At 50.8% G+C, this 67,713-nt stretch overlaps 6 protein-coding genes and 1 long non-coding RNA gene across 9 annotated transcripts; 6 read left to right on the top strand and 1 right to left on the bottom strand.

Annotated features, from left to right (window-relative positions):
- The first annotated feature begins 4,762 nt into the window (after nt 1-4,762).
- On the top strand, nt 4,763-9,615 carry HOXA11 (homeobox A11). Its single transcript, XM_074195547.1, is given in 3 exon segments — nt 4,763-5,307; nt 5,309-5,603; nt 7,287-9,615. Coding segments are annotated over 3 exon segments (975 nt in total). The 5' UTR covers nt 4,763-4,860; the 3' UTR covers nt 7,520-9,615.
- A 6,249-nt stretch (nt 9,616-15,864) lies between these two features.
- On the top strand, nt 15,865-22,373 carry HOXA10 (homeobox A10). Of its 2 annotated transcripts, XM_074195545.1 has the most exons (3): nt 15,865-17,692; nt 17,732-18,607; nt 20,189-22,373. In XM_074195545.1, exons 1-3 carry the CDS (start codon nt 17,554-17,556, stop codon nt 20,461-20,463), a joined length of 1,290 nt encoding a protein of 429 aa, XP_074051646.1. In that variant the 5' UTR covers nt 15,865-17,553; the 3' UTR covers nt 20,464-22,373. The 2 variants fall into 2 exon arrangements, with proteins under 2 accessions (XP_074051646.1, XP_074051645.1); XM_074195544.1 differs by having other exon boundaries at nt 15,865-18,607.
- Nucleotides 22,374-28,023: 5,650 nt separating this feature from the next.
- HOXA9 (homeobox A9) lies at nt 28,024-32,176 on the top strand. Its single transcript, XM_074195546.1, has 2 exons — nt 28,024-28,573; nt 30,671-32,176. The coding sequence occupies exons 1-2, from the start codon at nt 28,024-28,026 to the stop codon at nt 30,907-30,909; spliced, it is 789 nt and encodes a 262-aa protein (XP_074051647.1). The 3' UTR covers nt 30,910-32,176.
- Nucleotides 32,177-39,596: 7,420 nt separating this feature from the next.
- HOXA7 (homeobox A7) lies at nt 39,597-42,040 on the top strand. Its single transcript, XM_074195542.1, has 2 exons — nt 39,597-40,138; nt 41,544-42,040. Exons 1-2 carry the CDS (start codon nt 39,763-39,765, stop codon nt 41,846-41,848), a joined length of 681 nt encoding a protein of 226 aa, XP_074051643.1. The 5' UTR covers nt 39,597-39,762; the 3' UTR covers nt 41,849-42,040.
- Nucleotides 42,041-43,559: 1,519 nt separating this feature from the next.
- On the bottom strand, nt 43,560-50,505 carry LOC141494400 (uncharacterized). 2 transcript variants are annotated; one of them, XR_012470428.1, is made up of 3 exons: nt 50,353-50,505; nt 45,628-45,692; nt 43,560-44,988 (listed from the first exon to the last, which is right to left on the bottom strand). It is a non-coding gene; the product is annotated as an uncharacterized LOC141494400 (long non-coding RNA). The 2 variants fall into 2 exon arrangements; XR_012470427.1 differs by lacking the exon at nt 50,353-50,505 and adding an exon at nt 46,273-46,510.
- On the top strand, nt 49,183-52,295 carry HOXA6 (homeobox A6). Its single transcript, XM_074195541.1, has 2 exons — nt 49,183-50,628; nt 52,030-52,295. Exons 1-2 carry the CDS (start codon nt 50,190-50,192, stop codon nt 52,293-52,295), a joined length of 705 nt encoding a protein of 234 aa, XP_074051642.1. The 5' UTR covers nt 49,183-50,189.
- Nucleotides 52,296-54,462: 2,167 nt separating this feature from the next.
- Nucleotides 54,463-58,269, top strand: HOXA5 (homeobox A5). Its single transcript, XM_074195540.1, has 3 exons — nt 54,463-55,030; nt 56,145-56,461; nt 58,183-58,269. The coding sequence occupies exons 1-2, from the start codon at nt 54,472-54,474 to the stop codon at nt 56,393-56,395; spliced, it is 810 nt and encodes a 269-aa protein (XP_074051641.1). The 5' UTR covers nt 54,463-54,471; the 3' UTR covers nt 56,396-56,461; nt 58,183-58,269.
- Nucleotides 58,270-67,713: the final 9,444 nt, after the last annotated feature.

Raw genomic sequence — 67,713 nt, 5'->3', positions numbered from 1 at the left:
AAGGAAGGAAGAAAGGAAGGAAGGAAGGAAGGAAGGAAGGAAGGAAGGAAGGAAGGAAGGAAGGAAGGAAGGGAGGGAGGGAGGGAGGGAGGAAAGAAGGGAACGAGAAAACGAGAGGAGGACGGAAGGTAGAAGGAAAGAGAAGAAAGGAAAAAATATCTTCAAAAAGGGGTGGGAGAATCTATGCGATAAGACCCCAAATGAAAACCAGGTGCATATTTCAAAGGCAGGCTCGTGCGTGGACACGGGGGACTTCAGAGCAGCATAGAGTAGATCTTTCCCTTTGGGCGCTGGCCTCCGGAGCCCACCCACCAAATATCGGCGGTCAGAGGATCCCTAGCCTGAAAAGAGAAACTTGAGGCGAGCCGGCTAGGCGAGTCCAGTCAGCTAGTTCTGATTGGAATGGTGAACCCCAGTCGGGAGTGTGGGGGGCTCCCATGTCTCCACTCACCTCCCAACCTTCCTCGAGCCCACTGCCCACCAGTGGCGGTGGCCCAGCTGCAGAAAAGCCGGAGAAACTGGGCAATAGCTCCAGCTCCCACCCTGGATCCTCCGCCAAGTCCAAGGCGACTGGCCAGCCCCGCTCGTTATTCGCTTCCGTATTTCCAAGTCTGCTTTGGATCACTACTGTCCTAGGTGACTTGCACGCCTGCCGATGTGGTCTCTCCCCCCCCCCCCCTTGTCTGCAAAAATGGATTTCTCCCCAAAATGCAAGCCATGGAACCGGAGGAACCCAACTCTCCCAGAACCAGAACCGTGGAGACCTTAAAGTTTATACAAACCAGTCAGAAGGAATTGCGCTCTTTGCCTCTGCTCATCAGAAGCAAACAGATGCAAATGTCCGGACTTCCTGGCTTTGTTTTCCTTCTTCCAAAAGAATTTTGAGGCAATTTTAGGCACAAGAAACTCCATGTTGACCAATAAAATTAAATAAATCGGGTGCGAGAAATTTAGATAAATCTCCTAGGTTATTTGCCTATCTTCCCCGGGCGAAAAGGCAGCTTGCAGAGACCAGATTCCCCTGACAAGTGTCAGAGCTTCGGCTCTACCTTACCTGGGAAAGCTTGGAGAACCTGGGGAAAGGGACCTGCTGGGTCTAGGTTCTCGCCTGCCCTTCCCACGCCCGCGGGTCCTCTCCCGGAGCTGTGCGAGCCTTGTGCCCTTGGCTTGGGCCTCCTGAAAACAACTTCAGACAGCAAAGAACAAAGTCAAAATCAACTGCCCCCACCTCCCCCCTGGCAGCCTTGGGCCTCTACCTCCCAACTCCCGCCACCTCTTCCCCAATAACGAATATTCTCTCCTGTTAGTAAAAAATAAATGACAAGAACAGCCAACTCCTTCTCCACCCCACTTATCTCCGGCTTAGGCATTTCATTTCGAGAAGACTGGGAGAGTAATGAGTTCGGTTTCATTTAACAGCAAATAAAACTGGAAACAGGACTGCTTTGACTGCAGTGGTTGCTCCCTCTTATCCCCCTCCACACACATACAGTCTCTTCACTCCCAGCCTTTCCTACTAGACGTCCCCAAAAAGTTTGCCAAAGCAGTTGGCCTTTCCTCTTCCCATGGGCTCCAAAGCTTTCTCTTGAGACAGCTCTGATCCTGGGAGTTCAAAAACGTACCATTCAGAGATCAGTTTTCTCAGGAACCATTGCACACTCTTCCCCCCCTAGCCTGTGCCCAAAGTCCAGCCAAGCCCCCTACCTAGACCAGTCACCCTGGATGTGCCTCTTCCCGCTCCTTCTATGCGGTGCACTCACTTAAATCGCCTTTGTTTCCAGTACACACCCTTGGGAGTGATGGGGATAAAGGTGAAAACCTCCCCTCTAGCCACAATGGGGAAAAAAAAGATATGGAGCTGAGAAGGTAAACTTAAAGCAGACTGACACCCGCATACCAACCTTTTCAGGGTCACTCTTCCCTCTAGGGGGATGCAGTTAATTAAAAAGGGACAGCCAGGAGCTGTGGGTAGGGTGGCGCATCCAGCTCACTGCTAAGCAAGGAGGGTTTGTCTGCTCTACCCCAAGCTGAAGTTGACTGCCAAAGGGTTATAAAGCCGGAGGTCTGTCTAGAACTGTTTTCGCTTCTCCTAGACGTCCCGTGTTCAATTATGGCCTTAAAAGCCCTAATACAAGTGCAAGAATAGGTTTGCCATCGCCCAGGGGCGGGGCAAAGCCTGCGATGGTGGCGCCTTTGTTATCTCAAAGTCACTGAAATCCTTCAGACAGCCCTTTTGTTGGAGGGAGGGGGTGCTTGGGAGGGGAGTCGATGGTGGGGAAGGTCGTATTTTTTATATCGAAACCTCAACACAGGAAAGAAAAAAGGGGGACATGCTAAACCTCACAGAGGTACCATTTTCTCTGTGTGTTTTTTTCCTTTTTCCGAGATTTAAGTGAAGGAGAGGATACAAGTAGGAGAGCAGACGGGAGGCTAACGTGTTATAACCTTGGAGATGCCTCTGGAAATTCACGTTATTTCCTTGAAATGTTGCTCAGCTTCCTCCTCCCTCCTTTGCAGTCCCATTTCTTCCCCACACCACCCATTCAGTTCTCTACCTCTACCTCTCCCCAAGCAGCAGAGGACAAAAATGGTGAGTTGGAATCATCCCGAAATTTAGCCGGCCAACCTTAAGAATCGGAAGGTTCCCTTGCCGCAAATCCTGATTAGAGTTCGTTAAATGGCGGTGTCGGGGGGATGTGATTTGTGAGAAGTAATCCTTGTAAAAAAAAAAGAGAGACATATAAACATAAATGCTAATAAATTAGTTTACTCCACTACAAAGTAATTACTGCGTATTATTGATATTTATGGCAGGTATTCAGATGGAATGGTGAGCCATCATTTGGCGAAAATACATAATGAGAATATTTCTTTCCCGGAGCAAACATGATTAGATTTGTTATGAAGTCAGTTACGGTCAGCTCAGCAATAAATAAATAAATCGATGTTGACATTTAAATACTGGAGATCTTTGAATTTAGGCTGCAAATCTCCTCCCCCTCCCTCTCCCTCATATGTAGATACTTTTGACCTCTGTGAGTGGGAGCTGTGGAATGGGAAAAGGTTAAAGTTAGCCCTTTTCCTATTTGGAGTTCCTTTTGGTACCTTAACCCTGAAAGGGCCAGGAAAATAAAGATGGAAAAAGTAGGGTCAATTCCTAAGCACCCCGGCTTTTGCAGCGCCCTTTGTGACCGGCTGCCACGGTCACCGATTTCCCCCCCATTCTTCGCCCTCCCAAAGCTGGGCAATTCAATCTGGCAGAACAACCAGGGTTTTCCTTCCACATCTTTGACTTTTCCTCCCTTTCCCTAAAGTAAATAAGAGTTAGATTGTCAGAATAAGCTGCAGCGGCTCTTTCTCTGTCTCTGTCCCCGACTCTCTCTGACTGACTCTTCTCTCTGTCTTTCTGTGAGTGTGTGTCTGTCTGTCTCTGTTTCTCTCGGTGTATCTCGGTCTCTCTCTGTCTCCTTCCAAAGGTGCTGTGCTTGGCTCTCCCTCTATTTTCTTTGGTATTCCTCGTTCTGTGGGTGTAGCCCGAGACTTTCTAGTCCCTGCCTTGCCCAGCCGCCCCTGCCTACTCTCTTTTTCTCTTTCAAGCAGAGAGGCAAAGTCTTCACGGGATTTTCAAAACAGCTCCCCCTCTTCTCTCCCTGCGGGCACCCCCTCTCCCCAGGTCTGTCTGGGTCTGCTTGTTGCAGAGAAGCGGTGGTTGGGGAGCTGTTGAGCATCGAGTCTGCTCCTGGAAAGAGCTTTGGATGTCAATTCCGATTAAGTAGACCGGTGGCAATTAAGCAAGACTGCAAATGTTTGTGGAGCCCAGACCGGCTCCCCCGCCATTGGTTCCCCAAGCCATCAGAGCTAGGCACCCAGGAGAACATGCAGCCTCCCTGCCCTCCCTACCCCTTCGCAGTCCGGATCGCCGCATCAGGGAGCTCCGAAGCTGCGGAGCCAGTGTGGGAAGATGGGAGGGGTGCATAGAAAGAGAGGAAGTGGGGGTGAAGAACAGGAAAGATCCCGGGTGAGACGAACGCCCTGCATGATTGAGCAGGTCGGGCAAAGCCCGGGTGGAAACCGCCTTGGGGGACTGATGAGGCTCCCAGTAAAGGGGGGGGGGAGTGATTGGAGCGCCTCGGAAGTGACCGTGAATGCGAGCGTGTAATGGAGCCACCGTGCAAATTGGACAAGCCCCGAGTCCAGCACATTCACAGAGTCCTGAAACGGATGGGGGGGGGGGGCGAGTCGAGTCGGAAGCAAGAGACCTTGAATGGGGGGGAGCCACGGGAAGGGGGGGAGACCAGGAAGCCAGGGAGCCAGAAAGGCCAGGGTCCCCAGTCTCAGAAAGCCCTGCCCCCCCCCCCCCAGCCCCAGTTCCGGATCCCCTTGGCTAGGGCTAGCAGACACTGGCCAGGCTCAAGGGGGGGAGGGGTGGGCACGACCGTCCAGGTCTGGAGTGGGGAGGGGGAGGCAGAGCCCGGGGCCCCTTCCCCACCCGGAGGGGAGCCAGGCAAGGTCTGTCACGCGTCCGGCGGTCCTCGGAGGGTGCCCCAGCGAACATGAGTTACATTGGAGATTACTAAGCTTTCGGTGAGAATACCAAGTGCCGATCTGTTGCTTCCCCTGAGATGGCCACAAAGAAAGGAAGGGGGGTGGGGAGGAAAGGGGGGGAAAGGGCCCAGACTCGCAGCTTGTCAATTTCAACATTTGGTCACATGACCAGCACCTCCCTGCTAAGGATGGGGATAGATTTCCACGTCAGCCTACGTCTCCCAATTTCTACTTCACGGATCTGCTTCAAAGACGCAGCTGCATCTGAGAATCATGTGGAGCTCAGCTAAAGCGCCGAGAGCGAGGTAGCCCAGGATGGATTTTGATGAGCGCGTGCCCTGCTCGTCTAACATGTATTTGCCCAGTTGTACTTACTACGTCTCGGGCCCAGACTTCTCGAGCCTCCCTTCTTTTTTGCCCCAAACCCCGTCTTCTCGCCCCATGACATATTCCTACTCGTCCAACCTCCCCCAGGTCCAACCTGTAAGAGAAGTGACCTTCCGGGAGTATGCCATTGAGCCCTCCAGTAAATGGCACCCCCGGGCCAATCTGCCCCACTGCTACTCCGCAGAGGAGCTCATGCACAGGGACTGCCTGCCCGCCTCCGGCAGCGCGAGCGTGGGCGACATGCTGGCCAAGAACTCCGCCAACGTCTATCACCACCCCAGCACCACCGGCACCTCATCCAATTTCTATAGCACGGTGGGCAGGAACGGGGTCCTGCCCCAGGCTTTCGACCAGTTTTTCGAGACGGCCTACGGCCCCCCCGGACAACCTGACCACAGCCTCCTCCTCCTCCGACTACCCGGGGGACAAGGGCGCGGACAAAATGCCCCCGGCGGCCGGGGCGGCGGCGGCGGCGGCGGCGGCAGCCCCGCCAACTTCAAGTTCGGACGCGGGCGGCGGCGGCTGTGGCCGGGAGAACGCGGCGGCGGCGGCCGCGGCGGCGGCGGCGGCGGCGGCCGCGGCCGAGGACAAGGAACGACGGCGGCGGACTGAAAGCAGTAGCAGCCCGGAGTCATCTTCCGGTAACAATGAGGACAAATCCAGCGGCTCCAGTAGGTATAAAGGCAGCGCCCCGCGCGCTCTCCGAGAGGGGACTTGGAAATGTAGCGCAGCCCCGCTGTTAAATTTTTATATGCTGTTTTATAAGCATATAAGGTTTATGAAGGGCCCTTAGATTTCCCCCAACAAAACTTTGTTATAAAAAGGCGCGATCACGTGGCGAGGGCTGAAATTGGCCGTGAAATACCCACCGGCCAATGGAGGCCTGAAAAAAAAAGGGAAAGAAAAGCACCCACCCCGGTTCTTTTTTTTTCCACCCCCCACCCCCCAGGCAGCCGCCCAGAGTCCCGGCTCTCGCTCCGGGGTCAGCCCTCGGGAAGGGGGGAAGCGGAGGGGGGGGCGCCTGTAAATTCACCCCCGAAAGAGAACCCGGAGCCTTTGATACCGAGGTAATCCAGTGCTTTTTATAAAAGCCATGTGTTGAGGCCGGAGTCTAGTTAGGGGCCCACATTCAAAGGCAGGGCTGAAGTGTAAGCACCGCCTGGGAACCAGAGAGAGAAAGAGAGAGAGAGAGAGAGAGAGAGAGAGAGAGAGAGAGAGAGAGAGAGAGAAGGAGCCGGGCTGCCCGGCTAGCTCAGCCCTCTCGGTCCTCGCTAGCAATATATATTAGAAAGAAACAAATTAACCCAAAGCTGGCCTTTTTGTCCAAAGGAAGCCATTTTACTTCGGCACTGTGGCAGTTACCGCCTTCTGTCCGGCGGCGTGTTCCTCCTCACAATTGTTATTCAGTCTGTCAGAAGGGTTTTTTTAAATGTCTGTGGGGGTCCCCCCCTTTCCCCTCAACCCCTCTCTAAGAGCAAGCTTGCCAAGGCTTGGAGGAACCAGGCTGTCTCGTTCCCTCCACCCTACCTGTAGCGGATCGTCTTTGGAAGGGACCTCAGAGAGGAGGGGAGTCTTGGCTAAAATCTTGGGGACTTTGCTTGGGAGAGGGGGGAAGGCAGGGGTAGGGTCCCGCCATGGGGCTAGAGGAAGGGACCGGGCTGACCATGAACCAGTGCTCTTAACCAAGGACAGATTGAGACCAGAAGGACCAGACTCAAAGTCCATTTACCTCTGACAAAGAAGGGGAAAGAGAAGTCAGAGATGTCTGTCAATTCCAAGCCCTATAGCCATGACCACCAGAGTGACTGGGATGAAGGATGTTTTATGGTGTCCCTTGGGGGGGGGGGAGGAAAAAGAAAAGAAGAGATGCCCTAGGTGCTAGGAGGTGAAATTTCCGTGAGTTGTTTGTTTAGTCTATGAAGGCGGCAGAAGCTTCAGGGTAGCCCCTGACTGGCTTTACTAGCTTCAGCCACTGCAGCCTGTTGCTTGGGAGAACATGCGTTTCTGATCTGGAGTCTGGTGAGTTGCCTTCACCGGGGGCCTGTCTGGCTTCAAGTGCTGACTTTTATCTGGCCTCTGCCTTGGGTTGGATGAGGAGATCTCGGCTCATCAGCCAGTTCCTTGCCCCGCCCGGCTTTGGGTTAGTGAGATGAGGTGGGCTGGAGAAGGGTGGCAAGGGTCTGGTAGCCCAGACAGCCCAGGAGAGGAAGACTAGGGAGGAAGCTATCCCAAAGGTATTGGGAGTCCCAGCCCCTGTACCCATGTTCCTCATGTTAAGGGGTTAAGTTACAACCTCAAGGTCACCCCTCCCTCCTGCCTCAACAGTCCTGTCTCTACCTTCTCCCATTCCACAGGTGGCCAGCGGACCCGGAAAAAACGTTGCCCCTACACAAAATACCAGATTCGGGAACTCGAGAGAGAATTCTTCTTCAGTGTCTATATTAACAAGGAGAAGCGTCTCCAACTCTCTCGAATGCTCAACCTGACCGACCGCCAAGTCAAAATCTGGTTTCAGAATAGACGCATGAAAGAAAAAAAAATTAACAGAGACCGATTACAGTACTATTCTGCCAACCCGCTACTCTAAGAATCAGTCCTGCCTTGGGGGGTTCGTGGGGCTTTTTTTTCAAGAGGAGATTAAACTCAGATTTCGCCCTTGACAAGGTCAAGCCACACGGTGACTTTTCAGAAGGAAGGTGTGGAACCGAAGGACAGAGGAAACTAGGGGGCTCACACGGCACCACAGGACCCTGGACCCACGGTGGGGGTTTTGGTGTTATTCTGGAGGATATTGGGATTTTCCTATTCCCATATCAACTGGAATCCATTCCATTGGGACCTCTGTGGCCCTTACTCCGAGTATTTTGGCCACCCCACGCCCCAAGGCGGAGCTCTTATCTCTTACTGTGACCCGCCCGGCACCCGGACTATGAGGAGACTGCTTCCCTAGTTTCCAAAGGGAGGCGAAGGACAAAGAGGAGAAGGTTTCCACACCTAAGTTGAAGGTCCCTTTGCTTGGGCCCTAGTGAAGGATGGCTTGTTATGGGCAAGTGCTCTAAGGGGATACAGCGAAGACTAGTGCGAAATCAAACTTGGAAAGGGAAAAAAACCCCAACTGCACACCACCAGGAGCAAACTGCAAACTTTGGGAGGAGGAGGGGACCGAAGGAAGGGGCTTCTTCAGTTCAAGCAGGGCCTCTCTCCCCTCTGATGGTAAGGAAGACAAACAGTGCTCTCTCCACTGTGAAGAGGGAAGGCATTAGCGGGGTTCTGAAAGAGTTCAGGTACCGACTCTCCCAACCCCCGGAGAAAACAAACAGGCGGGATCACAGCAGCCCTGGCCTCTGCCCACCTGGAGGGGCTCTGCGCTCTGGAGCGGGGGAAGTGGCCAGAGCCCTTCCGAACTTCAACAATGGACCAGAGGGAGAAGGGAGAGAAAAGACGCGCTCCCCTTGCAAGCTGTTGCTGACCCCCAAACTTTCTCCAGGAAATCCCTGTGGAGAGCGCGTTTGGCAAAACCCACCCGACACTTAACTGAAACGTGGGTTTGTGCAATGCACTGACATCGGATCATTAGAAGCCCTTTCATCCAGGGTTGTTTGCGAAGGGAGGGAGGGAGGGAGGCAGGAATTCCGCGACCGGGCAGAGCAGGCAGACAATGTAAATACTCGCGTTCTGTTTTCTCCCCTCCGATTGTGTGTGTGAGTTGTGAGTGTGTGTTTGTGTCCTACCATTCCGTGTCCTGAAAAGCTTTGCCCGAAGTCCACCAGGAAAGGAGGATTATTCGCAATTATTTTAAAAGAAAAATAGTCTATAGAGATATATATATATATATATATATATTTCCCTGCAGGAACCAAAGCGATGGAAGAAAAATGCAATTTAAAGAAAAAAGGAAGAATGAAAAACTATTTAAGATTCTATGTCTGTTTACAAAAGGAGCGATGTTCATGGCGAGGTTAATTTACTGGTGAGAATTTTGAATGTATGTTTCATACAGGAACAGTGTTTTACAAGACTTGTAAATAAAGAAACCATAACCTATTTTGTTTGAATACCTTTTTTTTACATATTTTAATTTGGGGGGAGGGAGTTGCCTTCAGAAAGGAGGGAGGGAAGGGGCTTTTCAAACTTGTGCAAAAGTCAGAAGTGAACTACAATGAATTGGAGAACGGTTAGCTTACCAAACGGGGTCGTGTCTTTCCTTAGCACGACTCAATGAGATGCAGAATCTTCATTATTCCATCACTGTTTTGAGAAATGTATCGTCTCTATGTATGTACGGTTTTCTTTGCGTATGCCAACGTATTGGGCTGCATGTATACACTGCAACAGGGCTCAAGGAAAATAAAAAGTGGAAACTTTATAATCTTGATCCTGGCTTGTGACATTCCTCTCCCTGACCGCTTCCCATCGGCCTATGCCTAAAATCCGATCACCCGCAAAGAGGGAAGAAGGAAAAAATGGCAACACTGAGCCCGCACACTCGCCACTGGGTAGAGAGAAGTTGGTGCAGTTGGATGCTGTTGTTGCTGTTCATCCCAAGGGTGCCCCAGGCTGCGGATGAAAAGGTTCTTAGGAAATCGATGTTGGAGGGGAAGGTGCTTAATGGAGGTCACTAGGCTAAGAGTCTGTCCCCAGAGTCTCCACCACCTCGACCAAAGTAGACTGCAAGAAAGTCAGGGCCTCCAATACCAGAGAGTTGGGGGGCTCCTCAGAAGTCTTCAGGCCAGACCCCACTCTTCTCCCCTTCCTAAGTGTCTCTGGGGCCAAGCTCAGGGACGGGGTGGCAGGGAACTCGCTGTGTGATGCTCTGGTAAAGACCATGACCCCGAAAGGGTTTTTGAGGGGCAGCAGGAGATAAAATGTGTGGAAATGGAGGAGGACGGAGCTGGAGGCAGTGCTTGGAGATCCTTCCAAAGGGGATTCCTCCCCACTGCCATACAAGGAAGCCTTTTTTCTTTTATTCATACCCATTTTTGATTGGGAGGGGGAGTTGGGGAAGAAAATAGTCCACTTTTCTTATTGTTTGCTGGCTTTGAACTTCTCTCTCGCTTTGGACATCACCCGTAACCTTGAGGTGAAGGGCGAACCAGGCAGGACCTTTTGTTGACCACCCCACGCCCTCAACCCCACCCACCCACCCAGTCAGGCGGGCGTCTGGCCCTGGGGAGAGGGATAGCATCTGAGAGGGAGGTAGGGGAGCCTGTGTGTCAGTTTGTTTGTTTATCCGGCTGGTAAGGACGGCTAGTTACAGTTTGAAAAGTCAGCCAGACAGACAGAGAGAAGCCTGTCGAGGAAATAAAACAGACAGACAGACACACAGACCAGAGAGCAGGATATGGAGGAATGGCGGGGGAGGGGGAGGGGGACTATGTGTGTGATGCTGGGGGGAGGGGAAGAAGAGGGAATCTCTGCACCCCTCGGGCAGAAAGCGGGGACTTCCTTTTCTTGCTAGTTAAAAATTAACTGAAATTCGCTGCAAGTTGCTAGAGAGAGTCGAGGCCTGGAGTTGCTCCCTGGTCGGAGGATTTGATTTCCTGGCCCAATAAAAATCACATCCTCTTGGTTGCTGTGACAATGTGGTCATAAACCCGTCCGTGACTGGCCGATTTGCATATTTGGAATGCTCTGCTATAAACCCAGCCGAGGTTTTGAAGCAATTTCTTAGATGTAAAAATTAGATCTGAATAGCAGCGGTCGGTCTGGGCTCATTCTCCAGCATCTGTTTATGAGAGAGAGAGCCGTCTTTGAAAACAGGGGACTCGCGCTCAGGCCTAGGCCCACGGCGGCCACGAGGTGGCGCGCTTCCGATCAATGTCAAAGCCGCCGCCGTGGGAGCCTCGGAGCCCTGCAAGAAGCTGGCTTGGCCTTTGTTCCCTTCAGATCCTAGGAGAAGCACGTTTAAATTATCTCACTTTCCCCTGTTACCAGTCGCAAAAGGGGGTCCTCAGGATAGGTTTTTAATCGCATTTAAATACAGCTCCCTCACTCGCGGGAGGCCAGGAAGGGCGAGCCAGAGGAAGAAATGGGCTGTGCCTTAGGAAGCCCTCTCAAGGTAAGTGCCCACAAGTTTGAAGATTCGAATCTCAGGTGGTGTCCGTTGCAAAACGGCTCTGAGGGTTTGCTCAATCAAGTTTGTTGCTCGCCCCTCCCGAGCTCCGCGATCTGGGTTCAAGGTCCCCTCTACCACTTAGATGGAGCTCGGACCCTTCCTAAAAGTTGGAGATTCAACTCAGGGTTTACCCTTTTTCTCCTTAGAAGAAATTGTCTGTCTTGTTTGTACTGTCACAATCTCGATCAAGCTGCTTGGAGAACCGGGCAAGTGTTACCAGGAGTCAGATCATTTGTGTAGGATCGTCGTTGAGTGGTGGTATTTGGCCAGACGAAATCTCTCCCTCTTAAAGTTTTGCCGGTTGCAACCTTAAACTCGGCCAGAGTCAGATGGCCCAATCCCTCGCTGGAACGTTTTGCTGTGGATTCTGTAGGCCGGCTAGGCCCCCCCACTCTGTGCTGCTCCCTAATTCGCAGACTGGCCTGGTGGGAGACCTTTGTTCGAGAGAGGGAAGGCCGCTGGGGAGCGAGGAGGTTCAGATTTCTGCCCCAGCAGAATTGGAAAGCTCTAGGAGTAAATTCGCATCTTCCAAAAGCTTGCATCGTGAATGAACTCTGATAATGTAATCTCTACATCAGGGTTTTCATAAAACTAGATTTAAATAGACATAAATCACTTCTATTTTTCTGGGCCACATTGCCCTCTCTCTCTCTCTCTCTCACTCCCTCCCCACTCTCCTTCTCCAGCTCTGTCTCTCTCCATCTTTTCTTTTCCTTTTTGTTTTTTTTTGTTTCATTTCTATTCCCTGTTATCCCAAAATAGGCCCAGTTTTGGAGCATGCGGTAATGAGTGAAGGGATTAGCCTAGCTCACATTCACCCTTCATTCTCTAAATTCTCAGTATCGAATACTTTTCCCCCCACTATTTTGTATCACAGAATTAAGGTTGAAATCTCGTTCTGGGTCTGGTTTGTGGGGGCTCCCAGGGTCTTTCATATTTCATGCTCGGGCCTATCTCTTCAAGGAGACTTTAGGGCCATTTAGAGTGGGCAGGAGAGAAGACAGGAAACCTCTGAATTGTATGAAGAGGCCACTGGAAAGCCAGTGATGGCTGGAGAGGTTTGGGTCTCTGAAGAAAGCAAATTTTCGGTAGAGATCATTGAAAGCAAAGAGCGCATCTATCTGCTTTTTTTTAAAGGAGGTTAAATAGAAAATGTTAACCTTATTGGAGATGAAGTCGAAAAAGACGTCATTGCTGACGAAAAATACTTCTAAAGTATGTGCTGCGATCTCGGGAAAGCTATTGACTGAATTCCAGAGTTTGTGAATTAGGCGACCCGGGGCGATCAAGGAAACAGGGAGATTTTTGTTTTGTTTTGTTTTAATTTTTTTTGCAGGCCTTTACATCCCATTTCCTAATACAACGAGGGGAAAATCGGGGAATCCCACCAGCTGCCCCTGAGCCTTTTAAAGACAAATTGTTTACCAAGTGGATCAGTTTGGAACTCAATTTAAAAACAAAACAAAACAAATTTGCTTCTTGCAATAACAGTTTATTATTTCTCATTCTATACAAGGGTGTATTTTGGAAGGAAAATCCAGAGTAGGGTCAGAGGGATGTTTTTTTCGGCGGTAGAGAATAGCCAGGGTGACCCAAAGCTCTTCGAGGAGGGTTAGGCCTCGCTAATATTATCAGAGAGAGATGGAGAGCAATCAGAGTCATTCGGAATCTTTTAGTAGAATCAGAGCTTGGGCCTGGGGAGCTCACAGGGCTCTGGCTTAGACATCAGAGGAAGCATCGTTTGGGTCAACGGTGTGTCTTAAGCTATCAAAAGAAATGGGAGAAAGCAGAGAATCGAGGTGACCTGAGCCGTAACTTCAACTGGATATTTCTGCCCAAGGTGTCTATTAAAATACGTTGGGAAGAGATGGTTGCGTATGGGAATATTTTGATGAAGGTAACGCACCATGCAATCATGTGGAAGCCAGTTTGGCCTTAGAATAGAGTCCAAGTCTACAACCTTCTCTGTAGTCATGGGGAAGGGAGAAGGGGGGAAATCGGTGTTTAACCTGAGCTGCTGCTGCAGTTGTGGAATCTGGGTTTGTAATCCAAAACATGCCCTCATGCACTGGCTCCCCACTATTTGTGCTGTAGGGCTCTGGATGCAGAACGGTATGCATGATCCTTTTAGCTGGAAAAATATATGCTTCTAGAGCAAATATTAAGTGTAGATATATTCTGTGGGGAATATGATATGCTCGCTTATTAAACCTCTAGCAGCTGAGGTGGAACTGGACTTGTGGTTTCAGTCTGAGGTAAATAAAACAGTCCTGGACATTGCCCTGGAGAGAAGAGAGAAGCCAATGTATCGCTCTATGTATGACAATAAATCCGATACATTGTATCCGATGTGTTGATTAGATACATTGTATCCGCTGTGTTGATTACAATGCAAACACATACGAGGCCGCGGGAAAGATGGAAAGGCAGTTACCTTGTTGGAGTTACGGTTACATTGTATCTTTGTTCATTTGTAAGGAATTCCTTGCCCTCCCGACCGGGGCCCGCTTTACCCGGCATGAAAGTATTCCAGTAAAGATAAAAATTAGCGAGTCTGTCATTTGTCCCCTCCGTTGGCACCAGGCTGCGTCGGGGAGCCGCCTCCTTTGGAACCGATCCAGACCAGAAACCCATTTGGCTCTTCCACAGGGTCCTGACAGTGACAGAACTCTGAAATAGGGGAGCGTATGTCATTCTGTTTTGGGGTAGAGTTCATTAAGGAGAGTGGGGGGCCGTATGGATTTTCTCTGCATTCTGGCTGGTGGTTGCCTCGGTCCCCCTGATTTGTAGGTTGCGATCTCAAAGTCCTTTATTTCGATATTGGAGGTGACAGAAAGTGGAGGTTTTTTCCCCTTCCTTTTTGTTTTGTTTTGTTTTGTTTTTCCTGAGGTACTTCACCAAAAGTAGGAAAAGCCTACACTCAACATTTACTACTCCATATATTTTTTTTAAAAAAGCAGATTTGCTCTGAGGGTGACTGAATGTAGGTTTACCCAAAGATTAGCGAGCTGGGGGGAACCTCAGCGCCTTAAATTGATGCATTTAACAGCTTCCCACTGCAAGGATGAGGAGGGAGGTCTGCTGCCCTCGTAGCTGCCCGTTTTCTTTGCCCACTTCTGTCTCACTGAATAAGCCAGTCTCCCTAACCTTGAAGACTTGGGGTTATTTGCCCCTGGAGATGAATGGGATCCACATAGACCCCCCCCCCCCCCATCCGCACTTCTTTGAACCCGCGGGTCTTTTTAATTTTCTCGTTCATTTCCCCAGGGCCCAGAGTGGCCGGGGATAGGCTAACTGGAGCAGCATTTAACAAGTGATCTGGGAAGGGCAAGGAACTGGTGGATGTGGCACCTGAACAAGGAGGTCCCGGGACTCACCAGGTTCTGGGGTTGCGAGTGGGGCACTCTCTAAGACCTGCAAGAAGCGTTTGTGGTGGGTTTACCTCGGCAGTCTAAGATGAGCCAGGCTGCCGTTTGCCTTGGCCTTGTGAGCTCTTGAGGAAAGCCGCAGGACCAACTAACAGGCGGTAGCGGGTTCATGATCTCCCTCTCCAGACGCCGGGAAACTGACCCTCAGTTACCCAGCTCCAGCCCCAACCCTAGCTCTGGCTTTAGCTCCTGTCCCAGGCAGAGAGGGCCGGGCCTGCCGGGCCTTTTTCTTTGCCTCCTCCCTGCGGTCCTCCTTTTCCTTCTCCTCGAACCCTTTCTTGGGTCCGGCTGCAGCACCGACCACCTGGCAGCTGAAGTGTAACCGAGGAAATTCTGAGCCTGGCAAAAAGGAGGAGGGGGGCAAGGGAGCCTCTGCTGCCTGGGACTGGATCAGACCTTAGGTTCTTACTCTCCTCGAGTAGACACGAAGGGAAGAAGCCCAAGGCCTGACTGGGAAGCCAGACCTTATCCCACTGCTCCTCTGGCCAGCCCAGGAGCTGCGGTTGAGGGGGCCCCCTCTTCCTCTGGCCTTGGCCACTCTTTCCTCACAGAGCCGCGCTGCACATCGGCAAAGAGGCCTGGGTGAGACCGGGGCTCCGGCCTTGCTCTGTCTGAGGCTCGGCAAGCCGAGCCGAGCCGGGAGCGACCTGCCCCAGGGACCCGGGCTTTATACCTGCTGTGGGCTGAGAAAGGATCTGGAGCGTGGGCCGAGAGCTCGAGTTTCATTGCCCTGAAAGCGCTCTGGAGACATGAGACGCCTTGTAGGTCAGCCAGCAAAAGGGGGGGGGGGGGAGCGGGGAAGAGCCGGCAGGAGGTATGGGTTGGAGGGGGGGGGAATTTTCTGGGAAGAAGGAGCAAGGAGTTGGGGAATAGTGCTAAAGAGAGAGGAGAGGACAAGAAGCAGGGAGGCCCGAAGACGCAGAACCCCGAGCCGGATGCTGGGCCTGGGCCTCTGTCTCAGTTATAAAGACACTTCCCGGGGTCCATTTGATCACACCCAGAGAACGTCGCCTTTCCATAAACCTTTTATGGGGCCGGAGAAAGTTGTGACAACCTCTCCCTTACCCTGGCGTTTACAGTTGGCGAGGAGGGACCCTTCATGATGAGGAGAGAGAGGGAGGAGGCTCAGGGACGGCCCCTCCTATGGACAGTCGTCCCGGCTGCCCTACTGCCTACCGACCCACTCCCCAATAATTTGTCCCGGAGCCTGTCACAACCTGGGAGGGAATTTCCTCAACTGAGACTCACGTTAAAATATCCAAACGGCTGACAGATCGATGGGGTTTGAAGGGGAGGGAGTCCTGGGGGGGGGGAGGGGGAAGATGGAGGCAGATAGAGGGGAGGGGGAAACCGAGAAGTAGGAAGGGGGGGGTGTAGCAGTGACACTGATTCTTGTCAGATCCTCCAGAGTTGTGTGAAAGCCAAGGCTAAAGGCAGGGGGAGAGGACGGTGTTCAGAGTCTGGGGCAAGGTTTCCTGCTTCCATTCGACCCCCTCTTCTCCTGCACCCCTTCCCCAAGTCCCTTATAAGCTCTTTGCTCCCTCTTTAGTGCCGTGCTAATGGGGAAGGAGCAGGCTGTGGATTGGAACTGGGGGGGGGGGGGCGGAGAAGAAGAAAGGAGTAGAATTTAAGTTTGATTTGATTTGGGGAAAAAAATGTCTTTTTACTGGTGGGACTGAGCTCTAGGAGGCTTCCCAAGGAACCGAGAGTGCTTAGGAAGAGAATCCCAGCGCGCCACCTTCCTGAGCAAGCTAACTCTGGTCCCGGCTGCCTAGCCTCTCCCTGCCCACTCAGCTCGAACCCCGGAAAGGCGGGGAAGCAGAGAAGCCTCCGGGCCTCCAAGGCCAAAGCCGGCCAGACGCTGGGCCCTGGCCTTCCCTTCCAGGCTCTCGAACCCAGTATTCAATGCTGCCTTCTGTGGGACTTCAAGGAAGACCTTTTGAAAGAAGCCCAGACTCAGAAGGTGTCAGAGCTGCAGGGGAGGGCTGTCCTTTGCATACGCTGCCCTAACTAGCTTCTGGAAACAACCATAGCCAAAGATTGAAACGAACGCAGCCAGAGACAAGCCGCTAAGCTTAGGAAACAGAACGAGTGCGGGCACCTAGATGCTGGGGTTGGATCCGAGAGGAGGGAGGTAGTCGTGGTGTCTTCCCCAAAACGAGGGGAGGAGAGCTCCCGGGACAGGGAGCCCCCCTCCCCCAGATACCCCTGGTTGCGGGCGTGTTATACTCGTTCTCTGGGCAGCTGGGCCTCCAGACTCCTTTCTCTTTCGTTCCCCCCGTTCCTTAGTTCTCCGGCTCCTTGCCTGGGCTGGATGCGTCTCGCCGAGCCCCGCCCGAGCTACCAAGTGTTCTCAGTTTTGCCTGGGACCAGAACTGTCTTTTGGGTCCCCGGTTTCCCTTGTGCTCTAGGGAGCTCTCATTCCTCCAGAAGAGAACGCCAAATCCGGGGCACCGTCTCCCTTGCCCCCGACGCTGGGCAGAGAGCAAAGTAACGGGACTAGAAAATATTGGGAAGCCAGTGCCCTGCCCACCCCCACCCCAAATCCAAATGTGAAAAAAAGGGAAGGAGAGCAGCGACGTATGGAGGTCGTTTTATTGAAGTTAGCTCAGATCCGTGCGTTATCCGCAGAGAGGGGGTTGGAAGCCGGCAAGGGCAGCCTCGGGCTCCCGAATAGCGCCAGGTCGGAGGCGTCATAAACACCCCACTTGTTTACTATCTGATATCTGGGCCCAGGAGCGCTCCAGAGATACGCTGCGTTCCCCCTCCCGCCCTGGAAGTGGGGTGCAGGACTCCGGGAAGGAGGGATCCGGCGGCTAGTTCAAAATCCTGCCGGAGAGTTGGTCCCCAGAGGGCTGAGCCCCAGCCCTAGGTGTTGGGGCGTGTGTCTTCGGGCCCATCAATATACATTACATATTTATATAAATTCTCAATTCAGAGGTCGACCTGAGCCCAGCACAGCGCCTACGAAACCAAACTGGGAGGGGTCGCTGGGAAACCCTGGCTCTTCATTGGCTGCGGGAGCTCGCCGAGGTGCGGGGGGATCTCTAACCCTATTCAGCATGTTTTCTACAAGAAATGTCAGCCAGAAAGGGCTATCTGCTCCCTTCGCCAAATTATCCCGCAGCCATGTCATGCTCCGAGAGCCCGGCCGCCAACTCTTTTTTGGTGGATTCGCTGATCAGCTCGGGCAGAGGGGAAGGCGGCGGCGGCGGCGGCGGCGGCGGCGGCGGCGGTGGCGGCGGCGGCGGCGGAGGAGGAGGCGGCGGCGGCGGCGGCGGCTACTACCCGCACTACCTGCCGCCCACGTCCGAGCTGTCCTACGGGCTGCAAAGCTGCGGGCTCTTCCCGGTCCTGAGCAAACGCAATGAGGGAGGCGGATCGCCGGGGGGCATGGTGCCCTCGTCGCACCCGTATATGTCGTCGGGCATGGAGGTCTGGCTAGACGGCCCCAGGTCGTGTCGGATGGAGCAGCCCGATGGCCCGCCGCCCCCGACTCACCAGCCGCAGCCGCAGCAGCCCCAGCCGCCCCAGGCCCAGAACCAGCCGCAGCCCCAGAATCACCACCACCACCCGCCGCAGCCGCAGCCTCCGCCGCCGCCAGCGCAGCAGCAAGCCACCTCTTGCTCCTTCGCCCAGAACATCAAAGAGGAGAACTCGTATTGCCTCTATGACTCGGAGAAATGCCCCAAAAGTTCCACGGCCCCCGAGCTGGCCTCCTTCCCCTCGCGGGGCCCTCCCGAGGTCTGCTCCCTCAACAGCAGCGGCGGCGGCGGCGGCGGCGGGGGCGGCGGCGTGCCGGTCCCCGGCTATTTCCGCCTGTCTCAAGCCTATGGCACCGGCAGCGCCAAGAGCTACAACGCGGCGGCGGCGGCGGCCTCGGGGGCGCAGCTGGGCGCCTCCCCGTTCCCCCCGCAGTCCCAAGTTCGCTTCGACTCGCCGCCGGCGCTCGCTTCGGTCTCGGCCGAGTCGGGCAGGAAGGAAAGCTCTCTGGAGTCTCCTCCGCCCACCGCCTTAGCTTGTGGCTCCCAGGCTGCGGAGGAAGAGACCCAGGCGTCGTCCTCCGCTGCCGAGGAACTGTCCCCCGCTCCCTCCGAAAGCAGCAAGCCGTCTCCCGAGAAAGACTCCATAGGTAAGTGGGCGGAAGCCCCGACCTTTCGAGAGGGAGCGGGAGCAAGAGAGAAAGCCAGCCAGCAAAGGAGCGGGGGCCCGAGAGGGAGGAAGGGAGGGGGAGAAAAAGAGAGGGGGGGGGAGGCCAAAAGTCAGAGGCAGAGAGCCCCCGAAGTAGCAGAGAGCCGGTGGGGAATCCCGCGGAGAGAGGAGGGCACCAGCAGCCCGCAGCCTCCGTCTGGCACGCAGCACCACTCCAGCTGACCTTGTGAACTTGGTTTAGTCATTTTTTTTAATATTTGGGCGTGGGGACGCAGTAAAACGGAATGTCCGACTTAGAGCACTGCCTCTGCTCTCTAGCCCGGGGTTCGTTCGCCAGGCCAGCTAGGTCGGAGGTGATCAAAACCGGGAGCCTGGGGAGCAGCCCCGCTCCGCCACCGCCTCCTCCCTATCATCCTCTTCCTCCTGGTCACAAGCCCTACCTCGATTGCCCCAGCTCGCCCGCCCAGCCCAGCCAGCTTTTGGAGAAGGTGATTCGGAGATAACAAGGCTGTTTGTAAAGCTTCCAAAATAATCAGCCGCCGGCGCCAATAAATAAGCCCTATTAACGCGCGAAGTTGTAGTTTACGATCCCAAATGTCTTTTGCAAAGTCACAGTCGCGATGAGATCCTCTTTCGGAGGAGCAGTGGCAGGCAATCTCCTCTGACCCCCCCCCCCCCCAGCTCAGGCCAGCCTAGCCAGACCTAAAGCTTGAAGTCAGGAGGGCTTGCCCCCCTCTTTTTACCTTGGAATTCCCCAAATTCCTAGATTCTTGACTGGGGGTTGGGGATGACACCCAATCGATTGTTTGCCTCTGTCCTTTTGGCTCAAATTCAACCGTCTCCCACAATCCCCACGCCCACCCTCAGTCCAGTAGAGACCGGTTGGGGCAGCAGCCAAGGTCCCCTCCCCCCAGCCTTTCCTCTGCTGACCCTGGGGCAATAATGGGACTCCCTGCCCCCAAGCTCAGGGGGGCAGAGGAAATGCTTGTCTGCGAAGGGGAAGGAAAGGCAAAGAAAGGCGTTAAGTTCAAGATATACGGCCGCCCTTCTCCCGGTGCCCAGCATTCCCTTCCAAGCTCTCCTCCGCGCCCTCCCCGCTAGCTCCCTTTGTGTGAAAACAGGTGTTTGAAAAACCAATTAAAACGCAATTTGGGGAGGGTGGGGGTGTTCTGAGGGGGGGGAAGAGAGAGCCAGGAGGCCTTTAGAAAATGTCTTTTAATGGAGTCGCCCCCCTCCTCGGCATGACCAAAGGGGAGATTTGAACCCCTTTCTCTCTTTAGCTTTCAGCCCTCCCCCCCTTCCTTTTCCACAGTCTGGGGTCCATTAGGGACGATGTGCGGGAAAGGCTTCTTTCTCCACCACGTCCTGGGCCAAAGCAACCCCAGGGTTCCCCGAGAGCCTGAACCGCAGCCGCCGCCTGCTGCCTGCCAGGGTCCTGGAAGTGCTGTGCTCTACTGCGGGCCTCGCCGTAACTTGCTTTCCCCCTCCCCTCTTGTTCCCTCCTCTGCCTCCCCCTCCCCATCTGTCCCTTCCCCCCGCTTCTTCTCTTCTCCGACCCCAGGCAACGCCAAAGGTGAGAATGCGGCGAACTGGCTCACGGCGAAGAGCGGCCGGAAGAAGCGATGCCCCTACACCAAGCACCAGACTTTGGAGCTGGAGAAGGAATTTCTTTTCAACATGTACCTAACTCGAGAGCGGCGCCTAGAGATCAGCCGCAGCGTCCATCTCACAGACAGACAGGTTAAGATCTGGTTTCAGAACCGGCGGATGAAACTGAAGAAAATGAACCGAGAAAACAGAATCCGGGAGCTCACAGCCAACTTTAACTTTTCTTGATGAACCTCCAAACGACCACCACGTTTTGACGGTGAAAAGAGCCAGTAACCCTTCTTCCTAGGCGCTAGAGATTCGCACCTGTATCTCTCGGAGTCACGAGTTGTTTTTTTTCTTCCCCCCACCCCACCCCACCCCTGTCTCCATTCTCCATCTATCCATAGCAGCTTTGCCAGGCGGGATTGGGTGGGGATCGTTTGGTTTGTTTGTCTTGCTTTCCAGGGGTGAATGGAGAGGGGGAGCCTTGATTCCCAAACACAAACAAGCAAGCAAACAAACAAACAAACAAACGAAGCTCTTTGGCTGAGCTTGGTCCCCTCCCTCGCTCCCCAATCCTTCCACCAGCCAAGTGTCATCTCTTAAGAGGGCTGCGCGTGTCTAGCCAGGCTCCGAGTCCAGGCGACCCTGGCGACTTATTGTAAGCGTTAAGGTGTCTTTGGGGAGGTGACGGGTGAGTAGTCGAGGCTTTCCATTTGGACCTCGTTCAGGTCAGAGTTGGGGCGGGGTTGTGTATGTGTGTGTGTGTGTGAGAGAGAGAGAGAGAGACTGTTTCTTTGCCTTGCCGTTCCTAGTTTCATTCTTTTCGAAGGGAAGGCCTTCACCACCGCGAACACGCAGGGTGAAAACAAGAGCGTGACGGTGTGTTGGGGGAGAGAGAAGGAGGGAAAGACGGAGAGAGAGAGAGGAAGAGGGAGAGGGACTCGGGGTTCCCTTCTCTCTTTTCTCTGGACACTTTCCCAGCTTTAAAATTTGAGCAGGAAAAGAGAGACCTCTCTCGGCCCCATCCAAGATCTTGGCTGCTCCGGCATTAAATGTTCTCACTTACCTCTGACTCCCGCTGTCTTCTCTGTTGTAGATAGTGACCTAATGTAGTTTTGCTTATTATATTATGTGGAATTAGTGGATTTTTGTCTCTAAGTAATGTTACCACTGGTAGCGCGTGACAAGCACACACAATTCTCCTGGCCTTATGAGGAGGGGGGAGTAAATTTCGCTTTTATTTTGCTCACTGAAATTCATGGGACCCTTCAGAGGACTCTAGCAGACGGGGTAGAAGAGAAAAAAGGGAGACATTGTTCGGATTTCCTTTATACTGTGAAGTTACATGCATAAAAGGGTCAAACCTGTAGGTGCAGAAACAAAGAGAAGTGTATAAATGTCTATTATTAAAGAATTGCCAATACTGTTTGAAGCAAATGCATTCTATCGTTATTATAAATGTTAGTCCTAGCTCTATTTACTTCTTACCTTAAACCAGAATAAATTAATATTGTAATGCTGCTGTGCGTGGAACAAAAAGACAATGTTTATGTTCTTATATAGAAGAATAAAAGCCGTGGAATGAAGCCTTTTAATTTCACCTCTTTTGTGACTGTTTATCTTCACCACCCACTTTATCTCGTCCCCAACTTTTACAACAGGAATAGAGCCTGGGCTCCCTGCAATTACTACAGGCACCCATTTAAATATTACCTAGACAGTCGTAATTTGTCTCGGCCATAGAGCAATGCAGCTCTAAGGTTTGGGGGCTTTTGTTCCTTATTTTATGACTTGCTAGTATATCTGGATTGTTGCTGACTTGGACGAGCCAGTGGTTTCAGTCGAGTGAGGAGCTGCATAGACAGAGGAAGCCACAGAGTATTTCTGAAGGGTAGAGAATGGATCAGAGATCGATTTTTTGCTTTGCTTTGGTTTTGCGGCCGACACCCAGTCTCAATGATTCGAGGTCTCTTCTTAGGCAGGAAGCAGGCCATAGGTGCCACCCACACCCCTCTGATGCCCCGGGAGCTGCTGGGAAGGTGAGCCCCTCCAAGGGAGATGGCGGATGGCTAGAGACAGGGCACCCCAAGCCCAACTGCCCCCTCCCTACCAGCTGCTCTCAATCGTGGTTGCCCCCCAGTCCCGGTCTTCTTGGCTACCTGGTTGCTCTAGCCTGGCGAGGCAAGAGGGGTTTTGGCCCTGCCAGATGAAGGTGGGAGGGTGGGGGGTGGGGCAGCACCCAGAGGGAGCTGGGGGAGTGTTTGAAGAGGAAGAGGAGGGGGAGAAGGAAGTGAGGGGCAGCCCCGGCTGGCTTGGCTAGTCCAAGCTGCTGGCCCAACTCTCCTGCAGGACAGACTTTGAACCCGATGCTCAGCTCAGTCCTTTAGGGCTTTATGGTAGGCCCATTAACGCCCTCCCCTTTTCTCCTCGGTTCGCCCTACTTGAAGGTTTGGGAAAAACAAACGTATACACACCGGATCTCTCTCTCTCTCTCTCTCTCTCTCTCTCTCTCTCTCTCTCTCTCTCTCTCTCTCTCTCCCCCTCTCTCTCTCCCTCTCTCTCTCATACACCACACACACACGCTCACACTTTCTCTCATTCTCGCTCTCTCTTTCTCCCTCTCCTTCCTTTCCCTCCTCCCTCCCTGCCCCTCTATCTCTCTCGCCCTCCCTTCTCTCAGCCTTTTCCTTTCCTTTTCTCATTTGAAGCAGTCTTAAGACTGCTGCGGTGGCGGTGGCTGTGGCGGTGGCTGTGGCGGTGGCGGCGGCCCCGGGCAGGTTGGAGCGGCGGCGCCGTGCTCGGGGGGGTTTGACCTGATTTTGTTTCTCTCCATAGCGGGATCCCTGCCTAAGGAGCCGGGCCTTGGGGGAGCAGCAGAACTGGTCTGTGATTTAGGTAGTTTCCTGTTGTTGGGGCTCCACCTTTCTCTCGACAGCATGATACTGCCTTCATTACTTCAGTTGAATTCGTCACCAGGTATAGCGAGCCGGTGGGCAGGGGGCCGAAGACAGGGGTCGTGGACGGACCTCTAACTAGGCGTCACGTCCAATTGCCTCTACTCCCTCCGGGAGCACAGCGCCTCGCCGCCGCCTGCCCTTCCCGGATCCGGGGCGTGCTCGGACGAAGGAGCACCCAGTTCTCCTCCCTCTTCTCCTTCCTTTCTCTTCCCATCCCTTGCCCCTCCCTCCTCCCCCCCCAAAACCGGGGGCAGGTATGGTCAGGTTAGCTTGCTCCTTGGCGGTGGGGGCGTGGTAGGAATTTCTCGGCTAGGAGCCATTCAAGGTCAGGTGCGCTTTGTTGAGGAATGGGGGCTTCGGGGGCTTGGACCCGCGTTTCAGCAGCCCTGGCTTTGCTTGTAAAAGTCCAAGGTCTTCTGTTTCCTGGAGAGGATCAGAAATATGGATGTAGCCCTCTTTCTCTCCCTGTTCCCCAAGACCTCTGGGCCAGACTTGTTAAGAAAGGGCCAAGGTGGAAGGAAGTCAGGATCTGTTTCCTATCTCTCTCTCTCTCTCTCTCTCTCTCTCTCTCTCTCTCTCTCTCTCTCTCTCTCTCTCTCCCCCCCCCCCCATCTCCTCTTTATTTTCTCTTCTCTGTTTCCTGCTCCTTTCATTTTTGGCCTTTGGGGCACAGGCCTGGTTTGTGGGCAAACTGTGGATTCGCTTTAAGTCCTCTTGTTCAGGTGCTGCGGTCAGGTTTTGGGGAAAGCCTAGAGAAACTGAGGGCTCCACTGCCTGTCTTGGGAAGGAATGGGGGCCCGAGGAGGGGAGAAAATCCAGGCAGATCTTCCACTTTGGCTTGGTAGTGATCGCAAGGCCTCGGTTACGATCACGATTAGGCAGCCTGCATTCCTTTGAGGCGGACTGAACAACAGCGACCTCGCTGGGTCTGTCGCGGGGAGCCCCACACGCCAGGCTTTGTTACATGGACAGCAAACAAGAACCGGGAACCCGGGAACCCGGGAGAGATGGGGGAAGTCAGGAGGGACCAGCGGGGTTCTGCAGGCCGAGTCGGTGGACCCCCCGGCCCTCTGCCAGGGGCTAAGGCTGGCTGAGTTGGCAGGGTAAGGGAGCTCTTTGGGAAGAAGCCTCCGAGAAAACCGGCAGAAGGCAAACCGGGAGAGAGATTCTGCGGCTGGCTCCAAGGTAGAGCTTTGCCACGGGGCTTCTTCTGGCTAAGTTAGGAGTATGTCTTTGTGTGTCTTTGTGTGTGTGTGTGTGTGTGTGTGTGTGTGTGTGTGTGCGCGCGCGCGCGTGTGTGTGTAGAAAGTGTGACTCGCTAGGGAAAGGCAGTCCTAGACCATCGGAATATTTATCTATCTACTACCTTAAACTGGGCTTGTCTTTGCCCAGTGAATTTTGGTAAGAGTCAGGAACGTGGAAAGAGAATCCGGAGCTTTGGAGAGGCTAATTCCCAGATTCAGGAAGTTGGAAATAATCTAGGGTGGGAGTGGAGGGCACCCACAAAACTCCAGGGAAGACAACTCAAAGTTGAGAGCCTGTCCCCAGGTGTAATCTCTTCGGAGGCAAGGGTCATTTCCCCCGCGAGCCGGGCTTGCAACAACAACAGACAGGCCCCTTCGGTCCCACGCGGTGTAGAAATCCGGACAGAATAACCACTCTCCGTTCTCCCTCCACCCCCAGCCTTTATGGACCAACCTGGAGGGGGCTAATTTTTTTTTTCTTTAATGAGGGAAAACGCGATAGCGGTCCTTTCCAACCTGCCGCCTCTCACTTTGCTCTGAAGGCCACTTGGACTGTTGGATTAACCTCTGGTGTTTGTAGTCTATGGAGGGTCGTTAGAGAGCCTGGCGCGGTGGCGGCGTCTACATTTCAATTCATTTGCTATGCAATACCCCTAAAAAAGAATTATATGCAGGAAGGAGAGCGGTTCTTAATTACACCAGCTTATTAGGCTGCTGGCTAGGGTATCTGGCTCGGAAACCAAGAAACAAAAACTCAACCGTTGCTTTCACGTTCAAAATAAAAACCTAGGCCAGCGTATTGACCTCGCCTCCAAATGGGGCTTGGCATTTTTTTCCTTCTTAGCCCCTTTCAAGTTGCAATCCGCCGAATATCCGTGATTCAGCTTTGGCTCAGGTTAGGAATAATTAGGTATTTTGAGAAAATACCCACTTTCCTAGATTGTTGCTGTTTCTATTATTGTGGTTATTATTAAGAGTTTTTCTCTAGGTGGAAGCTGAGACTGGGCTTGTCTCAGTTCGGAGACACTAAAGTCTATTGCGCTCAGCTAAGTCTGAAGCGTTTACAACGAACAAAATTGTCCTCAAACAAGGACCAGAAGCCTCCGAATGATAGCAGAGGACTATTTGTCTGTCCTTTGTTTAGGGGGAGGCAATTAAAAAAGAAAGAAAGATAGGGGAAAAAACGAATGGATGGATGGACGAAAGCCAGAATGAAAGAAAGAGGATAAAATCAGGATTCCTCGAAGTGAAGCCCTGGAGGTAGGCGAGCTGACGGACGAGGGCTAAGTTGGAGGTCATTGTGTACCTAACTTCACGTCCATTCCATATTTTTTTTAGGAAGCCGATGGGCCGGCCTTCCTCGAGCTGCTGCGTCTTGCCCTGTTCTCTGACTGCCTCAAAGAGATAAGACCCTCACAGCTTCTTATCACTCCGAATCAGCCGTGGAATTGGGAGAAAGAATAGAATCTCTCTGAGATTGCTGATGTAGCTATTGAGAAAACGTGAACAGGAGGAAAAGGGAGGAAAAAAGGAGGGGGAGAGTGGAAAGGGAGGAAAGAGCCAACAGAGATGTAAAAGCTAATGAGAAACATACTTTTTGCATGCGGAATATTCACACGTGAATTTAATTACTATCCAGTTGCAAGTCCTCGCGGCTTTCTACTTAGGATTGGGTTTTTCAAATTAACAAGGAGGCGGCCTGCTTCCCCCCCACTCACCCCCCAACTCCATGGCAGTGGCGGGGGGGGGGGGAGTAGGGAATAAAGAGGCCTTTCCCTAGGAAAGCAAAGGAAGAATGGATTCAAGTCAAATGTCCCATTCTCCCCCTCCTTAATGCTGGGTCCTTTACTTTTAATTCCTAACACTGGCCTTGAGCTGAGGGACGGCTCACTTGTTTCACTTGGAGACTGTAACCCTCCGCTTCCTTTGGGGGGGGGGGTTGGAGCCAGTAGTGTAGGAGCGACCAGTAAATTAATAAACGAACATTTCTTCCCCCGTACCTAGGGCCTGTGACCGACTGCGTCGGGGTCCCCCATCCTCACGCGGAGAATCCCCCCTGGCAATGAGCAGGGGAAGGAGAGAGGGAGGAAGGGAAGGAGAGAAGGAGGAAGGGAAGGTTGTTGGGCCTTTTCTGTGGCGGGGGCTGCAGTTTTCAAGATTCCCTCGCTTTTGGTAAACACTTCCCCCTTCCCAGGCCTGGGCCGCGGGCAAGCCTCTCTCCGGGTGCTTGGTCCCTGAGAGGAGATGGCCAGAGGAGTCCCAGCTCCGGACAAAGTCCTTTGCGGCCGGGGGGCCGGCCGAGGGGCTCGGCGTTGGGCCGGTACCCCAACTCCCCCCAACTCGGAGTCTGCCCGGGAGGGGAGCCCCCAGCACAGCCGTTCTCCCCCAGCTTTAGGTCAGCGAGTCTTCCTCCAACAGGGCCAGAGAGGAGTAGGCGGCGGCAATGGGTTTTTGTGCGTTTGTGTTTGTCTGTGTGTGTGTGTGTGTGTGTGTGTGTGTGTGTGTGTGTGTGTGTGTATGTGTTTGTGTCCGTGCCACTGAGGACTGGTGTGTGTGAGAGAGAGAAAAAAACGAAGGCCGAGAAAAGAAATCTGGAGCCCCCCGCCCCCAGTCCGAGCGGCTGGGGATGCTTCCCGGGCTGGAGTCTCCTTTGCCCAAGTGGGCTAGGCTGGGAGAAGGGGCGTCTCCCGGCTGGGCAGCCCCAGTCCACGGCCCCCGGGGGGGGGGGTACGAGGGGGAGACCCCTGGAAAAGTGCAGCTGTCGTGGAGGGGGCCCGGGGCCGCGGATCCGGGCGTCGGGGCCGGGCGGGGAGCGGGCGGGCGGGCCGATGGCTCTGCGGCGCCTTTGCCTTCGGGCCGGAGGTAGGTTCGGGCCTCCGCCCCGGCCCGGGCCCGGCCCCGGCGCAGCGCGGTTATTTACAGGGAGCGCCCAAACCAAACACAATAGTATAATTTAACCTTTCCGAGCACTCGTAAATTTTTACTACGGGGAGCCACGGCAAGGCAAAGGCCGCTGCCTCGCCTTCCCCCCCGGCTAGCAGCCCCGCGGCTCTCGCAACCATAACTCCTTCTGGAATATCATAAATATCTATTTAAATACAGTACAGCGAGAATGCGATTTTGCTTTTTTATGGCTTCCATTATTGTCTAATTTTATGTGGAGGTCTGGGCTCCCCAGGTTTTCGCAGGGAGCTCTGCCTCACTGATGGCGTGATTAATTGTGATATAAAATAGTCCGCTTCCAAAGGGGGGAGTCAGCCCCAACCTGATCTTTTAATCTCCGTGGGCCACAATTAAAACAAACTTTATCGTAGGACTCGAATATCCCTTTGCATAAAAACATATGGCTTTGCTATAAAAATGATGACTGGAAAACACTGGCCCATTAATAGCCTGCGGAGTGATTTATACGTTATTGTTCTGCCGGCCCGGCACGTGACGCGGCCAGCCAATGGCGTGACAGGCAGCCTTCAACTTATTAGGTGACTGTACTTCTCCGAAGGACCAAGTTGTTACATGAAATCTGCAGTTTCATAATTTCCGCAGGTCCGGCGTCGGGGCGGCGGCGGCGGCGGCGGCGGCGGCGGCGGCGGCGCGTGGCCATGTCGACTTCGGGGACCCTGAGCAATTACTACGTGGACTCCTTCCTGCTCCACGAGAGCGAAGAGCTGGTGCCGTCCCGCTACGGCCCCGGCGCTCTGGCGCAGCCCGCCAGGCAGCCGGCGCTGGGGGAGCACCCGGACTTCAGCCCCTGCAGCTTCCAGTCCAAGGCGTCGGTCTTCGGCGCCTCCTGGAACCCGGTCCACGCGGCCGGCGCCAACAATGTGCCCGCCGTCTACCACCCCTATGTGCACCCCCAGGCGCCCGTAGCGGCGGCCCCCGACGGCAGGTACATGCGTTCCTGGCTGGAGCCCATGCCCGGCTCCCTGTCCTTCCCGGGGCTGCCTTCCGGCAGGCATTACGGCATTAAACCCGAACCGCTCACGGCCAGGAGGGGTGACTGCACCTCGTTTGACCCCCACACTTTGTCTCTGTCTGACTATGCTTGTGGTTCTCCTCCAGTTGATAGGGATAAGCAGCCCGGCGAAGGTGCGTTCTCGGAAAACAATGGAGACAGTGAGGCCGGCGGGGACAAACCACCCATTGATCCGAGTAAGTGTCCGAGCGGACACCCTTCTTCCCCGGCCACCCCTCGGGCTGCCCGCCGCCTCCTGCCAGGACCGAGAGCTGCTCCTGCCCGGGAATCATCTCTCCCTCCTCTTCCTCAGCCCTCTAAGCCCCTTTACCTTTTCTCTCCTCTCCTGTCCCTGGCCTGTCCTCTCCTCTCTCTCTCTCTCTCTCTCCCTCTCTCTCCTTCCCTACCTTTTCTCTTTCCATAACTCCCCTCTGACTTGCTCTCCTTTTCTATCTATTTTTCTCTGTCCCTGCCTCTCTGTGTCCTTCTACCTTTTCTCTCCACTCCTAGCCTGGTCTGTCCCCTCCTCTCTCTCCTTCCCTAGCTTTTCTCTTTCTCACCCCCTCTGACTTGCTCTCCTTTTCTATTTTTTCTGTCCCTGCCTCTCTGTGCCCCTCTGCCTTTTCTCTCCACTCCTGCTCTGGCCTGTCCCCTCCTTTCTCCTTCCCTAGCTCCTCTCTGACTCTCTTTCTTCTGGCCTTTCTCCTCTTCTATCTATCTTTCTATGTGTCCCTCTGCATTTTCTCCTCTCCTGGCTTCTCTTGTCCCCTCCTCTCTCCTTCCGTAGCTTCTCTCTCTTTTTCTAACCTTCTCTCACTCTCTTTTTTTTCTGCTGGCTTTTGTCCTTTTCTGTCTGTCTTTCTCTATCCCTGTCTCTCTGTGTCCCTCCTCTACCTTTTCTCCCCTCTCCTGGCTTGGCCTCCTCTTCTTCTCTCCTTCCCTAGCTGCTCTCTTTCTCCCTGTCTCTCTCTATCCCTGTCTCTCTGTGACTCTCTCTGCCTTTTCTTTCCTCTTCAGACCTTTCCTCCCCTTCCTCTCTCCTTCCCTACCTTCTCTCTCTTTCTCTAACCCTCTCTGACTCTTTTTTTCTGCTTGTCTCTCTCTTCTGTCTCTCTATCTTTCTCTGTCTCTGTCTCTCTGTCCCTCTCTCCCCCCCCTCTACCTGTCCAAACATCCCCTCATCCCCACCCCCACTAGGAGGCAGAAGTCAGGACTTGCTGGTGTAAATGGATCGGATGAAACACTCCTTTTCCTCTCCGCCCCCTTCCCCAAATCCAGGACTGAGATGGAGGGGGGTGGTGCTGGAGGGCGTGGGGGGGGAGGCAAAGGGAGGAGAGAGGTAGGATGGAATATGGGACCGTGGGGGGGGGCACACAACTGAAACCGAGACATCCCCCCCCCCCCCAAGCCTTTCTGGACTCTAGAGACAAAAGTTACTTTGGGCCGGTTCTTCGAAAGCAAAGGATGCTAATGTATTCCTTTGTGAGAAATGGGTGGCCACTAGCCACAACTCCAACAGCAGCGGGAGTAAGAGCAGGCTGAGCTGGGGGACCCCTGGGCTGGGGGATCGAGAAGACTATATATTCGACCTAAACTCGCTGCCTTCAGCTGACTGCTATAGAAACTCCCTAGAACCCAGGACACCGAAGCTCAAGCGCGGCAGCCTCCAATATCAAGCTATGCAAATAAGCTTCCTAAGCAATCCCTACTTAATGCAGCCAGCTGGAGAGACGTGGTCTTGTGTCGCCGCAGTCTTCCAGGGAAAGCTCACAGGAAGGTCAAAATGAAGAGGGGGGAGGGAGAGAAACAGAGGAGGGGGGAAGGTTTGTATTTCTTTGCCAATACAATTCAATGTGACTTCCTCTGGGATGGAGAGAGGGGAGGCGTACTTTAAAGTTATATTCTGTACTCAATCTAAAACGGCCAGGGAGAGAGGAGGCGGAGGCTGAGGGCTTGGCTTGGCTATGTGTAAATTGTATGTGACCCTCCATGTGTTCTGTATTTTGATTCCATTGTGTCTGACTCCAACACACACACACAACACACACACACACACACACACACACACACACACACACAAACACACACACACACACTGCCTTGGGAAATAAGAAAGGAACGTCCTAACCGTCCATCTCCTTGCCTTTCCCCAAAGCCCCCTCTAAATTGGGCATGGCTGGGTGGTCACTGCTGTTGACTGCTCGTTGCTGATTCTTATCTTCTTATAATCCTCAGGGGGGAAAATCTCTCACACTATCTTCTCTTCTCCCATTCCTCTCCACCTCCACCCCCAGACAACCCAGCTGCGAACTGGCTCCACGCGAGATCCACCCGAAAAAAGCGCTGTCCCTACACCAAGCACCAAACACTAGAATTGGAGAAGGAATTCTTGTTCAATATGTATCTCACCAGGGACCGCAGATATGAAGTGGCGAGACTCCTCAACCTCACCGAGAGACAAGTCAAAATATGGTTTCAAAATAGGAGAATGAAAATGAAGAAAATTAACAAAGATCGAGCAAAGGACGAATGATGGGGCCCAGGTTGATAGGAAGACTGGGGGACGATTTCCCCTCCACTCCAATCCTTCCCCCCCCAACTTCCACGATCCTTACACAATACGATTGTATCCAGACCTCATTCCCTCCCCCCCTCCCCTTCTTCCCTTCTTCCCCAACCCTTATCACCCATAATGGTGTACCTTGTCACGGTAGCGTGGGGGCCTTGCCCAGCCTGTGGTGGAGGTACTGTATGCTTTTTCATTTTCTATCCTAGGACAAAAAAGGGGGCATTAGTGGTGTATGGCTGTGTGTGTTGGCTTGTATTAAAAAAAAAAAAGAAAAAAGAAAATAAGAAATCTACCTGTTCCTTACTTATGGAAAAAAAATTAACTACCTTTTTTCCTAATGCACAACTCTCTGGACAGACTGTAGAGTGTAGAGTGTGTAGTTCTTTGATTTGCTCTGTGCGCAGCCGAGAGGGCTGCTGTAATACTTGAACATGTGTTTGTTTGTGGTTAATCATTGTTCGTGAATCCACTTTTGTGCTTGGGTGCCGGTCCTCCCGGTTGTCAGCGTGGACACTAGGAATCTCATTCGAACTCAGGTTGTGGAGGAGAAATGTGGCAAAGGGTCTAGCTCTGTAGTGTAATGAGTCTTTCTTCTGTATAACTAGACAATTAACCTTTGATTGTAATATAAATAGAGAGAGAGTATATAAAATAAGAACATCCCAGTCAAAGAAAACATTCAAAGAAAAAAATCGAAAACAAACAAACAAAAAAAAACAAAAACAAAAAACCAAACCCAGAAGCTTGCCGGGCTGGGAGGGATCGGGGAATCCAGAGCCTCTCCCCAACGGCTTTCCAATCGGGACATTTTAGCTGTACAGTTTATCTCTAGTACTGTCTTGTCAGTTGTATATAATCTATATATTAAAGAGAAAAAAAAACCCAGTAAATACTCAGACGAGCTTGAATCTTCTTTTTGCACCAGTGAAGCCGTTTTCAGATTTCGGAGTTATTTGTCCACAGAAAGAAGGTAACTACCTATAGTTTACGTTTCATTTTAACGAGGGGGGAACGAATGCTTATTGTAATGGAGTTAATTTTATTGATAATAAATTATGCGCTATGAAACCTGCCATCGGGCTATCGTAGATTTGTATCACTTGAAATTTGGGGACTTCTGTTGAGGCAGAAAAATAAATACACTGTATATTTTGCAAGAGTTACCTCATGGCCTACTGACCAAACTGTTGTGTTGAGATGATATTTAACTTTTTGCCAAATAAAAATATATTGATTCTTTTCTATTCTGCGGGTCCACTGTTTTGAACGTCCTTCTTCCAGCGACCATAGCAGGGTTGTTTCCTCGGCAGCTGGGTCCCGGAGGGGAGGCAGGGCCAGGGAACCCAACCAACCTAACCCCAACCCGTACCTCCCTCCTCCTCTCTCCTGGCCAGGCCGGCGACTTGCAGTTTTTCCTTTATCGGTTCTTAGTTGATTCCTTCCCTCCCCAGCCTGAGGCCCTAGCCAGGATCCCGAGCTCCAGCAACCAACCAGTCACGAATAGGAGAGAGAGCTTTCTCAGCGAACCGGCTGCAGTTGGGGAGAATAGAGAGCTCCCATTAATGTAGGCTCCGGACTTGTTCCCAACCTGGGCCTGTGGCTCCCTTAGACTCGGTTCAGGGGATCACCAAAGGAAAGTGGGTGTGGGAAAGGGGGTGACCAATGAGCCCGGCCTAAGGATCGAAAGAGAGCAAAAGAACTATCCAGATGTGAAAAGAACTGAACGGGGACCAAGGACGCTAAATGAAACTAGTTCCCCACGCCCTGCGATCGCCTAATCGGGGTGGTGGGGAACGACCCAGAAAGCCGGGTTCCTGGGAGATTTTTCCCCTTGATTCATTGGCACTGCCCCCTGAAAAATGGGGAGTCTCCCCCCATCTTCTCTTTCTCCTCCCCAAAGTGGCAGGCTTTTCCAAGACCTGGAAATCTTTCTCTTCCTCTCTCCCTCCCTTTCTCTTTCCTTTCTTTCGTTTTTCTTTCTTTCTTTTTGTCTCTCTGTCTTTCTTTCTGCATGTTTTCTTTTCCATTCCTCTATTTTTTTGTTTTTAACTCGAGAGAGTCTTTTTTCCTAAAGGAAAGAAAACCCTTTCCTAAAGGGTTCTTTTGGAGAGAGAGAAAGATTTCAGGAAAAAATAAAATAAAATTTTCACAGTCGTCTGGGGAGAAAAAGGAAAGGGGAAGAAAGGAAGGAAGGAAAGCAGAAATTTTAACAAAGGGCAAAAAAGGTAAAAGGACTTTTCTTGGGGCAAAAACGAAATTTTGTTATAAGAGGGAATTGGGAGCCTTCTTTTCCAAGATATTGAAGGACTCCAGAGCATAACTAAAGAAAGTGACTCTAGAGTGTGGTTCTGATATTTTAGATTTCAGAGAAAGCCTTCTACTTTCTCCCCTGCACCCGTTCTCCCCACCCCTACCCCGGCTGCTTTTCTCAGGCCCTGGGCCGAATAGCCACTGAAGAATAGCTCCGGGCCTTGTCTTCTATGGGGGCCCAAAAGAGCAAACACTCGGAGTGGCAAGTCTTGGCAGAAGAATCTGTAAGGAAAACGCAGAACCATGGAGCGCCATAAAAGAAAATGAGGGCTGTTAGCGTTTATGGGGTGTAAAGAGCTTCAGGGGGAGAGGACAAAACTTAGGGAGCCACCGCCGCCGCGGTCGGGCAGAGAGGCCCTTCAGGGGTGCCTGAGGACGGGAACACTCGATCGAATCCTCCTCCCCACCCCCTTTTTAAAGTCACCCTCTGGAAAACTGAATATGTTGTTACAATTAGTAAAAGGGGAAATAGTTCTGCTGGTCAAAAGGAGAGACAGAGAGAGAGAGAGAGAGAGAGAGAGAGAGAGAGAGAGAGAGAGAGAGCCTTAATTGGTCCATGTTGGGACACCCTCTGTCGCTGCAGACTGAAGAAACTTCAAAGAATGGGCATTTAAGGGTGTGTAATAAAGGACGGGTCTGCAAACTGTCTGGAATTCGGCCCTTAATGAGTTTACAACTGTCCAGCCACAATTAAGATTTTTCCACAAAAGCTTTTTTTTCCCATTTATTTTGTCTGGTCGCTGAAGATAAGGGTGTGTGTGTGTGGGGGTGAGGAAACAGCCCCCTTTTATAGGGAGGGACTGGTTGCTGCCCCTTGGGCGACGTGGGCTCCGGCTTGTACATTTATCTTTCATGTTTTCTTTAGGGTAGGAGGACGGCGGTTGTTTCCCCCCCTTCTCCTTTCTATAATTGGGACCCTGCCGTGGGCTGGAAGTGGGGCCGGCGTCCCTGGCTCCAAGGCCAGCTGGTTAAGGGGCCAGCTGCAGGCCCGGATCCTAGGCATAGCAGCGAGCTGCGGTGGCGTCCAGTGACCAGCAGATGGCAGTGTGGTTCCACGGAAGCAACCGCGCTGCCGCCATGATGCCCTCTGTCCCGACCCTAGGCAGCTTCTAAAATGTCGACTTTATGGGAGCATTTCTGGATTCGAAGCCACTGATTTGAGTTTAACAACGGTCAGACATTTCCGGTTCTGTTCATGTTTTGACTGATGCCTTGGTGGGAGACTTTAAAAAACCCGATAAATTGTTCTATGGAAAAGTCTCCTCTCTCCCTTGTACTGAATCCTGGAAAAGGTTGGAGTCTGCAGGATATGGATTTTTAAAGAGAGATTTGGGGGGACACTTTAGGAACGCCTGTCTGGATTGTCATTTGCCACCCCGACGGGGTTCCATGTGATTCAACCTTTTCAGGACCTGTGTTCTCAGTTGGAATAACCTGCCCGTTCTGGGTCCCAGCCAAGCAGGCCAGCTAGAGGAGCCAGGGGACCCCCGAGATTCGCCCAGAGAAAGCGGGGGCGGGGGAAACACAGGCACATTCACTTCTAACCACAACGACAACAAAACAAAAAAGAAACAAACGTAACAGATGAGAGGATTTTGAAGGTGAATTTAGTTATCTGAAAGAAGCTTTCTAAATATATTTGGCCATGGGCACTTGAATAGAAAATAATTTCTAGGAGTCTCGGATTTTCCTCCTAAACGCTGCCTTTTGCAGGAGGCTGAAAACCTTACTGTCGCCCCCCGCCAAAAATGCTGCCCCTTTCATTTATAGCACTATGACAATTTGGAAGATTCTAACGTTATAGACTATTATTATTTTTAAACTGATGTTTCTTCCTCAGCTCCAAAAGCAAAGGTACACTCATTTTTATTTTCTATTCTTCTATTCTTTCTATTCTCCTCTTTCTCCTTTTCCTTTTCTTCCCTCTCCTTCTCCCTTTCAGTCCGTTTGTCAATAAAGATAGGATTTTGTAGGGGTTTTTTTTTGTTTTCCTGGTTCCGAGAGGGAAGAGTAAATTAACTACAGTGATTGAAGTGCAAACGGGGTTCTGGTCCCAGGAAAGGAATGAAAAGGAAGGAATTACACAATATACTTCTCTTCCAAAAGCACAAAAACCCATAGTACCACTATTATCATTCCACGTGGAGAGTAGGGGAACCAGAATCTGGATTTCTTTCCAAGTGGAAAAAGCAAAAGAAAACTGAGAAAACCACTAACCCACCCAGGAGCCCTGGGAATTCGACACACGTTGTATTTATTGGGATTATTATAGTCTCTGCCAAGCCCACAAAATGTTTATGACCCAGATCTCCGCGACAAACTCGTTGTAAAATTGAGGACGGGATTTTGGCTCCAGATCGACCTCTTCCTTCCTTTCATTCTGTATATTTGTGGTATCTGTAGTTCGATCTATCTGCGAATATCTATCTATCTCTCTATATTTATATAGATATATATGTGTATTTACACAAGATAGTAATATAAACTCACACATATCCATATAAATATTGATAATGAAATAACTCCATAAGTTGGCATTCGACCTGGACAGATTTGTGTTGGCTTTATGTCTATCTTCATAGAATATGAGAACTATTTCACTATAGAAATTTGAGTTATAAAAATCTCTAAACCTGAACCAGCAATAAACAGGCACATAAATAAATGTCAGAGATATCAATGTGAAGAGATACATTTAAATATATATATATATATAGATATAGATAATAGGAGCCCACATACATCGATTGTTGGGTTTCACTCAAAAGCAGGGAGTTGGGCCAGGTTGTCCAAACCGGGAATTTGAGTAGCCGACCGCTGGGCAAACCCCCCTGGAGGGAGAGGCCCGCCTTAGCCCGGATTGTGGCAGGAGGGATTTCAAGCCCCCAGTCCCCTGCCCACCTATTTCCTGCACTGCTCGGAGGGTCTCGGGGATCCAGTGTGGCGAGGGACCCCCAAATTCCGCAGCCAGACTCCAGAGCGCAGACCCCGGTGAGCGGCAGTGGCAACCGAGCCTTCTTTCCTTCGCCACCCCGGCGACGACGGCGGCGACGACGGCGGCGGCGGCGGCGGTCCGAGCCACCCCTCCCTTGTCATTCGTTGCTAATTTTCACGCGTCTGTAATGAGTTTACCACCGAACCCTGGCAGGACCCTGGGCTGTCCTGGATTACAAATAACAAATACGGTCTTTGCTCAGTTAGGGCAAAGAATGAGGAAAAAGGAGCCAAAAGCGTCGTGGAGAAGGACCTTCCGAAATCTGCGTGGAGGCAGAGGTGGCAAAGAGAATGGGGTGCGGAGGTGAAAGCCGGCAGGAGCTCCTTGCTTGCTTTAAATACGAAAAGAAAACTTCTCTTGAATCCTTGAGTTTTGGCTCTAACTGAACGGAAACACATCTGGGGAGAGGGAGCTCTGGATAATTTTTTCCTCTTCTAGGGAAATAGATCCTCCTCGATTCTCTACCCTCAGATGTGGGGTTCCATCCATTTCGGCTTTTCTAAGGGCCTGGATGAGGCTGTGTGGAAAGAGAGGTGTGGGCACCTGTGTGCGCGGCCATGTAGCCAAACAAGGAAGAACAGTACTTATAGTATTGCTGTAATTTTTATAGTTGCTCTATTGCAAAGGGGACTCTGGTGGAAGCCAAACCTCGCCGGACCTAGGCAGAATTTTTGACGCTGGAAAATACTACCAGCGGGCCCAGGAGAGCAGATTTCAATTGCAGACAAAGCGGAAAGGGAGCTAGATGCCTGTACGTATCTATCTATATGTCTGGATTATATTCACTTATATGGATGGACGCAATATAATGTCTTCCCAATTCGGGGGCGGCCGTAGGCCGATTCTGGGAAGCTACTTTCAAAGATTTGGGGGCAGCAGCCAGGGTCCGACGCAGGCAGAGCAGGACGCGGCGGTCCCACTAGGGGCAAGGGTATGCAAACAGGAGTTCCTGCTGCCCAAGCGGTGGGGTGCTGAAATTCGTTGTGTTCCTGCCCCCAGCCCACCCCACGCCCCTGCTCCCCAGCCCCTCCGTAAAGGGCATGGTCTGTTTTAAATGTCACCTCTGCAATCCCTGTCGCCTATCCTCTCCACCCGAGTCTAGACAGGGGCTGGGCTGCCTGGTTCTTTCTCTTGCATCTCGGTCTGTTGTCACCAGAGGAACAATTTATTGGTCTAAAGCAGTCTAATTCAGGCGCTTTGATCTCCTGGCTCGTCTTCTTGTTGGCTTCGCTTTGCGTGAACTTCCTAGGCCTCTATTTCCTATTAGAAAATGATGCTATTTAGGATATTTGGTCTTTTTCTCCCCCCGCCCCCCATTCAACCCTGCTGCCTTACTCGGGATAGGGCTGGCTTCCTGGGACGCCATAAACAGGCATCTCCGGATATTGGATTCACTGGTTCCGAGTAATTACTGAGGGGAAAATGCCCAAATAACGGGGCGAGGACCCAATCTGGGCCAAGCCATCCACTAGCCCACCTCCCCTTCGGGGGCAGTGAAAAAAACAGACCAGGACCCTCCTTTATCCGAATCCAGTCACTTTCTCTTAATCCATGAATGTGGGGGCTGTGGGGCCCTGCCAGCCTTCTTGAGGTCCTTTCCACTGAGTGCTTTTTGTCTATTTTTTTCTCAGAGTGTCAACACCCGGCGAGGGTGCGTCCAAACACCCCGGCCAGGAGCCACCTCAAGTGGGGAGCAGCGCTTTGTACCTAAGGAACCAAACTCTCATTTGCAGGAGAATTTCCGGGGCAATCTATTGTGCTCCCTCCAGTTTATGATGTGCAATACAGGCGGGCAGTAAAAGCTGTCCTGCCCGGGGCCCTCTGTCTGAGGGCTCCAGCAAAGTTATTTTACGATCCGTTTAGAGGAAGGGCTCGCCCCGACATCCTCAATGGAGAGGCATTTCCATTGTTGGAAGGCAGGCTGGGCTGGATTGGAGGGGGGGGGATGAAACTGTTTGCTTGACTTCCCTCTGCTGAGGGGGGGGGATAAGGTGGTCTTCTGCAGTGGAGTATAGAAAAGGTAAGTGTCTGTACTCTTTGTGTGTGTGTGTCTGTGTGTGTCTGTGTGTCTGTAGGGGCACTTGGGGAAAAGTCTGGGGAGTAACTGGGGAGAGGGGGGAAAGTTTGGCAACTTAGGCTTCCCATTCCCTCCTTATTTAAACTGATTTTCCAAGGAGACCAAGCTATGAAGCTACTGAAAAGTAGACAAAATTAGTCGTCTGGTTTTTGTTTTCTGGACCCAGTCTTTTGCCATTGTACACAATCCCACTTAGACGATTCACACTCACTCGAGGGTTGAGTTGAGCGAAAGGATCCTTCTTCAACCCAATGCACTTTCCCGATTCTTGAAGCTATTGAGCCTGAGGCCAATCTCCTTTCTTGGGGTGGGAACGGTGAAAGGGGGTATGGTTGGTATTGGCTCCCTAGCTCCAGTGATGTAGGGTGCTGGTCACAGAACAAAGAAACGTCTCCACTGGACTCAAAGGGTCCCTAAATTCTCTACGCGGGGCCAGTGGATGAGTTTGGAATAGAAGGAGAATGAATGGACAAAGGTAGTTTTCCTCTTCCAGAGAGACAGCTTCTGGAGGAAGGTGGTTTCACTGACCAAAAAGTGGTGGAAGGGCAAAGTGGAGGAATGGGGGGAAACTTGGGTTTTAATACATCCGTTTTGCAAATTGGATCATTAATATAGGGAGATTTCATGTCTTCCGTTGGAGTGAAAAATTAAGGCCACAATCGCTCAGCCAGAGATTCCCTGAAACTTTTATTTCATTTGAGACACATGGTTCCAGTTTAATGTGGTGACTTGTTTTATTTTAAAATTTTATTTTAACTACATCTGGAAGCGACTGGGCCTTCTTGGCAAGCCAGGATAGGGACACCCTGCCTGTAACGGGTCGTCGTGGAGAGTGAAATAATGAAACCGACCCACAGCATTCGTGAGGGGGGGGGGCAGCCAGGCTGGCACCTTGCCCAGCCAGTCCCAATCCTTGGGGGATTTGGAGAGGGACAAGGGTGGGGGGACGCCCTGACACTTTAGGCAGGGGGGCAACGGTGCCGAGAGAAGTGGAGGGTGGCTGAAGCAGGGGGTGGTTTCCCGGCTCAGAAAGGCAGAAGGTCGCAGACTGTGCTCATCCTTTGCAGGGGTACAATTCTCCAGGGGGAGCCGCAGGTCCCCAGGGTGCGCGCTGCGCCCGGGCCTTCCAGGAGCCGCCCCCTAGGCAGGCCACAGGACGCGGCGCGCCCGGGGCGCACCCACACTCCCTCCCCCGTTTGAGCCTCTTCCCCTGCCATGCTAGGAGGGAGGCTGGAGTCACCCTGAGCTCTACCACCTGTGATGGAGGAGGAGATTGGCGGAGGCCGTCATATGACCGGTCACGTGCTGGAGGCAAGCTCCGTCCAAAAGAAAATGGGGTTTGGTGTAAATCTGGGGGTGTAATGTTACCATATATCACGCTACCTCGTAAAACCGACACGGGAGCCTGCCGGACAACAAATCACAGGTCAAAATTATGAGTTCTTCGTATTATGTGAATGCGCTTTTTAGCAAATATACGGCGGGGGCTTCTCTGTTCCAAAATGCAGAGCCGACTTCTTGCTCCTTTGCCACCAACTCTCAGAGAAGCGGCTACGGAGCGGGCGCGGGCGCCTTCGCTTCCACCGTGCCCGGCGTCTACAATGTCAACAGTGCTATCTATCCGGGCCCCTTCTCGTCCGGATACGGCCTGGGCGCAGACGCCTACAACCTGCACTGCTCGTCCTTTGATCAGAATATCCCCGTCCTCTGCAATGACCTAACCAAAGGCAGCTGTGAGAAAGCCGAGGCGAGCGCCCTGCACAGCCAGGCTGACACCAATTTCCGGATATACCCTTGGATGAGGTCTTCAGGTAGGGGCAGCCGACACGAGGCGAGGAGAAAGCAGACAGAGGAGACAGGAGAGGGAGGGAGAGAGGCTAGAGTTGGAGAGGGCAGAGGACCTGGAGAGGCAGAGAAGGAGGGCAGAGGACCTGGAAGGGGCAGAGAAACTGGAGAGCAGAGGACCTGGAGAGGGCAGGGAAGGCGACAGGAGAGGCGAGGAGAAGAGGGGAGAGGAGGAAGGAGAAGACAGGACAGACCAGGAGAGCCCGAGGACCCAGAAGAGGGAAGGACAGGACTGTACAGGAGAGGTAGAGGAGACAGAAGAGGGAAGGACAGGCCAGAACACACAAGAGAGAGGCAGGAAAGGGGAGATAAGAGGGCAGGACAGGACTGGAGAGCTGAGGCCAGCAGGCAGGCAAACGGGGAGCTAAAGTGACTCCTGTCAGAGCCAGCCTCCATGGTTTTAATTATAGCAGAGGCGCCATTGCGTAGAGAGCCCGTAGCATTGTATGTAAATGAGTATCATAAAACTTTTTATTGCCCAATTAATGGATTCTATCCTCGTAAATTTATTTAACTCCGTTTGCTTTGGAATTTTTAACATTAAGTGTATTCGTTCGCCATTTTCTCTTCTTTTCCCTTTTTGCTCCCCCCTCCCTCTGTTTCTTTTTCTTTCTCCGTGGAGAGAGAGAAGAGAATTCCTGAGCCACCTCCACTCCTCCCCCGCCCACACCACCTGGAGCCTGGGCAGATTTGGGAGAAAAGGTTGCAGGAGGATTAGGGAGAAAGGGAGTCGAGGGGGGGGACAGGAGGGAACAATAAAGCATGGGGGTCCACCTCGAGCAGGTTTGGGAAGAAAGGCATAGCTGCCCAGAGAAGCTACTCTGGTATTTGGGCATGTTTGTGGGACCAGGAGGGAAGGCAGAAGGGATCCAAAGATAGCAGCAATCGTCGGATATGCATGGGCTCCAGGTGGCTACTGGGCCCCTCTTCGACTGGAAAAGGAGATATACTCCCCTAACTTGCCCCCAGTCTATATTGCTAACTTCCTTTTGTCAGAGCCGGCATTGTGGAAACTTAGCCGGCTGGAAAAAAAAAGGCCTTTTAAAGTTTGGAGAAGCTTGATGTTTTCTCCCCCACCCCCACCCCCATGAAGATGTTTTTTAAAAATTTCTGCTGTTCTCTTCCCACCGGATCTCCACCCCCCCGCTCCCCAACTTCATAGGCAAGTAGGGGCAGCAGTTGGCGAACTGGTCGAGGCTGGGGGGGAGGGGAAGGAGGTCGAGTGGCCGGGCGGGAGAGGCGAGAGAAAGAGGGGGTGGGGGCTCAAGGGTCTGGGCGCCTGGGGGAAGTGAGGAACTTGTCCCCTGGCTCCCTGAGTCCCTGACTAATCCCCCTGTGGGCCTGCTTCTCTGTGTCTGCTGCTGCTTGCAGGTCCGGACCGCAAGAGGGGCCGGCAGACCTACACCCGCTATCAGACCCTGGAGCTGGAGAAGGAGTTTCATTTCAACCGCTATCTGACCCGGCGGCGGCGCATTGAGATCGCCCACGCCTTGTGCCTCACCGAGAGGCAGATCAAAATCTGGTTCCAGAACCGCAGGATGAAGTGGAAGAAGGAGCACAAGGACGAGGGCTCGGCCGCCCCCGCCGCCCCCGAGAGCGCCTCGACCACCCCTTCGGCGGGGAAAGTGGAGGAGGAAGAAGAAGAGGAGGAGGAGGAAGAGGAGGAGGAAGAATGAGGCTGGAGCTGAAGGAAGGAAGCCCGAGCAGCCCAGTCGAGCTGTGGAGTCTGAGGGATGCACGTGACACTCAGAAACGCGTCTTCAAGAGACTTACCCGTTTTATTTAAGAAAAGAAAAGAAAAAGAAAAAAGAAAAAACTCTCTCCCACCCCCCAGTCAGTCTCCTTCCCTCCTCCTCCTCCTCCTCCTCCTCCTCAAAAAAAAAAAAGCTTTCCACCCTCCTAGCTCAGCTCCCAAGTCTGGTCATGCTGAGGTACTCCAGGAAGGCCGAGGTGTCTAGTCTGTCTTCCTTTCCCCTCCCCCTCCCCCTTTCTCCTCCCCGGGTCCCTGAGTTCCTCTACCCAGAGCCCGCACTGGCCCGGGCCCCCCTGTCAAGTTGGTGCCCTCGACCCCGTGGCTGCTATCCCTACCCCTGGCCGAGGGAGCCCGACGGGCAAACAGCGCTGGCGCTCAGAGAAACTACCTAACAGAGCCTTCGGGCTCGGTCACCCCCTGATGAAGAGGGCAAGGGCGTCCAGGCGCCCACCAAACTACCTAATTATGCCAACCCAGAGCTCTGGGGCTTCCGTTTCATAATTCAGAATTGTCTCTTTCATTTTCCTTCCTGAAAGGGCAATAAGAGCAAAGGTGGGAAAAGGGGGAGACGTTCTGACAACACACAAAGACATAGAACACACAATCACACATACACACACACCTAGACAACCACTACACTTCTGCAATGAGCTGTACTACCTATCTGATTTCCAAACTACCTATGTTTTTTCTTCACCTACCTAGCTCCTTCATTAAGACTGTACTCGAGGTATCCGAGAAGGATTAGATGCTAAAAATGTCTGACCAAAAAAAAAAAAAAAGAAAGAAAGAAAGAAAGAAAGAAAAAAAGAAAAAAGAAAAGTAAAAAAGGGAAAAATAGAAAAACATAATATTCTCACAAAAGGCTTTTAATCCACTTAACTGTGGAGGAGCGCTTCTTTGTAGCTTGGGCAGAGAACTGGGGACCAGGGCTCACTGGCTTCTATTTAAATTGAAAATAATAATGATAATAATAATAATAATATATTTATTCCAAAGCGATTCTGAATGAAATCATATGCTGCAAACTCGCTTTTCTCTCCTCGCCTGACCATTCCGTGTTCAGAAGAAAATGCCTCCGCTTCTGGGGAGGGGGCAAGGAGAGCAACCTCTTTCCCTCGGCTGGCACCCCATTAGGCTTCTGCTTGGCCAGCCTTTCAAGGGCTGAAACATCCCCTGAACCAAGTTTCTGGCGAAAGTGACCATTCCCCCTCCCCCATCCTTATATATACCTTATCTTTACCCTTCTTACCTCTCCACCCAAACCCGGTGTCCTGCCCCTTAATTAGTGCTTAATATTGCCGCCCTGACTTTTCCTACAGTAACAAATCCTGTATATCTGAATGAGTTTTGGGGGCCATTTCTATTGTCTTGCAGCTTATCTCTTAATACCTTGGCCTGACCCGGGAAGGCTGTCGTTCATTTGGGATACTTTTGTAGTGGTGTTTTGTGGCTAACTCCTGTAGCGAGGCCAGCGGGCCGGGCGGCTATAACGCCCTGCGGAAGTTGCCCACTCGGCCGCTGCCTCTGTCCTTCCCCTGTCTCTGGTGTTCTCTCGTGTTCCCGTCAACATCGGCGCTGCCGTCTATGTAGGTCTTGAGAGTCTCAACTGTGTATGTGAACTCCATGGAGGTGACTGTTCCAGTCTCGCCCCCGCCAAATGTGGTTTATGTTACATAGAAAAAAAAAATAAAATAAATGCTTGGTGACAATAGACCAGGTTTCTTTATTTGCCGTCAGGCACCATAAAAAGCATTGAGGGAAATAAAGGGGCTGGGGCTGGGGGGAGAAGAGAGATTATAGCCTGAGCGATATGAACATGTGATATCATATCATATGAGCAATTCACACATATATGGGCATGTTTGTGCACCGATACATGTGAACACGAAGAGCCATTTCCATCTGTCAACATTGGCCCTTTCGCTTCTGTGACGGACCCCCAAACCTGCCCTTTTCTCAGGGTAGGCTCCAGGAGGAGAGTTGGGGAAGGGACAGGTTGGCTTTGCCCCCTTTGCCAGGTCCGTCCCTCTGCTCAGCTCCAGATTCTGAAGCCTGGTCCCGCCCAGCTGGGTCGGCCTCCCCGAGGAGCTGACTCCCTCTTTGAGGTCCTGGCTCCAGACAAAAATTTGGACCAAAAAAGCCGCGTGGAACTGGATGGCCAAGCTGGCCCTGGGCCCCCATCCCGTCCAGTCCCTTTCCGTCCCATTCTGCGGGATCCCAGGCCATTCTAGGCCATCTCAGCCCTTCTGCGGGGCCGCTGCAGCAGAGGGGTCATGGGGAAGGAAAGGGTTCCCAGGAAATCGAAATTCATTAAAACTCCCCTGCAGCTGGGGAAGAGAGGGGGGGAACGAGGCTGAAGCCAGGCCGAGAGGGAAGGGAGGGGGGAGGAAGGGAGCTCAGGGCTGACCTAGAGGCCCGGAGCTCGCCTGGGCTCGCTTCTGCCAAGCGGCCTTCGTCGCGGCCTCCTCCTGGCTGGGAAAGCGTCTCATTTGCTCCTCAGATCAAACCAGGGCAAAGTGGGGCTGCAGAAAAGCCAAGCTAGCACTCTGGGGCTGCCTTTCTGGGAAGATGGCGCCTCCGTAAGACCTGCCTCTTCTCAGTGATGAGGAAAAGGCCATAAATCCGTTGTTGTTTATGAAAATTTACAACTTTGCAATACAACTTTATGAGTTGTTCGGGGTTTCCATTGGCCGCTGTCGGTCATGTGGATGGCAACCGTGAACATGAACTTTTTTATAATTTCCCTTGCGAGAATAGAGCTGCATTCTTTTGCTGAGCGCGGTCCTGCTTCGGATCTCGGGCTTTTCAGTCCCTATAGCGTGTGCGATGGGGAGAGGACAAGGAGGGGCCGCCTCCCAGCCCCGGCCGCCGGCCGCCAGGGCCCTTGCCCGGAGCCCGGCTGGAAGGGAAGGTGGGGCACGCTGGATCCCAGGCTGCCGAGTGGCCGATTTTCAACTGGTACCCTGGCTAATTTCCTGCTTCTTCTGGCACCGAAGGAGGGCGATTCGTTTCCCGGGCAGCAGGCTAAGCGACAGCTGTCAGGATGCCTGGAACTCCTTCCTGTAAGCCAGAATCTAAAGGTGAGACGCCTTGGATACTACCCGAGGTAGCGTTAGCCACCCTCCAGCTGACCCTGGCGGGGAGGGATTTCGGAGAGCCTAGAGAGGCACAGATGTGGTAAAGCTGCGTGCACCCACCTAGAGCCTTAGGCATTTAGGTGCGGCGCTGGGATGGACATCGAGATTATATTGTCTATGTTAGAGAGAGAGACTTACATCGAGTAGCTCTGCCAGGTTGCGCATCTGGGTGACCAAGCACATGGCTCAGGGTACCAAGGCACCAGGAGCTGGAAGCTTTACCCTCAGCCACCCAAATTACTAGCGTTTGTCCCTGGGCAAGAGGTTTATGATTTTTCACAGGGATTCCCGATTTTGGTTGGAGAGTTTTTCTCCCACAGAGGGTTTTTTTTTCCCCTCCTGTGCTGGTGATGGTGATTCAATTTAATTCGGATTCCCGCCTTCCCTCTCCTACCCCCTCCCCCAAACCAACGAAGGAACCTATTTCCGGCAAAGGAAGGGGAGGAAAAAAAAGGGGGGAAAGGCAATAAATGGACCAGTCTTTTATTGGGCTCTGAGCTGCCCTTTAATTTGGGGTGAATGCAATTTGCCAGGGTAAAAGAAAGCAAAAAGAGAGACTTACAAATTGAGAGAGCCCTCTTGCAATGGCCAGCTTCTCGTTTGGTACGGGTTTTCCAGGAGAGAGGTCTGCAACGGGAGAATAGAGGAAATGGATTTGTTGTTGGAATTGGGGGTTCGGTGGAATAGGCTTCCGTGTGACATGGATGAAGTTGGGCTGGTGGCGAGGATGCCTCTTTTCGAACAGTTGGGTTTTCACTGTGGCCAAGTGTGCTTTGGGTGCTTTGGAGCAGGTACTACAGCGTGGATGTTGGGGTCCACGGCTATTGAGTGGCCGGGTGGTCACCTTTGTGCGGATCTCTGTGCTTATGGGCAGTCTGGGGGCTCGCTACTCCTTTTCCATCCTAAGCGAATTGCTTTCAACTTAGGACGCAGGACTTGTACCTGATAGTAATGGGAAGATTGTCAAAATAAAAACAAAAGGCGGTGTTAAGGCCGTTCCTAGGGAAAGGGAAACTGAGTGAGACCTGAGGAGGGCCGGAACGGCTAGGCTTCCGTGGGGTATTTGGCATCAGAAGGAGCGTTTCAGTGGTCCAGGGAGCCCTCCGGCTTGGGAGCCGCGGAGGGAAGAGGGAGATGAAGAGCCCTCCCTCACCCCGCCAGTGGTGCAGGGGCTTGGGGCTACGGGCTCCAGCTTGATATTCATTACCGTAATTCAGAAGGAGCCGCGCGCACTCCTAATGTTAACACCGGCGTTGTTTGTGTTCTCTCGGCGGCTAAAGAATTGTATTTGCATGGCACTGCGGTGTCTACTCCCCTGCAACTGCAGTGAGGGGGGTGCGATTATTTATGGTGGTTCGTTTGGGGCTCAGTGCTGCCACGCTGTGGCCAAGAGCAGTAGCGGCGAGTGTCCGCGGCCAAGGGGAAGCCGAGTCTTGGCGAGAGTGGCTTCCCCTAGGAGGAATTATTGGAGTGAGGGAATGGAGGGGGGAGGGGGGACGGGCCTACCCAGAGAGGTGGTGGGCACCTGGTCATTTATGGATCACGTCCCACCCCCAGTGGCTTCTCTGCAGGCCGTTGGAAGGCCTGGGTACCCCCATCGCCACCCCCAACTACACATTTCTGGAAACCGGTTGCATAGCCTGGAAAGGACTGGTTTTGAATAGCATGGCCGCCTCCTCCCCCAAACTGAGGTCTCTCGGGCCCGTGGAATCCAAACAATGGTTCTGGGAGGGGGATGGGGATGGGTAGCCTACACAGTTTGGATCTTGGAGTCTGAGAGTAAGCTCCGGGGCTCCTGGGCGGCCCAGGGCCAGGTCTGAACCTGAGGAGACGTATGTTGTGTCGGTGGCTGGGAGAAATAGGGGTTTGCCTGGAGTTGGGTCCAGCCGGCCCCCCGCACCTGTGTGATTAGCAGCCTCTGATTTATTGATCCTATTGATGGGAAGGAGCCTGCGTGGCGTGGCCGGGGCCCTGCCGGACTGTGGACTTGCTGGAGTTGACTCTGTCTCATCGGCCGAGGATGAGGAATAGCGGGCAGAATGTGGGGTTCTTGGAGCCTCAAGCAGCTATTGGGGACACCCTCCCCCCACATCGAAGAACATTCTCAAGGTAAGTGGCCTTTTTTCCTCCCTCTTCTCTCGATTGCTTTGCGAGAACTGAGAAGTAGCCGGGGGGAGGCGTCTGGCCTCAGAGGGAGCCCCTGGGGTCTGTCTCGTGCTATGGTCTAACCCGGCTTGGTTGTTGTGTGGGTCACACCAGTTTCCTGTTGTGTGTGTGTGTGTGTGTGTGTGTGTGTGTGTGTGTGTTTTTGATTCATGAAAAACACCCAAAGCTGGATGGAGAAACAAACTGGTCGACTGCCAACCTATCGCACACCAGCCTTGTAGGATACGCTGGGTTTCAATTTTGTTTTGATTATGATATTTAAAAAAAATTTTTTTTCGGTTTAGTCAGTTCGGAAACAAGGACGTGATGATTTTCCCCTTTACCCCGAGAAATGAGAATTTCACTTTGTCTTAGGAAAACCATAGCGATAATTTAGGCCAAAGCACGAAAACAATGACAACCCACCCTAAATCCCAATTCTCACCCCGAGGGGCTGGGGGTGCTATCTAGGGATTGGAGGAGCATAGATATCAAATGGAAATGTTATCCAGATAGCCAAATCAACACCAACTTCTCGGTTTTCACAAGATCCCCACAAATTCCTTATTAAAACCTTTCACTGAAAACACCCTAACTCACACCACAGTAGTTTTCAAAGCGAAATTCGTTGTCTCTCCCCTGTGTTTTCGTCTGGCCTTCATGCTGAAATTTGGGAGGGGAAATACCTTATTCTCGCCGCTCCATTGCTGCCCCGATTTATTTTTGTGAAACTTTCCAGGGAGAGGGTTTGTTCTGGAAATAGGCTCGTGGTCCTGAGCTGTATCCCAGAAAGAAAAGAAAAGAAAAAGAAAGCAAGAAAGCAAGAAAGCAAGAAAGCAAGAAAGAAAGAAAGAAAGGAAGGAAGGAAGGAAGAAAGAAAGAAAGAAAGAAAGAAAGAAAGAAAGAAAGAAAGAAAGAAAGAAAGAAAGAAAGAAAGACGCACCCAGGATAAGTCCAATTTATGGATGCTTGTAAACAGACCTATGAACCTACCAGGTCTTACCAGATTAGGAGAGTGGAAAGAGAGAGATGAAAATGGAGAGGGGATAGAAAGAGAGATGAACAAAGTTCCTGCTTGTCCCTGAAGGTAATTGCTACTCCCTCTGCTATCGCTGACACCACCAGGATATTGCTGAGAGTTGCATACATTCGCTAGGGTTTTACAGATCTTATAAGCAGCCTCCGGAAATGCAGCAAAATGGGATAAATAGACTTTCCCCAGCCACTATAGAATTCAGGGTTTTAAAGCTAATTCAGGAGGCTTTACAAACACAACCATAAAAATGCCACGGGAACGCTATTGCCTTTTTTTTTTCTTTTTAAAGAGATGGATCCATCTGCTGGGAAGTCAAAGATCTAGAGGAAACACCTCTTGGAAAGCCTTCCTGGATGGAGCCATTCATTCACTTACTGTCTGGGGAATGGAAGGGGATAGATAGCCAGGAGTTTCAAATAGCTTTCCGAATTTCTGAGGGTAACTACCCTAACTCCCTCCAGCACATGAGCCCCCCAGCTTTAGGGCTCGGCGAGCTCAGCCAGGGCGCAGATTTCGACCTTTAAAGCTCTGTCAGTTCATTCACATGCTCAGAAACTCAGAGTTCGATCCTTTAGCCCTCGGGATTCAGACCAGGGCCGGATCTGCCTGGCCTATTTGGGTCCCGGCCCACGGCCTTGTTCAATGGTAGAGTCTTTTTAAATAGGTAAACACTCCTGTCTGGATTTCGATTTCAGTGTGTAAACAAACAGCAGCGATGAAAGGAAACGGGAACATTTTGAGGGCTCAGGAAGGCTGAGAGGCGGGGAGGGAGAGGCTCTGGATGGCTTCTGGAGCCCCCAAACCTTTGCAGATCGCCTCTTTTTTTTATTTTTATTTTTTGCAATTTCCTTCTTTTTCTCTGTAGGAAATGGCCGCATTCGGGATCGCTCTTTGGAGAATAGGGCTTGGGGTGGGGGGTGGGGGGAGAAAGAATGGGGCTTTCTGGACCACCTAGATGTCCGGGGAACCCTCGGAAAGTCCCTGAGTCGGGGGAGTAGAGGTGCTTAGTCTTTTTTTTTTTTAATGGGATGACAAGGGGGATCAGAAGGTCCATTTAGGACGGTAGCTGCCTGACGTTCTGGTCAAGGAGAGTTCGAATCTCCCTTTCCTCCCGTTTCGAGGCTGGGCTCGACGGGTTGTCCTTAGGCCTCTTTGGGGGTCCATATGAGAGGAAGGGGTGGCCTCTGCTTTCCAGGTTACGATAAGCAGAAGACAAGCGGGAGGCCTCCTTTTAGCTTTCCCCCTCCCCCAGAACTTGCGGTGCTACTCCAGCGCCCACGGGTGGGAGGGGGAGGGGGAGGGGGGGAGAGATAAGACCCCCTGACCTCGGCCTCCCCCTGGCGGAGCCTAACTCGGCGAATGTGTCTCTTTCAGCAGTTGCAGCGAGCAGGGCCCTGTTCGGACCGGTCGGGGAAATGAAAAGAGATATGGGGTGTGTGTGTGTGTGTGGGGGGGGGAATCTGTTGTTGTTGCCGCCCCTCTTGGCTCAAGATCTGTCAGAGTTCCCGTTTCGAGAGAGAGAGAGAGAGAGAGAGAGAGAGAGAGAGAGAGAGAGGCCTGGCCAGGCTGCTCGCCCAGGCCAGGAGCCTGGAGGGCCCTCCACCCCCCGGGGCCCCAGGCCAGGGAGGCCGAGGCCGGCCCCCTCCCCGGCGTTCCGGGAAGGGAGGCGGGCGGGCGGGCAGGCTGGCTGTGCGTGCCCATTAATCTGCCGGGTGTGCGGGCTGGGGGTTGTTTGTAACTTTGCTGGCTCGGTCGCCGCGGGTCCCCGGGGAGCGGGCTCCACGGCTCGCTCCCATTGGCCGCCGCGCCGTCAGCTGGTGCTATTTGCTGCTGTCGCTTTTGGCGCTCGGCCATCCAGAAACAAACCAGTTCGATGACTACTAATAGTTATAGCCAGATGTACTAATACACAACAAATCACAGTCCTGCAGAGGGGAGCGCAAATGAGTTCCTATTTTGTGAATCCCACTTTCCCTGGGAGCCTGCCTAATGGCCAGGACTCCTTCCTCGGGCAAATCCCCCTCTACCCAGCTGGCTATGACGCTCTGAGGCATTTCCCCGCTTCCTACGGGGCGTCGAGCCTCCAGGACAAGACCTACCCCTCACCTTGCTTCTACCAACAGTCCAACACGGTCATTGCTTGCAACCGGGCGTCCTATGAGTACGGCGCCTCTTGTTTCTATTCCGAGAAGGACCTGAGTAGCGCCTCTCCCTCGGGCAGTAGCAAACAGAGGGGCCACGGGGACTATCTGCACTTTTCTCCTGAGCAACAATACAAATCCGAAAGCGGCGGGCAGGGCAAAATCTTAAATGACGAAGGCAGCGACCGGAAGTACACGAGTCCTGTTTATCCTTGGATGCAGCGGATGAATTCTTGTGCTGGTAAGTCATTGGCATGCAATCCCCCCTCCAAACCCACCCCCCTCCACGAAAGAAAGAAAAGAAGGGAGGAAGGAAACAGGAGAAAAAGAGAGAGGAAATTAGAGAAAGAAAGGGAAAGAAAACAAAGGAGGGAAAAGGTTTTTTTTTAGATTAAAAAATAAGAAAGACTCCAATGTGGAAACTAGGTGACAAGAAGGCAGGGTTCCTTTTTCCATGTAAGGTGACACCTTTGGGGAGTGCTGGGGGGCTGCCATTGCCAAGTTATTTGGGACCTAGAACATGGACAACCTGAAAGGGAGAGAGAGGGGAGAGAGAGAGAGAGAGAGAAGAGAGAGAGAGAGAGAGAGAGAGAGAGAGAGAGAGAGAGAGAGAGAGAGAGAGAGAGAGCCCATGCTACATCCTCGTGTGAAGTTCTCGAGCCACGGTGGACCAGCATTCTACACACACATCATTAATGATCAATCTCCCTCCACACCAAACCCCCCTCTCCTATGCACCCTGGAGATGCAAAGATAGATGGAGCTGCCCAATCTACTCCTTTCTAGTGACACCCTAAAAGCAGTTGGAGGACCCAGTTCTCCTGTTTCAGAATTTGTCCCTCCTACTTCCTCTCTCCCCCTCTTCTAGCAACTATTCCCTGCAAAGTTAACTTCTGAGACCCTGGGAGCCCCCCAGCTCCTCATCAAGGTGGGCTTAATTAAGGTGGAAGACACCCTAAAGACCCTATTTGCCTTGAAGGCCATTCATTTCCAGAAACTCCACAAAGTCTACCCTCCCTCCACCTCTGTTTCCTCTGTTTTCCCGAAGCTCCACTAACAGAAGGTCCCTTGGAGTAAGAAAGAAGGATTAAAGCAGATTTGGAAACTCAGGTCTTGTGCCTTTAAAAAAAATCCATTTATCTTTAAAGGGGGCATGCTCCACTCTCTCGTGCAAGGTGGTTTTGGAAGAATCACTGAGGAGTTGTGAGGACTGAATATTTTTATTACTTACAATTTGGCTGCCCTGTGATGGCTTAGCCTCACTCATAGCTACACAGATGTTGGTGCACACTCACACGCAGGCACACACATCATCCTTGCATGGCTCTAGCTCTCTCTATAGTGAGATGTCTAGTGTCTGACTCCCTCTCCAGCCTCCAGTTATATGGGTTTCCCTGGTAGATACAAAAAACACAATGCAATAATTGTCAGTTGGAAGGCCATCCCTATCCAGGAGCAACAACACTGGCCTGTTGAGCCATCTTGATCACTGCAGAAAGAGCAAAAGCAAAAAACAGACCGGTGTGCTTGGCTCGCCTCTCTAGGAGAGACTGGAGGGGCCAGCTTGGAGCCTGTCTTGTTTTCTTTCTGAAATGCCTAGAACCTTTGTTCAAGTCAATTCCCTTACTCTTTTCTTCTCCAGGTACTGTATACGGCACTCACGGCCGAAGGGGAAGGCAAACTTACACGAGATACCAAACCCTCGAATTGGAAAAGGAATTCCATTTTAACCGCTATCTGACGCGAAGGCGCCGGATTGAGATCGCCAACGCGCTCTGCCTCACAGAACGACAGATCAAAATATGGTTCCAAAACAGGAGAATGAAATGGAAAAAAGAAAACAAACTCATAAATTCCACCCAGCCCAGCAGCGAAGAAACAGAGGAAAAGGCAGGGGGAGTAGAATAACGAACGCATCAGCAAAGTTCCCAGGCCTTCCCCCTTCTTAGCGGCTTTCCCCCCTTGTATTCTCATTCTGCCAACACTATTGCAGCCCTAAGTCTTCACAGTCTGTTGCTCTCTAGGCTGGAGGAGAGGCTCTATATTCGCAATCAACTGTGTAGTTCTTAAAAGAAAAACAAATAGGAATCCTTTAGAAGTCTGTTGTGTACATAGCCCCCCTTTTCCTTCTCCTGTAAAGTCGGTTAACCAGGCACCCCACTCCCAGAAGCGACCCTGTTTTCTGTTGAGCATCTCGGATTGTCAGAGTGTCTGTTTTAAGGAGCTGGTGTTCGGCTACAGAAACAGATAGGTGCATAGTTTAGCATCTGAACTGGGAGCTGATTTGGAGGGGGAATAACCCCAAGCCCGGGTTGCAACCCTTTCAGAATCCCATTTACGGTCGGGGTCGTCTCCTCCCTACGGTGTTTGGGAGCTGGCTGTCCAGCGGGGTCTACAAAAAGTTTTACGGTAGTAAGCAACAATGCAATAAGACATAAACCAATAAATCTGCTGAACAAAGGAGGAAAAGACAGTTGGGGTCCCCCGCACCCCCTCCCCCCCAAAAAGACCTCCAAGAGTCCTTTCGCCTCGGGCAGAAATGGGCAAGGGAAGAACTTTGAGGAAACAAAGAGTCGCCCAGAAGGAGCTATAAAACTACTGTGCCCAGATGAAACCGGCTATGTGTAACTGGAAGAAAAGCAACCTTGCCAAGAAGGCAAAAAAAAAAACCACAACAAATTCTGGGCACTGAACTTTGCAGGCTCGGGAGAAGCCTAATCTTTTCGAGGGTGCGGTGCCACGGGGAGTCCCAGCTGCCATTCCAGAAGACCGGGTTGTCGTGGGTTCCTTTCTTCCCCTTTTAATGTCAGTAAGGGGGGCAGTTTTTATTAGGTGGGATAGTGGCCTAAGCTTTCGGTCTTTCCAAGTGGCCGTCCCTTATCTCTCTGCTACCTTTGTCATTTACGTTCGAATTTCTGAAGCCCAAGAAAATAAAGGGTACCCCCCCAGCTGCCCTGAAATGCTTTCAATCCTGGCTCTCCTTGAATTTTTTCTCATCTGAGAGGGCCGGCCAAAGCTATCCCTGCATCGCCCCACCTCTGCCTCTGCAATTTCGGGGAACAGAGCCTGGTCACAGAGGTTTACAGAGACAAACCCCCTTGCTTTCAGGGCTGGCCGGATCGGGCATTTGAAAAAACGAAGATTTTTTTTTTCTCGAGCTCAGTCCTCAAAGCGACTGAAATAGCTATTTATGAAAATCATATTTACTTGTGAGAAAAAAAAGCATCGACTGGAACCATAAAATCGTACGGAATTTGACCTTGCCTCGGAAAACTCCAACACAAAAGCTATTTTTACTAGATGTTTGTCATTTAAAATCGGCAGGGCAGTATCCCTTATGCGCCTGCAGAAAAGAGGGCTGTGATTGCAGCTGCTGGGGGTGGGGGAGATTTATTTCTCCAATTGGTTCAGTGTGCCTCACCCTAAAGAAAGAAGGGGATTTGGGTCTTTTGCGGAATTCTGCCCCGATAGCGGGACCGACGGAACCGAACTCCCCAAACAAAAAAAGCCACCCAGCCCAACAATTAGAGGGGAAGAAAGGAAAAAGCCGAGCAAGAGAATGCCAAATAATCCAAGGAAATCATTTCCCCCCCGTCTTTTGCATTATCGCTAGTTTTGTGATCTGCAGCTGATAGCCCTTACAATTGGTCCATACTAATGGAACGGCGAGGGAAATGCAATAATTTTGCTCTAATGGGCTGTAACCTCAATTCGACCCCAGCCCTGCAGACCCCGGTCGGCAGGGTGAAGATCTAGCTTGTCTCCAGAGGGTGGCGCAAGAGTCCGACTGAACGCCGGGAAGTGGCGGCGAGGACGCGCCCGGGGCGCGCGCGCCGAGCCTCCAGCATCCACCCAACTCCCCCATTAGTGCACGAGTTTACCTCTAGAGGTCATCAGGCAGGATTTACGACTGGACAACAAAAGCACGTGATTTGAAGTCGTACCCCATATTTGGGTGCCTACGTAGGAGGGAACCAAGTACATGTCCCAGTCATTTCCATAATTCATCATAAATTGTGCAAGGGTGCTATAGACGCACAAAACGACCAAGAGCCACAAATCAAGCACACATATCAAAAAACAAATGAGCTCTTATTTTGTAAACTCATTTTGCGGTCGCTATCCAAATGGCCCGGACTACCAGTTACATAATTATGGAGATCACAGTTCCGTGAGCGAGCAATACAGGGACTCAGCGAACATGCATCCCAGCAGGTTCGGTTATGGCTACAATGGCATGGACCTCAGCGTCGGGCGCTCGGCTTCCAGCCACTTTGGTGCCAATGAGAGAGCCCGCAGTTACCCCGCCAATGCCGCCTCGGCGTCCGCGGAGCCCAGGTATAACCAACCTGCCGCGTCGTCTCACTCGCCTCCACCTGACCCTCTGCCCTGCACCGCCGTGGCCGCTTCGCCTGGCAGCGAGAGTCATCACGGAGTGAAAAACTCGCTAGCTAACTCCACCAGTACCTCGTCCAATTCCAGCAGCTCCCACATAAGCAGAGAGGGGGTTGGCACCTCGTCTGGGACGGAGGAGGACGCCCCTGCCAGCAGCGAGCAGGCGAACGCCCAGAGCGACCAAAGTCCAGCCCAGCCCGCCCAGCCCCAGATCTACCCCTGGATGAGAAAGCTGCACATAAGTCATGGTAAAGCTAACCTTGGGGCGCTTCTCTCTCTCTCTCTCTCTCTCTCTCTCTCTCTCTCTCTCTCTCTCTCAGCGCAATGGCCACGAGCTCTCTCTGCCTCCTTCCCCTGCCTCTCTCTCTCTCTCCTCCATCTCCCTGCCTCTCTTCCTCACTCTGCCGTCATTCCTCGGGCTCTCCTTCCTCGCTCTCTCTCCCTCTCCCTCTCCCTCTCTCTTTCTTTCTCTCCATCTAGTTCGCTCAGTTTCCTCTGTGCTTGGAAATGGGGTAAATCAAATGGCCGCTTTGCAAGGCAAGTTAAGGCAGGAAAGAAAGACGAAAAAGAAAGAGAAGGAGAGGAGCAAGGCGACGGGAAAGGGGGGGGGCGAGGCGAGAGCAAACCCCGCAACCTTTCTTCCTCAGCCCCCCAACTCAAACAGCTGAAGGGGCAGATCTCGGGGATGGGGGAAGTGAAGAGGTGCTTGTCACGGCGGATAATTTATTAGCAGGGCTATCCTGGGGAAACAGCGTTACTAATGGTATCCCCCCCCCCCAAAAAAAAGGAGTTTAGGAAATAATAAGGGCAGGAGCTCTCGGGGTTATGAAGTGGGGGGGAGCCGAGAGGAGGCATGGGGGGGGACCCCGGGCGTGCACGCTGGAACAGAAGCTGGGGGGGGGGGGGTCATTCTTCCCAGGAACTTTGGGGAAGGATGACCCGGCGACCACTTTTCCTATCGTAAAATGGCCATTAGGAGAGGGCTTGGAGGGCCTCGTAAAAGTGAATGGCGTGAAAGCTGGGAGGGCTGTGCCTCGGGGAGACCCGCTTCCTGGGGTGGGGAGGCAGAAAGCAGGCAGCAGAGGGGAAAACAGGCTCCAGCTCCAAGCCCGGCCTCTGCTGATTGTTCGCCGTCGCCAACCCGTATTGTTTTCTCTCCAGAAAGGAAAGGGGGAGGAAATGGAAGGGTGGAGGGGGGGGGGGGAGAAGAGAAGTGGAGAGAGGACTTGTTGAGCGTGCCCCCCCCCCCCGAAAGCTAGCCGGGGCCCCGAATGCACGGAGCGGGTGGCCCTCGGGGGCTGCCCGGGAGCTCGCGGGCAGATCGCGGCGGCCTCCGCCACTGAGTGACTTTTCTTGTTGCAGACAACCTAGGAGGACCCGAAGGCAAAAGGGCTCGGACTGCCTACACCCGCTACCAGACCCTGGAGCTGGAAAAAGAATTCCACTTCAATAGATACCTGACCCGCCGAAGAAGGATTGAGATAGCGCATGCTCTTTGCCTCTCAGAGAGACAAATTAAGATCTGGTTCCAAAACCGGAGAATGAAATGGAAAAAAGATAATAAGCTTAAAAGTATGAGTATGGCCGCGGCGGGAGGGGCTTTTCGCCCCTAATGATCCGAGAGTTAAAAAGTACTGAGCAGTATTAGTGGAACCTGCGCCTAGTGTCAGTACTTAAAGGTGACTTTCTGAAACTTCCTCGTGTTACTTCTGTGAAGAAATCCTGTCCTTGTCCCCCCCGCACTCCCTCTTAATCATGAGCCTGTCTAGGAGCATTAGGATATCGCCTGTTTAAGTGTATCAGTAGATCTGCTCTCTGTATAGCTCTTTGTCCTGAATGGCTTTGTCTTGAAAAACAGAAATAGATGTTTTAACTTATTTATCTCAAGCGAGCTGTGTTACTTGAAGTAACTGTAAAAAAGAGAAAAAAAGAACAAAACGATAAAAAAAAGAGAGACTCTCCCCCGCCCCCCTTGTTCAGTGCCAATGTTGTGTGTTGCACTCGATTCGTCTCTTTAACTGTGCATGTGCGTGGAAGTGTCCCTGTCCGAATAGCTCCAAGCTGTTAGAAGCTGTTAGAACTCTTTTTATTCTCTCTCACTCCCTATCCTCCCTGTGTAACTAATCCTGTGGTAGAAGTGACTCGATGAGATACGACTTTAACTTCTTCTCAACGTGTAGTGAATAGTGAATCTGTGACGGCAAGTGTGACTCCAAGCAGTGTCTGTTTTGCTGTGCCTTTGTACACAACTCTTTGCACGAATTCCTAAAAAAAAAAAAGTGGCTTCTTATAAGCGCAGCTTCAGTGGTGTCTGTTTTTGTGAACAAAGTTGCAAATATAGTCCAAGTCTGGCTGTTTAAAACAAACTGTGATAAGCTCTTTTTTTTTGTATTTGTTTTTAAAGAAAAAAAATCTGACTGGAAACAAAAAATAAACTTTCTATTGTAAGTTCTCGTGAGCTGGTTTGTGCCAAATGGTGAGCTCGTCCTTCCTTTTTGCCTCTCCTCCCCGAGACTCTGAGCCTCGGGGTCTGCCCTGAGCCCTAGAGTCAGCGGAATACCTGGCCAAGCAGGGCCCGCTGGTCCAGAGGAGATGGCTAGAGGGTCCCCGCCAGTGAGCTCTCTGCCACTGAAACTTTCCACTGAGTCTCTCTCTCCAGAGGGAGAGGTAGCAGTGGCAGAGCAGAAACCCTCGTCACCCTGCCTGCCTTTCATTTCCCCAAATGTCTGCTATTTGGGAAAAAAAAAGAAAAAAGAAAAGAAGGGAAAGATAGGAAAGAAAAAAAGGAAGCAAGGGAAAAAGAAAGAAAAAAAAAGAAATCAGGTCCTTTGTTAAAATGCCCTCCTCGGCTTCACAATATCTCTTATTTCCTTCTTAAACTGCTCTTTTGGTTTCCACTCGCTGGAGATAGTGGTATTTCCAGGATCCGAAGTCCAAGCCCCCTGCACCATAGACAGATCCTAGCACCCTCTCCCCCCATTTCACCCTTAACAGATAGGATTCCTTTTTTTTTTTGCTACAATTAATTCGCTACAAATGTAATGTTACTTACCCCCATCCTAGCTCGATTGGTTAACTCTTCTGAGCTTCGAAGAGCAACTAAAGATTTGCACATTTACTGGGTGCTTACATGGATGCCTTCCCTTAAAAGTTATAAAACAGTAAACTTTATAAGCCCCAGTTCCGGCTATATGACATTTGGGTGCCAAATGAATAGGGTTTTGTCTATGAATTAGATCGTAAAATCATCCATAGCACAGACAGATAGGCTCACTGGCTATAGAAAGTCACGTGGTGCCATTAAAGTAAGTTTTATGGTTTTGGGGAGTTGACATCCAACATTATATACCACATAACATATAATCTCACTGACGCTGGACTTCATTGGACTCTTTTGCAGGCTACATGTGGCACCTGGTCATTCAAATGGTCAATTTTAGGGGCAGAAGTGCCCAAACCACGAGTTCTCAAAACTCTCTGAAAAATGGCTCCTAAGCAAGTTAAGGTAAGTTTGACTCTTGAGTTCCTTCCAGTTTATTTGTACAGTGAACTAACTCTCTCAGTTCCTCTGTCTCTGTCTCCGTCTCTTTGGTTCAATAACTCTAAGGTCTGCCACTGAATTCAAAAGAATAGATCAATTCACTCAGACTAGGGTCTGCCTGCAAACTTGCTCCCCTTCCCAAATAAATGCTAACAGCAAGTTCTGAAATTCTTACCAGTCCCATCCAAGTTAAGCACAATAAGTGACTCTGGCAAAGATTGATTTTGAGGCCTAACTTTAATTACTTGGAATACCGCAGATGTTAATGACTTCCGCTGCTCTCTGAGTCTGGTCTCTCCAGTTTGCAAAAAGATGATTTTTGTGTGTGTGAGAATGTGCATATGTGTATAGGGTGTGTGTATGTGTGTGTGTGTTGGGGGGAGGTGGAATCTGAAAAACAGACTCTCAGGAAGCCCTTGTCCTGCCTCTGGTTCAATCTTCTCTGAGCCCTGGGGGTGGTGGGTGGGTGGGTGGGTGGGTGGGTGGCAGGCTGGATCTTAAAGGTTCTGAACTAGGGGGGCTCAGGCTGCGAGCTTGGGAAGGAGTCTGGGCCAGGGTACTCTGTTCCCCTCTCAAGGCTGAGGAAGGGCAGTATTGACTTTCCATGCCATCTGGTTGCTGATTTCTTATTTGCCTGGGTCCTGTTTGTGTGTATGGGGGAGATTATGGAAATATTCTTCCAGAAGGTAGGAGTCATTTGGCAGGGCCTGAATTCAAGGGCTCTTTATCCTGTCCTACCAGTCTCTGTGATCGTCTGCTTCAGGATACTAACTGGGAGACAATTTAAAAGGGACTTTTCATCCCTGCAGGGCCACTCAAAAGACTTGGATTTTAGAGACTGGAAATTGTGTTATAGACAAGACAATAGATAGAGCATCCCTGGAAATATAGACGCCAAGACTTCTGGCCTTTGAGATCTTATCCTTCTCTTTCCCCCAACCCTAGACCCCCAGCTGTGGGAGCTAGGCCTCAACTGCCTGTTTGCTTCTACATTCTTTTTATTTCAGTGGGGCTGTTCTCACCAGCCTGTGATTACTCAGCAATAAACTTTATGGCCGGATTTCACTCTGGTCTTTGAATTTCCAGAGCTGAATGAAAAGGGTAAAAGAACCTTTCTTTCTTTTCTTTCCTTTCTTTTTCTTCTTCCCTTCCTTCCTTTCTTTCTTCTTTCCTTTCTTCCTCTCTCTCTCTCTCTCTCTCTCTCTCTCTCTCTCTCTCTCTCTCTCTCTCCATTTCTTTCTCCATTTCTCTTTCTCTCTTTCTCAAATGATTATTTCAGGGTTTTTTTTTAAACTCTGAAAAGGTGAAAGATCCATCTATCTAATTAACAATTAAGAAAAAAAGAGCATCTCTCCTTCCCACCTCCCATAACCCCACCCACCAAAACCTTGGTTTTTGGATTTTGGGGTGGGGGGGGCCGGAATAATGCAATCTTCAATGTCCAACTTAAAAGTCTTGCAGGGCCCTTAGGTTTGTTTTTCCTGACACTCCATAAAGGGGAATTTAGGGAAGAAATGAGTCGTTTGTCAGTAGGAGATTTCCGCCTTTCTTTTGTCAGTCTCTCACTCTGTTTGATCATGGACAATTTACATAATCTCTGATTTTGAAAACAACCATTTCCAAAATGGCACCAGCGGCTCATTCTTTAGTGGAAAAAGGATTGTATTTTTTTATTTGATCCCATCCTCCACCTACATTCTCTAGCATCCCTCTTTGGCCCTCTATATTTTTCAGGCCAAAAGCTTACAAACTTTGTGGTAATGGGGCCTCATTCCGAGATGGGGTGCTTGACCAAATTCTGGAATAACCCCAAAGTCCCTTCCAAAGGTAATAGTGAGTTCAGTCTAACTTCTCCAGTGGGTCTCTGGAATTAAGGAAAAACTCAAATATTATCTTTCTAAATTCTCTCCTCCCTTAGGATCTGAATAGTTTTCTGTAAGCAATAACTTGAGAGAGCATTTTCAATTCTCCTAATAGGGGACTTAAGATTCAGGGGGTTTTAAAACTGCACCAAACTTTATTGCATGGAATTTTTGTTTTAGCAGTGAAATGCATACAACCCACAGATGTCCACAAAATCAGAGGTTTAAGAAAAGCCAAGCTTCTAGGAAATTACTAAATCTGTTTGTTCCTGATCGCTTCCTTTTGTTGGCTGGGGAAAGCCTGCATCATACAAGTTAAATTGTGTGATCCTCTAACTTGATCATCGAAATTCAAGTTATCTATACATTTCAAGAAATGGAGATTCTGTTTGGAATCTGTTTTCCTTTTTTTCTTTTTAAGGGTCATGTTTGTGTGTTTGTATCTGTGTTTGTGTGTGTGTGTGTGTGTGTGTAATCTTAGTTCTTTGTTTTGTTAGCCAGACTTCCGCCTTAATTTTTGGAAAACATTAACTCAAGGTTTCATTTGAGTGTTGTTTGAATAATCTAATTGAATGATTTCTTGGTGACCGAAATAACAAACAGAAAGGGAAGTGGAGGGATCTTTCCATATTCTAGTGGCCTAATCAGAGGAAGTGTGTAGATGCACCTATGAACAGCTAGTTATTTAGAAAGTTGGTTGCATTAAATGCAAACAAATACTAATGAACAAACAGGACTTCGCCACAGAGTAACTCAGAGTTCAGCTGGCTGCTTCAAAATATTAGTTACAAATGTTATTATCTTGCTTGAGGAGTAGTATTCTTTAAACTGAATTGGAGGTTAAGATAGACTTTTTTGGTGACTACCTAAGAGCAACAAAGTTCTATGACTTCTAAAAATTCTAAATTAAATCAGCATCATTTTAAGATTATTTCAGGGGAAATATCTCTCTCTCTCTCTCTCTCTCTCTCTCTCTCTCTCTCTCTCTCTCTCTCTCTCATCTGTCTCTGTTCCTATTTCCCTCCTGCCCTCCATTTAAATGACTCAGAGTAAAGAACAAAGGATGAGCTAGTTATCTGATCATTTTATCAGTGAGTAATTTTTTCTTAATCCCTCCAGATTTTATGAGAGGTAACTTACTTTTAAAAGTCCTGAAGCTTGTTTTCTTTATTAAGACATTTAATCTCATCCAGTGACAGAAGGGCATTGATGTGTCTCACCCTGTAAAAGGAGAAAGCAACCTAAATTTCCAGGGCCCAAATTCTTTCCAGTAGGAAGAATGACAATATCCCCTGAACTAGAAACATATTATAGCAAGCTTCTAGTCACACTTACTTATAGGTTGTTAAGCTTTCCATGGGCTCATTTCAAAACAGCACACCAAGATTCTGACTTTTTCCCTTCTTTCCCCATGCCTCATGGTGGATATTCTTTCAGAGAAGACAATGTAGTATTTCATATCAGAAAGAGCAGTTTGTACTGGTGCAGTTCAAAATATGACCATTCCCAAATAATTAGTAATAAAGGAATATACCACACTGTGGATTAGAGGGTGCTAAAGAGGAAAAGCAACCTTTCAGCTTGAGTGGACCTCATGCCTAAACTCTAGGTACTCCCTTCCAAGAAGAGACAATATAGATCATCTCCAGGAGGTTTCCTCTTGATCCACAATGGAGCTTTCTATAGCCATCAGGAAAGGCCTCCCAGAGTAGACTCTGGTTCCGTTTCTTCTGACATGCCCTTAGCTGGTAGACCTACAGAACGCTCCATAGAAAGTCCCCGAGATGGGGAGTAGGATCCCCCCATTTTGGTGTTTACCCTAGGAGTTCACCTTTCTCTCCCTGCCTTTTCCTCTCCTTCCCCAAATGGTCTTTTCAATAATAATATTTGTTATGAAGGTTATTGGGTAATTATTGCGATTTTGTGAAACAGTCCTTGCTTGAGGTGAAGTCTGTCATCGCCAAACAAATGACAGCCAGCGCAGTTCACTGCCGGGTTAAGTAAATGCAGAAAAGATAAATCTGCACACCCTAGGAATCACCAGCAGAGCTCGCTTCAGACCAAGTTCACAGTCAACTCCTTTGCCTAGGCAAGCTTTCCCAAACAATTAGGTTTGTGGTGGCTTTATTTTTAAATAAAGGAAAGATGACGAATGGAGGTCCGGGCCACCACTTTCCCCCCATCGTTTCTCTCTTTTCGCTTTTTTCCCCCATGTCCCCCCAACTTACCCAATATTCCCCTTGCAAATGGAATCATGAGCTCCTGGGAGTGAATCTAGTCCCTCTTAGCGTTGACGAAAGAGTTGGGAAACGGATCTGACAGCAAATACAATCATGAAAGGGGGGGGGACAGATTTGAATCCTCTCTCTCTCCCCAACTACACTTTCAGGGGGGGGGTACGGCAGAACTCTTGAAACAAACAGGGCGCCCTCTCGGTCCTCAAAGCAATAAGAGGCATCGCTTTTGTCTATCTTTGTGGTTAGGGCGTCACAACTGCGGGTCAGAAAGTTGAGGGTCAAAAGTTTACGTTGGGCACCGCTCTCCGTCATCCGCCCAGACGGGGCTGGATGTCAATGTTACAGCCGAGATGCGGGCTCTCAACACAAAAGATAAAATATAGCGTCGAATTTCGCGTGTATCACGGCATGGACTCCAGGTGAACCCTGGGGCTTGAATGACCTCAATTACTGAGGAAAGGAGCGAGAATTCCTCTTTTCCAGAGAAGAAGCACTGTATTTCATCTTGAATTATCGGGGCCCATTCTGAGGGACTCTGTGGACCTCGGAGGGAGCAGGTAAATAAGCTGCAGCACCATATCGCCTGCCAGCCTCGGAGGAAGGCTCCACGGCCCCCGGGCTTTGGTGTGGATCAAAATGCAGCTACTTCTGGAGGGCGGACTTGATTTTATCTTTGAAAAGGACGTAAGCATCGAATGCTCGCTTCCAACTCTCTCCCTTCCCCTCTGTGGTTTCAGAAGGCAGGAGAAATGGTAGAGGGGAGATCAGTTTTAGAAAGTGACTTTGATTTCCTCAAGGCGGGGGAGAGGGATGAAAACTAGAATTCTTTCAGATTGCGATATATTCAGATAAAAAAAAATAAAACAAAGAGCTGTCCTTCCAGTGGGCAAGCTATGGGAAATAGATACCCCTTCCCTCCATGCTTCATAAAAAAAAAAATGTTGCTTAAAGTTCTGGGTTTTCTGGACTTGATGAAAAAAATACTCTGAGATATTAAAATGTCCACTTCCAGGTTCCTACTATAAAGTTAGCGATTCCATTCGAACAGAAAGCATCTTCCACTCTTTCCAAGAACAGTTCAGCTAAAGAAAATGGGGATCAAAAGTCCCAGGAAAATGTTACTTAAAAGGAAAAAAAATGAGGGACTTTTGATTTCCAGGAAACCTTAAAGATATATTGGAAGGGGGTGGGGTAGGGAGGGACAGAGGAAATGTAAGGAAAGCACCGAAAGGAAACAAGAATACGTTGAGGATCTAAAATGGGCAAGGGAATCTCACTCATCTTCCTTAGTTGCATTTGAAAAGCAAGAAAAATCCTGTTTCAATGCCGCTGGATCCTTAATTTGGGTTTCTGTTTTAGGGGGCACAGTTTCTCTAAATTGACCTTCAGGTCTCACTTGAAGATGATAGAAAAATAACAAACACTGATGAACTAGATATCTGCTTCCATCTACAGCCAGGGATCTGATCTCATTCTGCAAGCAGGGATGCTTGCTTGTGAAGGTTCCTCATGACTGTAGTCACTGTAACCTCGGACATGGTTTACTTTCCAGAACTAGCCATGCTTCCCGGGAATGTTTGGGGGGGCAAAGGAAGCATTTCACTAGTGGGGCCTTTCCTCGTAGAGAAATTCAACATTCTCCCCCTGAGCTGGGTGCCATTCTGACTCCTATATCTATGATCCAGTGTGTAATTAATAGATGGTAGAAAAGTCAAGCTTATCCGTACCCTCGCTGTGGAGAGGTTTCTTGGCTAGTGGTAGGAAGAAAATGAAAATCTTTCTATTTCTCCCCCCCCCCCCAAATATTGTGCTTTCAAGTGCTCGTTTTCCTTGTATTTCAGGTCAAAAGTTTGTGACATAGCCTTAAAAATGATCTCTTCAATAATTATCAGCTTCTTTTAGGTATTCTTTAAAATAGAGGCTAATGGCAATCATAAAATTTTGATAAAATATTCCTTTATTCTAATGCTTCCCTCTTTCAAGGCGGCAAGCCTATAGATCCTTTAGGTGGTCAAAATTCATTTAATTACGAATGTAAGTTACATTTCCCATGTCTGGGTTTTGTTTATTTTTGAAAACACAGGAAAAACAAATAGTCCTTGCTATATCTTTACTGAAGGTTTCGATATTTAAAACCGTAGAGCTGATGGAATTTCTTTTTTTTTTTTTGGTGGATGGTGTGAATAACCAGTCTCAACCTATCAGCCCCTCATCCCCAAAGCTCTTTGGGCTCCTCGACCAGTACCCAGTCTTAAACAGTGTGGGTGGGTGGGGGACGGGAAGAGGGATCTTGGTTCCAAGGAACAAAGGACAAATACAGTCGATCCATTGCATAATGTTTACAATTCCCTGTGATCCCCCCCCCCCCTTGGTTTTCTCTCCGAAGGAGTGACCTGGGCAAAGCACCCAGCTATCCAAAAGCCACTGTATAGACCTTTGAGAACAGCTAAGTCCAAGGCCGAGGTGAACTTCAGGTCAGCGCGTCTAACAAATATGAAAATGTCGGCTGGTGAAGGGCGCGCCTTGTTATTTAACAAAGACTGTCAATGTGTGAGATTAATAAGAAACAAAATGCACACGGTGTCACTTTTCGGTCACTTTGAAACTTGGGACAGGGTTGCATTCAGGAGGAAAGGCTGATCTAAATATATTCAAAACGATTCAAATCCGAGTCAAACTAGACTAAAAATGCAGTCTCCTTTCCCTCCCTCTCTCTCTCCTCTGCCTATTTCCCCCTCTCTACCTCTGCCTAGTTCCTTTTCACTTCCCTCCCTCTCTCAATCCCTCCTTCCTTTTTTCTCTTTCTCTGTTTCCCATTTCCCCCTCCCTGCCCCCTCCCCTCCCCGCCATTTATGATGTTTGGACTCAATGGAAAGTTATTTTATGCAATGGGATCTAAGGAAATCTTTTGTTGTACATATATGATCCGAGCACGTGGAATGAGCAGATGTGCTTACATGTTTTACAAAGAAGGGAAAACCCCTTTTCACTACTTGGAATTGGATCCAGTTGGTATATGAAGATTAGACCTCTCCATTTCTGCTTCATTTCAATGAATTCCATTCTCTGCTCGGGAGAGATACTACTGGTAAATTTTTGGTTGTTTTATTAGTTGGGTTAGCGTCTTTCCAGGCTTACCCTGGTGTCACATTTCTTGTGATAAAAGGTGTTTTAATTTTGAGAATATCTATATATCTCCATGTGGTTTAATTTGGTTGAAGGATGCGCTGTTTTGCAAAGGGAGGTTCTGGTCAGATCAGAAGAGGCACCGAGCCTGTTTATTGCAGCCATAAATCTCGCTTTAAAATGTCAAAATGTCGGGGTCTGAGATAACACTTGGTGGTCTTGGCCGAGTTTTTGTTTATGATAGCAAACCACCAAGACAAGTTACAGGCCTTAGGAGATCCCGAAGAAGCCCATCTCTACCAAGGAGCAGAGCCACGTGAATAACAGACTTCACCTCTCCGGGTTAGGCCGAGGAGACACTAAACAGCGCTGGCTTCTTTCTAACCTCCCCAAATAGCAACAGTCAGTGCAGAAAGGCCGGCAGCCGAACAACCCGAATTAGAAGGGGAGAAGACCCCATCTCAGCCTGGCAGAGGGCAGGTTGTCACCAGGATCTGGACCACTGGGCCAGAGGCTGGCTGGCTAGCTGGCCTACCAGTGGGGTTGTTTATTTAGGGAAATGCTTACAAAGCGGCGATGGGAAGTTCGGGACCTGGCTAAGAAGGACTCCTTTGTACGCAGAATTTTTTAAATGTTTAAAATAAACAGTCCACTTGTGGAGTTCTCGAGAAATGTCCACCTCCATCTAGTGCAAACAAAAGAACCGGGCCTCCCCCTCCCCATCTTGTGTCCTTCCCCTCCCTCCCTCCCTCCAAGCAGCTTGCAAAAACTGATACTGAACAGAAAAGAGGAGAGGACATTTGGAATGTCGTAAGGTTATTTAATTGGTCTCCAGGTGTATAGTCCCTGATGACATTTGTGACACATTAGTTTCTCTTTATCTCATTTATTTAAAATATTGTTAGAGGTTTATTGTTGTCTTACTCTCTGGCCCAGCTCTAACTGGCAAGAGGGGGCCCATTTAGATCCACGTGAGACTGTAAATTGTGGGTTTTGGTGTAACTGTCTATAGAGCCAAGTGCTGAAAATAAATCCTGTAAAACATCATCGACAACAAACCATGATATTAAAAGCTTAAAACAACTCGTTCTCGTGTTTCCTAAACTTTCTGACGAGCAAGACGTCTCCTTGGCTCGGGACTGGGCAGCTACTTTGACAAAGAAGGGGGTCTTGTGTCTAATGTGCTGATCGCCAAAATCGGTTGGGCTAATTCTCTGACCTGAGGAAAAGAGACAGACAGCAGAAACAGATATAGAGATAGAAAGAGAAAAACTGGCCCAAAGAAACAGACAGAGGAGAGAGAGAGAGAGAGAGAGAGAGAGAGAGAGAGAGAGAGAGAGAGAGAGAGAGAGAGAGAGAGAGAGAGAGAGAGAGAGAGGAGAGAGAGAGAGACTTTGCTGGAACAATTGCAAAGTCTAAAGGAAAAAAAAAAGGAGGGTGTTAGACCTTGCGACAAATATGCCTGCTCTTTGGCATAAGGTTAATTCTCTGCAGCTCTGGGGTAAGGTATAAAAAAGGGCTTATGGCTCTCAACAGCTGTTTTGTCCTGGCCGAACCACACACAACCAGAATGACACTTGAAAGTAAGTGGTCATTTTGATATTTATTGCTTTACAAAGCTTTTCTTAGGAATCAGGCTGGAGGAGGGAGGGAAACTAGCTCTTTTCAAGATTCTGAAAGCTGAATACTGATTTAGAATATTTTTAGAGGGAGGTGGGGTGGTTTGAAAAAGAGTTAAATTAAATTCACTAAATTTTGTGCCTCAAAAGTTTTGGCTCAGAAGGATGTGTGGATGATGTCACAAAGAGGTTGCTATCTCAATAGTAGTCAGTCCCCAAGACTGTGAGAGTCTGGGGTGTGACTTTTGATTATAGGGATCTTCGTCTCATTTCGATGTCTGGAGTGGGAGACAATTAGAATTATTACATAGCTAAAAAGGGGTGGGAGGGGATCAACCATCCAATCTGGCGGATCATCCCTGGTCATCTTTTGCCTGAGACTTGTCCCTCAGATATATAGTGAGCACCTCCCTCTGCAATAGGAAAGGGAAAGTCCATCAGCAACAATGCATCATAGGATTCACTGCCTGTTCAATGAATGATAGACTTTTAATGAAAAAGTTTGAGCAGGGCCTGGGGTGGTGGTGGTGGTGGTAGAAACCTCTT

Source organism: Macrotis lagotis, chromosome 7 (genome assembly GCF_037893015.1).
Source record: "Macrotis lagotis isolate mMagLag1 chromosome 7, bilby.v1.9.chrom.fasta, whole genome shotgun sequence".
Classification (NCBI taxonomy): domain Eukaryota; kingdom Metazoa; phylum Chordata; class Mammalia; order Peramelemorphia; family Peramelidae; genus Macrotis; species Macrotis lagotis.
The sequence above is the reverse complement of the archived record's forward strand: the minus strand, read 5'-3'. Positions and strand labels throughout refer to the sequence as shown.

Excerpts from the sequence above, each read along its gene's own strand:
- HOXA9 (XM_074195546.1), top strand. The coding sequence starts at position 28,024 with ATGTCGACTTCGGGGACCCTGAGCAATTACTACGTGGACTCCTTCCTG. Across the intron at positions 28,574-30,670 it reads CAAACCACCCATTGATCCGA|ACAACCCAGCTGCGAACTGG; the intron begins GTAAGTGTCCGA and ends CTCCACCCCCAG.
- HOXA10 (XM_074195544.1), top strand. The coding sequence starts at position 17,554 with ATGTCAGCCAGAAAGGGCTATCTGCTCCCTTCGCCAAATTATCCCGCA. Across the intron at positions 18,608-20,188 it reads TCCCGAGAAAGACTCCATAG|GCAACGCCAAAGGTGAGAAT; the intron begins GTAAGTGGGCGG and ends CTCCGACCCCAG.
- HOXA5 (XM_074195540.1), top strand. The coding sequence starts at position 54,472 with ATGAGCTCTTATTTTGTAAACTCATTTTGCGGTCGCTATCCAAATGGC. Across the intron at positions 55,031-56,144 it reads AAAGCTGCACATAAGTCATG|ACAACCTAGGAGGACCCGAA; the intron begins GTAAAGCTAACC and ends TTCTTGTTGCAG.
- HOXA7 (XM_074195542.1), top strand. The coding sequence starts at position 39,763 with ATGAGTTCTTCGTATTATGTGAATGCGCTTTTTAGCAAATATACGGCG. Across the intron at positions 40,139-41,543 it reads CCCTTGGATGAGGTCTTCAG|GTCCGGACCGCAAGAGGGGC; the intron begins GTAGGGGCAGCC and ends TGCTGCTTGCAG.
- HOXA6 (XM_074195541.1), top strand. The coding sequence starts at position 50,190 with ATGAGTTCCTATTTTGTGAATCCCACTTTCCCTGGGAGCCTGCCTAAT. Across the intron at positions 50,629-52,029 it reads GCGGATGAATTCTTGTGCTG|GTACTGTATACGGCACTCAC; the intron begins GTAAGTCATTGG and ends TTTCTTCTCCAG.